Genomic DNA, 72,089 nt, shown 5'->3' on the forward strand with positions numbered 1-72,089 from the left:
TTTAAAGTGAAACTTCAGACAGCTTCTTCATGGAATTATCTTAAGCACCCACTTATATGTACTCAGCAATAAGTGACCTCTTCAGGGTTTTATCCCAACACTTCTGGTTGGGACTAACACCAATTCTTCACTCTAAGGTAACTTAATTTATTATATATCCTTCCCTTCTCAGGATTAATTTCTACAAAGCCATTCTATTCCAAGGTCTTCACAGGACTAACCCATATACCCTTCTGGAAAGGTGTGTGTTATTTTCAGTTATTCTTGGATGACAACTTGGGTACCTTCCAGCTGATTGCTGTCAGTCTGTATAATCACACAGTCATTGTTTGAGTTGTTTTTTCTTCACTCTCCTCATGAATGATTAGTTTGTCATCAATCTCAGTTGACTTCGGCTACCTCATAACGTAACAACACAATCAGGAATGAGTTTGTAAGATCTGGTTGGTTGTATATTTTACGAATTTTTGCCAGCATCCAGTGTATTTGTGACTGGATTTCTGACTCATGCTGTCTGATGCGTGTTTGTGATAGTTCTTTACCTGTGCAGTCACGCATCTCCTTCATTCTCCTCTGTTACTTGGAGAGCAATGTCCTGTGTGTCAGAATGGTTGGGCAATTAGTTGCTAGACAAGATCACTCCCACTTCTCTTCTGAGCCCAGATTGTGCTGAGGCCAGTGGTTCCTTCTTCATATAGTTCAGTTGCATTCAAAACCTCTCCTCAATGTTAACATTGCGCTTCCAAGGAGGATAGATTAAAAAGGGCTGCATCACATTGCATGATCCTCAAAATTTGTTACTTTGTTGAAGGGGTTAAGAAATGCCTGTGTGTGACCGATTGATTCCATCAGGTCACGTCTGGTCTCTTCCACCCTTTTGTGGATCTGACTTGAACTTCATGAATTGTGTATATCAGTGTATACTGGCCTCGCTGTCTTTGCTAGACCATTGGTATTTACCAGGTAAATGATTGTGGCAAGCCAAGCTAAAGGTATGTATTGGTGGTGAAGTGCAATTGTGTTAATGAACAGAATTGGTGCTCCTTTATACACTGAGTCAGTCTCTCGTACGCGGTATCATGGAATGCCACTTGTTGGATCGATATATTTTTGAGTCTTTAGTGGTAACATGTTGTCACTAGCTCTGGTGTTCTTACTGACTTTCAGAGTGTTTCAGGAACTATGGCTCAGTGGTTAGCACTGCTGCCTCGCAACACCAGGGACCTGGGTTTGATTCTACCCTCAGGCGACTCTGTCTGTGTGGAGTTTGCACATTCTCCCACATGGCTTTCCTCCAGATATTCCAGTTTCCTCCCACAGTCCAAAGATGTACAAGCTAGGTGGAGTGACCATGCTACAGTGTCCACAGCGTCCATGGACGTGCAGGGTTACAGGGACAGGGTAGGGGCACAGGTCTGGCTGGGATGCTCTTCAGGTCAATGTAGATTCTATGGGCCAAATATACTGTAGGGGTTTTGTGATCCTGTGAATACTTCTGACTGCCTCATACCATTGACATGGTTTGTGAAGTTGACAATACTAAAAGGTCGGTTTGCCTTTCTCTGCGCAGTTCGTTCAGATGTTTTGTGTTTCTGTGTGTTTTTCAGACTGCCCTTGCTGTCATTGTGTTTGTGCTGTATGACATTGCTGGTGACCTCTTTCTTTGCTCTGGGGTCTGAATTGTCCACTGGGACCTGACTTCATGAACAAGTCTGCCCAATGCCCATTGGTGCCACACTCTTTGTAGATCCAAGGAGAAACACCATTAGGATGAAGTAGCAGTGCTGTGTTGGAGGACATGAGCTCGATCACTTCCGTCTGCTTTTCTTTCTTTCTTTCTTTCCTTTCATTCTGCTTGAAGTCTTTTGCTTCAATGAGGCGTTGACGATGGGCCCTGCCTGAGCGTACTAAAGGACCTGGTGACCATCGGCTGTGAGCCGGCCCGGCCCTGAGTATGTCCCAGGGCCTGGTCATGGTATCATTAACTATAGAATCAAAGGAGGAGGCGGAAGAGGAGATCAGAGGTGGTAGCGCTTAATCTGTGAGCACTCAGCTCCTCCTGAGTCTCCAGGCTTTGGATTAAGACTTGAGTAAGACTTTAATGTCCGGACATTTCTCAATTCTTTTGTTTACTTTATGGCTGGTGTTTTCTGTTTTTCTAATCAAGTGTGTAACCAAGATGGCAGCTGTTATATTGTTGGGGGGGCAAGATGGCGACCTTGTCCATTCTGGTAGCAGTAGCAGGTCCAGGAAGAATCATGCCTGGTCCCAGGCCCATGGCAGAGCGCTTAATAGGTTTGGTTTATTTTTGTGTTTTAACATGGTGCTGGAGAGTGAAGAAACTATACAACACTTTTCTGAATTTTCTGAAGAAGGGTTCCTGCTCCTCCAATGCTGCCTGGCCTGCTGCGTTCATCCAGCTCTACACCTTGTTATCTCAGACTCCAGCTTCGGCAGTTCCTATCTCTGATACAACACTTTGCACTGTTTTTTGTCACAAGGTACACGTGTCAATAAATAAATCAAATCAAATCAAATGACTGGGCAGCTTTTGGGCAGGGGCATTTATGTCGGATCTTGCTAGTTTGGCACACTTCTCCAACTGTAGCAGAAATGTAGTCTGTGCCTAAAGCAAGTAATTGATGTTGGCTTGCCACTCAAGCTTCTTGCTGGAATTGATCTTCCAGCTAAGCACCAATGATATGTATCAGAGATAATGGGAACTGCAGATGCTGGAGAATCCGAGATAACAAAGTGTGGAGCTGGATGGACACAGCAGGCCAAGCAGCATCTTAGGAGCAGGAAAGCTGACGTTTCGGGCCGAGACCCTTCATCATGCTTTTCTGCATACTTGGCCTGCTGTGTCCATCCAGCTCCACACTTTGTTTCCTCTGTAGGATAATAAGTCAGCACAACATCATGGGCCAAAAGGTCTGTACTGTGCTGTACTGTTCTAATGTAAGAACGATCACCGATTCACTTCTTCTTCAGAGAATTCACACTCATGTCCTTTGCTGCGGCACCACACGGCAAAATATGTTAATCTGTTAATACTGAAGTTAATGGTACCTTGAGCTGTTCTTCAATGTGCTTCAGAATTTTTTCTTGATCCTTAGAAAAACAAAATTTATTTACTCTCTTATTTAAGCCCCTCCTTGTAATATCAAGATTTTCACACATTCCTTCTCAGGATCATTTGATTGATTGATTAAATAAGTTGCAGCTGCAATTTAAACGTCCATGAAAGTATTGCTTATTCTCCAATCCATAGTCAAATGTTTGCCTTCTGTTTCTTATTGAAGATCTGCTTCTTACATTGCAGTATTTAATTATTCCTTTCTTTTACTTGTTTTGCTATTCTGACATTTTACTTTTGCCTTTTGCTTCTATATTATGTTATTTTTCACTGTCACAGCACCCTTTAATCAGTGTTATGCCTTTAGCTCATGTCTTTCAGGAAATAAGGCCTGTGGCAGCAAATGTCAGATAATAGAGCTGAAACATAATAAAGGGAAACTTTCCTCATTCAGAAAGTTACTTTACAATGTTTAAAAATGCTATTTTCCTTTATTCTGCATTTCTTCTGTTTTTAAACTGAAAGTAGCCTTTGAGTTTTTATTTGCAATTGTTTAAGGTGCAACAATCAAAATGCTTCTTAACTTTTAAAAAAAAGCAGTATGCTTTCTGATTTAAAAGTGATGTGGGTCTTCTGGCTAGATAGGGCTTAAATTTTAGGTTGATTCTACCTCACAATTATTTAGTTTGTAAATCTGTACTCACACAAACTTGGGCTGTTGGTCTTCCAAATGCTTTGAAGTCCAGGCTGTTTCGGTACATGACAGCCTGTATTCTTCCACAAGGATTTACTGCTGCTTACTACTGTGCTTCCACCACGATCTGCCCTAGTGATGGGCTCTTGTCTTCGGCAGGGGATTCATGCCAATGAATTGTGTAGAACAGATAAACTTAGATGTTCAGGCACATCATTCTTTGAAGCTTGCTTCACATGTAGATAGGGTGGTTGAGAAGGTGTTTAGCACATTTGCCTTCATTGTTCAGACCTTTTAAGTGTAGGAGCTGGGACGCCCCGTTGAAGTTGTACAAGATATTGATGAGGCCTGTTCTGGAACACCGTGCGCAGTTCTGGTCACCCTGTTATAGGAAGGATGTTAAACTAGGGCCGGCTCAGAAAAGATGTACCAAAATGTTGCCAGGAATGGAGGGTTTGAGTTGTAAAAATAAGCTGGATAGGCTGGGACTTTTTCCACTGGTGCATAAGAGGTTGAGGGGTAACCTTTTAGAGGTTTATAAAATCATGAGGGATCTAGATAACGTGAGTGGCATGCATCTGTTTCCCTAGGACGAGGGATTTTAATTCTGGGGGGACATTTTTTAAGCCAAGGAGAGAAAAGTTTAAAAGACACAAGGTGCAATTTTTTTTTTACACAGAGAGTGGTTTGTGTGTGGAATGATCTTCCAGAGGAAGCGGTGGATGCAGGAACAATTACAACATTTAAAAACCATTTAGAAAATGTTTGAAGGGATATGGGCCAATCGCAGGCCAATGGAACTAGTTTAATTTGAGATTATGGTCAGCATGGACTGGTTGGACCGAAGGGACTGTTTCTGTGCCAGAGGACTCAATGACTCAAAGTGATATTTCACTTGCTCTCACAACATATGAATTAGAGGTGAGTAATGAAAGATTCAATAGATGGTCATTATAGCTCCTGATATCTACATAGATTACAGTCACAGGCAAATGTCTGAGCAATTTGGTTACAAACTGTTTCACATTTCCCTCAGCACGTCATGCTGCAAGTGATTCCAGTGAGATGGAGACTGAGGTTTTTACACATTCATGTCCCATGCTATGGTATGCTGATAATAGTTTGAGCATTTCTGTTAAAGGGGCATCAGTACTAGCTGTGAGGTATTACAACGCAGGTACAGTCCTGGACCTGGATCAGTAGTGAGCAATGCCAGGGATAGAAATTAAGAATCTATTTCATCTGATGCGGATATCAGGGGCATAACTTTAAAGTCAGAACTTGGTCCTTGAATAATGAAATCAATAAAGGATCAATGAAATCTAGACCGCTCCCTCCAAAACATCTGACAACCAAAGATTTCAATGTTGAGTTTGATAAATTGGATATGGCATGAAGGCAGGAAAATTAACTTGCTGCACAAAATGAAATGACAGGAAAACTTGAGCATTAGCCATGTCTCATTCCTAATGTCCCAAACTGATTTTCATATGTTTCCCCTACACTGGGAGAAAGAGCAGGCATCATAGTAAAAGATAGCACTCAAAGAGCAGCCAGTTTGTTCAATGCAGGTGCTCGTTACTTATGGAAAGTTAGTGCTGTTTGGTAAGAGTAAGGGCATTTTTCCACTTTAAATGTCACAATATAGTGCACCGCCAATTTTTAGATTCTTTTACGATAATAGGTATCACTTTAGTCTGGCACTAACTGCTCAGCAGCTTCCCAGGCTGTTTCACAGAGCAGTCGAGCATAGAATCACATGCAAGTCATACCAGGTAAGGGCAGTAGATTCCTTTCCCAGAGGGGTATTATTGGACTAACTTAGGCTTTTATGACAATCACCATTTGTGAATCTAGCTTCCAATTCCAGGTTTTATTGAATTCAAATTCCACCATTGCCATGGTGGGATTTGAACCCATGTCCCTCAGCCTCAAGTTCTGAATTGCTAATGTTACCGGACCATCATCCGTCACCCCAACTCTAAATCAGAGTGATTGATTTGAAATTCCACCAGCTGCCAATGTGGGTTCCCAACCCAGGGTATTGAAGAGGAATCATATCTATCTCAAAACATTACCTTTCATTTCTCTCTCTCTCTCCATAGCTGCTGCGAGACCTGCTGCATTTCTCCAAATATTATCCGTGTTTCTTTCAGATTTCCAGTATTTTGCCTTTATTTTAGCAGAGCATCATATTACTAGTCACTAGAACATGGAACACTACAGTGCAGTACAGGCCCTTCGGCCCCTGATGTAGTCAGTGATATTACCATCTCCCCTCATTTATTCCTAATATGTGACACTCATCGGTCTGTCTGTGCCATCATCCTGCAGCCACTGAAGCACGTCTACGTCCTGCTGTGACATTGGTCATCTTCCTGCTCCACTTTGCCCTGCAGAAGTGATTAACTTTTCAGCTCTGATCAAATGAATCACCACCCGAGAGTCATACACCAGAAAGTGCCATATTCAACAGGCAGAAAGAAAGAAATACTGTTTGAAAAGGTGCAGCAGCAAAATGATGGATGGAATATACAATGTTACTATATTGGAACAGTTACTGGTTAGCAGTACAATAATCTATTATTCCATTAAGTTCTCCAATAGGGCTACAGCTAAGCCAAAACTTTTGTGGTATTTTATTGCTTAGGTTGGAATGGTGGTTCAATGGTTTGCAGTGCTGCCTAACAGCGTCAGGGACACAGGTACGATTCCAGCCTTGGGCAAATGTCTGTGTGGAGTTTGCACATTCTCCCTGTGTCTGAGTGGGTTTCCTCCAACAGCCTGAAGATATGCAGGTTAGGTGGACTGGCCATGCCAAATTGTTCAGGGGATGTGTGGCTTCAGTTTGGGTCTGGAGGAGGGGTCTGGGTGGGATGCTCTAAGGGTCGGTATGGACTTGTTGGGCCAAAGGGCCTGTTTCCACAGAGTTAAGATTCTATGATTTTAACTATAGTGTATGAATAAAGCTTCTTTTGCTTCAAATCTGATAGGTTGATCAGTCAAATTGCATCTGAAACACCTTTTTCATAAGAAAAACAATAACTTCGCACAGAAATACAGTAAACATTCAGCCAGACTACAGGTTAATATGTAAAACTATCAAAATTGTATAAATAGTCAAGTGAACAGCAGCAAGGATAAACAGCACATTTACAGCAATGTACAGACAAATATCTCAATGGAATACAGGAATGCTTTAAAAGGGTTGTTATTTGCATTAACGTTTCAGAGAAAAATTCATTATTATAACCCTAGACCTTTCATAGCAACCGAATGCTAGCCTTCTGCAGCGTCTCGTGGTCTTAACTTTCTCTGTTCTGGTTTCAAGCAGACATTCAAAGTCCTCTGAATGTTGACGGCAACAAAAGATTTTGAAAATTTATCTTCCGCATTGAAATCAAGTTCCAACCATAGGCAGACATAAAAAAGATGCCGCTTGAATTGAATGGGTGAAGTGTGGCCTGGGAATAAAGTATTTTTAAACACTTAGGAGAAGATGCAAGGCACATCTCTTTACATAACAATCCCTACAACAATCAAATAGTAACAGCATTTTGAAGACATCAAGCATATGACATGGAGTCATAGGCTTATGGGTTGTAGCCTTCCAACTGGTAAGATGATGGCTTGGGTGGTTGTTGTCCACTCTGTTTTCTGTGGAATGTTAATGCCATACAACAAAACTGGAGTTTTCCCTCGAGGGCAAAATCTCAGGCAAATTTACAGAGATCCCAAATTCCATGGGCTCGCGTTCAACCTCATTGGTTGAGTCTAAAGAAATGTAAAGCAGCATATCTGGCAGCAAAGTTGGCAGAAAGACGACGTACTTAGACATCAGTCAACAATTCTGGAACAGAGCCCAGAAGCCCAGTCAGGGTTTACAACCTTTGCATTCTTCTCTCCCAAGGTATCCATAAGGCAGTGGACGTGCTCACCCCTCAGTGAGGCTTGGTTACTGAGTGTCAGGGAGACTGCACACGCTGATGGGCTGCACAATCCACTTTTGGTTAATATGAAGAGGGTTGAGTACGACTGTTCCACAAAACTAAAATGGGACTTGAAATGTTAATTCATTTCTTCTCTCCACAGACCTCTGCTGAGCTTCTGTAGTGCTTTCTGTTTTCATGTCATGGGATGTGGGTGTGATTCAAGGTGAACATCTGTTGCCCAAGAAAATGGTGACAGGCCCTATCTTGGACTGTTCCAGTTCATCTTGTGCTAGTACAGCCTCCGTCCTGTCAAGTAGGACATTCCAGGATTTTGACCCAGTGACAATGAAGGAATGGCAATATATTTCCAAGTCAGGATGGTCAGTGGGCTTGGAGCGGAATTTGCAGGTGCACTTGAAAGATGGTACCTAAGGAGCTTTGCATTGTATCTTGTAGATTGTACACCCTGCTGTTACTGAAGGTCAGTGGTGGAGGAAGTGAACATTTAAGGTAAGTACCCCCAATTAAACTGAGTGAGTCAATTGGCTCAGTTTTTGCCTTCCTCTATCTGGTAGATTTATTTTTCTGATAACTCAGTTAGAGTTCTAATTTTTTTGCCTCCTTTACAAAGAAGAGATTTGAGCTACTCCTGAAGTATAACAGAGACTGATGGTAAGAGACACTTGATAGTATTCCAGTTTAACATGAGTGACCCAGGCATTAATTTTAAAAATACATGCAAAATGCTGAGCAGCTGCCCATTGTAGTCTTAAAGGGGCAGGGCATGTACACTTTTGCACCAGAATTATAAATGTACATTAGTTGGCATGTTTCCTTCATCCTGATGAAACAGTACCACAGAAAGTTTATTTGTAACACATACATAAATTCATGTTTATGCACACTTAGCCTCCAGACATCATTTTGTTGACATACTTTAGAATCCGTCTTAGTCATGAGTAACAATGAGAGTGGTTGCTGAACTGCAATCTGAAATGTACACGTTATCTACAATTATCTGATGTTCAACTCTGCTCTTATAGGGACGGGTCAGGTCAGCAGCTAAACACTGTACCCATCTTCTAAATGATCCAGGAATTCAGTAGTGTTATATGGCTGATTCTTACATTATTCAAAACTCTCAATAAGAACACAAGAAGTTGGAGCAAGGATAAGCCATTTGAAATAACTTGCAATTTCACAAGAGGCTGCTGCACTGAGACCTCAGAGGTCCACACACCAGAGAAGAGAAATTAAAGCAAGGATCACTGAGGAAACATAGTTGTTAGTCTGTGAAATTCTCTTCCCAAGAAAGCTGCGAAGACCAAGTTACTGAATTTATTCAAGGCCAAGTTAAATAGGTTCTTGACAAACAAGGAGTGTCAAGGGTTATGCAGAGCAGATGGAATATCAATCTGAGACCACAAACAGATTAGCCATGATCTGACTGAATGGTAGAGATGGCTTGAGGGGCTGAATGGTCTATTCCCACTCCTTAGTCCTCTGTTCCTAATCTACTCAATCTCACTGTATAGTTCAGCTCTGTCATCACAGGGATCATTCTAGTACATTCTCCGAGACAAGTAATTCCTGCCTAAGGAAGGGGGACTAAAATTGTACACAACACTCCAGGTGTAGTCTCAACAAAGTCCTATACAACTCCACCAAAACTTGCTTCCTTTTAGAGTCATTACTGGCTATACCTGCATGTTAACTTTCAGTGTTTCATGTAAGAAGCCACAAACTCCTCTGAACTCTTACTAGCTTCTCAGTTTTGAAAAGAATATTCTGCTTTTTCATTCTCACTCTCAACGTTGACCACCTTCCTGCCTTTTCATGTAAACTATCCATTTCTTTTCAGTTTCTTTACATCTCCTTCAGGGTTGACTTGCCCTCCTCGCTTTGCAGCATCAGCAAACAAATATTATTCTTGGTTCCTTCATCTAAGGCATTGCTGTAGACCCTAATTATGGGCACGATCACATCACTATCAAACTCAGTAGGAAACTCTTTCAGATTATGATCACTCTTGTCTAGAGGTTCTTCCAGTTTATATAAAAATTGAAGCTCCTCATAATTACTGCACTCATTTTGCTCCATGCTGTTCTAAATTCCAAATCTATACTCTGCCAACAATATGATTACTGTTAGATCATCTGTAAACTGCTCACTGTTGTCTACACACCATTATTTCTTAATTACAAACATACAAATGCTACATCCTGATTTTTCCAGGGTAAATTAGTTTCTCCCGTTGCCTTTACCATATCCTTCATTACTGGAGCTGCCTACCACTTCTTTCATTTTGCCCACCTTTTCTAAAAGAAGTCACATACTCCAAACGTGCTGTTCCCAATCTTGGTCACACATGAATGTTTCAGTAGCAGCTATTAGATCAAACCATTTACCTCTATTCATGCCATTCATTTATCTAACTTAGCAAGAACACTCCAGATAGTCTGGTAAAGCACCTTTACTATGAATGATTTACTATTTGTCCTTGACATGACTGGAGTCACTAATGCTCTATTAAAATTAATATGCTCTCTTTCCCCTCCTGACATTACCTGCATGATTTTACCCAAATTGCTACTTTGCTTCAAAGTCTCAACTTTTCTCTTCAGACTCATACAACAACCACTACCTGTAATCTTCCTCCCAGCTGAGCTAAAGCTACTCACTGGAATACTGGTGACAGCTCAGCTTAAATGAAATCTATCTTCACAGGACAGTTCATTCCTACCCCACACCATGTCCTGTGATGCTGGAGGCAGGTGTCAAACCTAAAAGGTCCTTCAGAATTCAATTGATGAGCTTAAGTCCTCAGGTACCCACTCTGACTTCCATGTCGAGAATTCTTGAAGTTAAGCTTGTTGAACACGTTTAGTAAGGTAGGAAACTGAATATTAGTAATGCAATTTGTGGCATTAATGAGGCACCTAACAATCAATAATCCCTCTTAATCGGCAACTCCCTGCTACTAGTGTGAAACTCACCACGTTACTTGGCAAAAGCATAAGATGCACAATGAGGAATTCTAGACATTGAGATTTTTGTGATGTTGACAAGAGGGATGAATAGCAGGCACAATGCCATGGGTAACGCCCCACTCTTTTTCTGAAATAGTGTCGTGGAAATGTTTTTCTACATCCAATACTGGAAAAGGCCTCTTTCCCCTCTGCACCAAATTCCCACATGTCCCAGCTATCCACTTGGTTTACTGTACACTCCACTGATGCATCCTCCCAGTGAGATAAGATAAAATTGCATAATCATGGCATTTACTGCTAATATCATCAGGTCTGACTCATCAACACAGGGAACTTTTTTGACTAAACCAGCAAAAAAAAATCCTCAATGAAAGTTAACAGAAACTGATCACTGATCACCCAATCAGCTACAGAGTTGTGCTGTGCAGATTTGGAGGAGTTTCTGATGATTTTTATCAAGAGCGATTGTGAAGCTCAGCTGGTTTCATTGCCACCTGAAACCCCGGGCCGGGATTACATTCTTGTTATCGTTATCATCTATTTAATCTCACTCCTTCTCCAGACAGAGACAATTCCCATGAGTGTAGAGCTCCATTTAGTTCTCTACTTCTGTGGCCCCATGAGCTCTCTGTGCCTCTCACGCACTGGCAGCCCTGCACTAGAGCCTCTCTAGTGGCCCTCCCTCACTGGCACTTTCACTGGCGTCTCAGCGATGCAAAATCTCCCGGCAGATGCTGCCCACACTCCAGCCATAATCCAGATCAATCGCAGTGAACAAGTAACGAGTGCCGAGAGGTGAGGGGATGTTGGGATTCCAAGCCGAAGCATACTCTGCCGAGCAGCCACACCAGATTAATTTCCATATGGGATTTGTTGGGCATTGATGATAAAGCCCACAACTGAGTACCATTGACAGGTTTCTGCACCTAATGCACCCAAGTTCTGACAAACATAACAGCACCCTTTGTGCAAGATTCACCAGTTATGGACACCAAAGGCAGAACAAGAAATGTCACAATCTGGTCTGTTTTCAGAGTGACCCATCTGCACAGAGGTCATTGATAACAGTACAGGTGTCCTTTGTTGTACTGTTCCAGCAAGTAATCTTTCTGGTGACTTATCACGGGTAGACGTCAAGATTAGAAGGATTTAGAAAAAAATGCCGTGAACGCAGAATGAGACCGTTATACGGTATGCAGTCTTGAAGCAAGTTCTGTAGAAATCCAAGGTCAAGTCTTTGAATCCTGGATTTGTTCATTTCAGGTTCCGACTCACAACACCGCTGTTCCTCAGTCCACGCATACTCTCCCTGCATTCCCATTGGCACTATCCCTGTACACATAGGAGGTATCTGATGTGTTAAGTAGGGTCTGCCCTTCCTCCTCTGAGGGGCGGCTGTCCTTGCCTACTTCCTGGACCGCCGTGTGCATGCTAATGCTCCCTCCTTGCTCCATCTCTGGGCTGTGAATCGGATCACCCGGATGGGTTTCCTGGGCGACCCGCTCAGGGTCATTCTCCTTCTGCAAAAAAAAAGTACACAGAAAGGGCCTCCTTGAGGCATTGTATAGACAATGGACAATGCCTGCAAGAATCAGCATTGCAAGGAGATTGCAGCACATTCAAGGAATCACTTAACCCTGCAGTGCATCTGATACATGAGCAGCTGTCATTTGCCACTGCATCCGAGCTGGTGGCGCAATTCTCAAATGACCTGGACATGCTGGCACTGCAGGAACGTCACAATGCCTGGAAATGTCCTGGGCATGTTGAAATTGCGACACTCGCTCCCCCTCCAGAATGGCTTGGCAATACCGCAGAATGAATTGGGATTCTGAGTGCTCCCAACAGATTGGGAATGTCCTGGATGGACCGCCAAGGCTCAAACCTCCAGTATTTGGGGTTATTCCATTCGGGGTTTAAGGGCCCGACAGACTCAGACAGGCCAAGGTTCCACAAAACCTCGCGAGCCACTCAAAAAAGCAATGGAACCCTAGCTCTGCTGCCTCTAGAGGCACCAACTGGTAAGTAAAATTCAGCTTACTGAGAAGGCAGCACGGTGGCTCAGTGGTTAGCACTGCTGCCTCACAGAGCCAGGGACCCAGGTTCAATTCCAGCCTCAGGCAACTGTCTGCATGGAGTTTGCACATTCTCCCAGTGTCTGCGTGGGTTTCCTCCCACAGTCCAAAGGTGTGCAGGCTCGGTGGATTGACCATGCTAAATTTCCCGTAGTGTTCAGGGATGTGTAGATTATTGGGATGGGTCCGGGTGGGATGCTCTGTGGATCAGTTCAGAGTTGTTGGGCCGAAGGGCCTGGTTCCACACTGTAGGGATTCTATGAATCAATGAAATAACTGAAGACACCAACCTTTCTTTGAATGAAATCAAAAACTTGATCCAGATAACCTGTGGAAAAGGATGGAATGTGAGTATCCTGACACCTCTCTGACTGACTGAATTCTTTTCCTTTTGACTTCCTCCCGAGTTGACATGTTTACAAATGCTTTCTCGATCTAAATTACGCAACTGGGAGAAAAAGTGGCTCCTCCGCCCCCAACCCCTCTCAGGATAATCCTCCTCAGGTAATCCATAATCCATGGATCCTCAGGCAAAAACATACACAGTCCCTCATTTCGGCTCATCCTAGATAGTGGAGATATCCACACAGTGTGTTCTCTCTCCCAAGCCAGTGACGTTCATCCTGGGCTGAGCAGGACAGTTCAGGTGAGGGATGAACAACTATCTGCAATATTGGGGGGGAATTCCACTTTACTTTGGTAATCCAAAGAAATCTTCCAGCGAAGACTGTTATCCAATGGGCCTTTCAGAACAGCACTTCCAGCATCAAGCTACCTTTTAACTGGCAGGCTGATAAATTCCATCATCAATTTTATACTCCTGGATTAAATAACCCAGGACCACCTCCTTGCTACAATGTTGCTACTCCTGCAAAGCAGCTTGGGATGCTTCACTACATTAGGAGGTGCTATATAAATAAAACTTGTTGATGGGTGGCCTCTGCACAAATCTGATTTATTTGGGCCACGACATTCAAATGCAAGATTCTTCAATGAGCTAGAAAGAAATCTAACTTGAACACACCCAATTCTCCTATAAAAACACTGATTCCCTCTTTAGTTTTACATAATATCTTGGGGACAATTTCAACCCAAGCTGTTTTTACTTTCTGCGTTTAGCAGAGGATATATTATGTCTGCTTTGTCGCTAAAGCTTGGTCCATTTTGACCAAGCAACGTGAGAGATGGAATAGAAGATATCCCTCCAGTATGGGGTAAGGAGTTGGACACACTAAACTGAAGCACCACAGCATCACTACTGGTGGGAGGTTGCAATTACAATGTGACAAGTTTAAGTTAAGCTGTTTCCATTGTATATGCAAATACAGGGACTGCCACAAAAGTGTGACAGAAATGCAGTAACAAGAATTAAGGATTTGCAAACTGGTAAGTACAAGTAGATATAAATGTTTTAATAAGTTAGGGAAGGTTTATATTCACTAGGGTCAAGCCTCAAGCCTCTTCCTCTGGAATACTGACTGAGAATCTCACTGTGACACAGTGAATAATTTAGCCAAGCTATTATTTTAAGGCATTTCGATGTCTCGTTCACTTTATTATAGTAATTTTCAGATTTTTGAGTCAAAATCTAATCTAGTCTAAAAATCGATAAAGTTAGTTAACCAGCAGCTTGAAGCAGTGTGTCGATAATCTATATTGCAGCTTTTGTAAATACTTGGCTAAGCCAAATCTATTGTAAAGCCCCCACAACATTCAGTGTAACTATCAAAATTGATGACTTACCCAGCCTGCTGCAGATAAATAAAGCTATGCACAAGATAAGCAGCACAGCCAAAAAGCCAACTGCAACTTCGTAAGATTCATTGCTCTGGTATGGGATACCTGAAATGAAAGATCAATGTATATGGATTTAATATTTCTTTAATTTAATAATTTTTTAATGCTCCAGATTGATGTCATTGACCAGAAGCCCAACTGGACCCAGCTGTAAAAGACGTAGCTGTGGAATCAGATCGTCAGCTCCTTCCTTGTAGCGCTTGAGAAGTCTTCCTCTTAAACCGATACAGTCCAGGGGTGCAGGCAGCCTCACAATGCTGATAGGAAGGGAGAGCAAAGTTTTTTGACCTAATGACAGTGAAGGAATGGCAATATGTTTCCAAGTCAGGATGGCAAATTGTTTAGAAGGGAATTTGCAGGCATGGTGATCCATGTATCTACTGCCCTTGTCTTTCTAAATGGTGGTGGTCACCAGTTGAAGGAGCTCTACCAAGCTGCTGCAGTGCATCTTGTAGATGGCTCACATTGCTGCCACTGTACACTGTGATCACAGAATCCCTGCAGTGTGAAAGCAAGCCATTTTGCTCATCAAGTCCATTCTGACCCTCCGAAGAGCACCCCACCAAGACCCACACCCACACCCTTACTCTATCCCTGCCACTCTGCATTTCCCAAGGCTAACCCACCCAACCTTGGACACTATGGGCAATTTAGCACGGCTGATCCATCAAACCTACACATCTTTGGACTGTGGGAGGAAACCGGAGCACCCGGAGGAAACCCACGCAGACACGGGGAGAATGTGCAAACTCCACACAGAGTTGCCTGAGGCTGGAATTGAACCCGGGGCCTTGGAGCTGAGAGGCAGCAGTGCTAACCACTGAGCCACCGTGCCACCCTGATGGAGGGAGTGAATGTTTAAGACCCTTATCTCAACCTTCCCAGATCAACATGTGGAATCACTCTTCCCAGTGTTTGCCCTGGAATCAGTTCCACGTTGTAGGAACAGCAATAGGAATTCTGGGCTAAGCAGGAATGTGTCATTTGTTTCTTTGGGTTTGCTATACCATCCAGTAAGATTATGGCTGATGTAACTGTGGTCTCAAAACTACTTTCCTGCCTGCACCCTTCTCCCTTTGATTCTCCTATCCACCAAAAGTCTAACTCAGCTTTGAACAAAGTGCTCCAACCTCCTCTACTTTCAGGAGGGGGCAGAGAGTTCCCCAAACTAACAACACTTTATGAGAAAATAAACTTTGCCCAATTCTCCGTCGCCGCCCTCTCTCTCAAATTGTGTCCCTTGGTTTCAGTCACTCCCACAACCCACCTTATCCAGACCACTCAGGATCTCATACATTTCCACGAGATCACTTCTCATTCTTCTAAACTTCAATGAATACGAGCAAACTGTTCCTCGTAGGATAACATCCCGATCCTGGGAATGGGATAGGGAGCCTATTTTCCCTAGGTTCTGCACTTTCAGTTTGACACACGCACGGTGGCTAGGGACGGCACGGTGGCTCAGTGTTTAGCACTGCTGCCTCACAGCACCAGGGACACGAGTTTGAGTCCAGCCTCGGGCAACTGTCTGTGTAGAGTTTGCACATCCTCCCCATGTCTACGTGGGTTTCCTCCGGGTGCTCCGGTTTCCTCCCACAGTCCAAAGATGTGCAGGCTAGGTGGATCGGCCATGCTAAATTGCCCGTAGTGTTCAAGGGTGTGTGGGTTATGGGGGGATGGGTCTGGGTGGGATGCTCCAAGAGCGGTGTGGACTTATTGGGCTGAAGGGCCTGTTTCCACACTGTAGGTAATCTAATCTTTTTTTTAAATTTGGAAACCCAGCGCCCACGTATCGAAGATCCCATTTACAAACGTACTAAATGAATTTTGTTTAAATTGAGGGATCTCAGGTCATCCATACAGCAAGCAGCAGGTGGTGAAGAGGACTCACCGCATTCAACATCGCTCTGTGTGGTCCCTGGTCTGACTTCTATCAGTCCGAGCGATGAGCAGCTACAAAGAAAGCAATAACCATTAGCAACAGCAGAAACTCGCCAAACAAACCCCACGCCCCACTCCCACCCCCGAAATAAACTTTGCAATCTGCAGAATCAATCCCAACTCGACACCTTCTGAATCTTTGATTGATATGGAGGTGGGAAGTTACACGAGGTCTTTGCACTGCTGGCTCAGGAGAGGGGGGCATCCACTCAGAGCTGCTGATAGCTAGCAAGGAGCATGCAACCATGAACATCTGGAAAGGACTGGATCAGACTCAGCTGCCAGCACTTCATCTTTTTTCCAACTCCATTCCCTTCTCCTCAGACCAAAGCGTGACATGGAGATGCCAGTGTTGGACTGGGGTGGACAAAGTCAGGAGTCACACTACACCAGGTTATAGTCCAACAGGTTTATTTGCAGACGCAAGCTCTCGGAGCGCTCCCCTTTCATCAGGTGAAGTGGAGGGAAGCACAAATGCACAGAATATAAAAGCGAAGAGATTGTCGCAAGATAATTCCAGGTGATTAACAGCGTCAAAAAGATAGTACAAATGGTGTGAGTGGAGCATCATCAGCTGAATCACAAGTGAAGGAATTACCCATGAACCAATTAATTAAGACAGAGAGGTAGTTACAAATAATTAAAACTATGATGGTGCTAGAGACAAACTAAATGGTTGGGACAAGAGTCAGGTATTAGAGTCGGCAGGTATCATTCTCCAGGTGCTACTGGACAAACTGATAAGAGGTGTCATGACTCAGTTGTAACCATCATTTATTTTCATATGTACACATGAACAGCCAGCCTTAATACTGGGAAGTGCAGAACTAACTCAAGTGCATTCCCCAGCTTCATACAAAATATTACAATATACATATTGCAATTCCCACATTTCTTTGTCCATGTGCCTTACATTATCTACAGTTATCCCACAGTGCTCACAGGCATTGTCTGTATTTCATCCAAGGATATTATTATTAAGAATATTATTAAGCTGGAGAGGGTTCAAAAGAGATGTACTAGGATGTTGCTAGAAATGGAGGGTTTGAGTTAAAAGGAGAGGCTGGATGGACTGGGGCCTTTCTCACTGGAGCATAGGAGATTGGAAAGCAACTTTTGTAGTTTATAAATCATGAGGGGGGGCATAGGGAAGGTGATTGGCAGGTGTCTTATCCCAGGGTGGGAGATTTCAACACTAGAGAACACATTTTTACAGTGAGAGGAGAAAGATTTATAAAAGACATAAGGAGCAATTTTGTTTTACACAGGGAGTAGCTCATGTGTGGAAGTGGTGGATGTCAGCACAGTTATAATGTTTAAAAACTATTTAGATACGTACACGAATAAGAAGTATTTGGAGGAATATGGGGCAAGTGAGGGCAAATGAGACTAGTTTAACTTGGGGTTATGGTCAGCATGGACTGGGTTGGACCAAGGGGTCTCTTTCCATGCTGTATTACTCTATCTTACTGATAGGAGTGAAGGAGCTAAGTTATCTTTACACATCTGTGGTTCCCATTTGCTTTTAATGTAGGTCTGAAAATTTAACCCTTTCATGACTGAAACTAATACAAGCCCTTCACGAATCTGCAGTGCCTCTCCTGGTGCCCATCCCTCATGTGACACCTGAATTGGTGCATGCCAGGCATCTGCCCTACCTAAAAGATACAGCCAAATACAGCTTCATTCTTACCCAACATCTGCACCCTACGCACTTTTGAGCAAAGGTTCCTGATTAGCAATCACTAGCAGCCACTGATTGCAGAGATCAGTTGAGGTGAGGGAACCCAGCACAAACAAACAATACCTCAAATCCACAAACTTCTGCCCCAGCGTAACTCTGTACCACACGCAGCCATGCAGCTGAGCCTAAGTGAGGAGAATCTCACAACCATACTACAATGACAGTTCTCAACCCACCCAAAGGCATCAATCAATAATATTCCTGTTTAACAGTGTTACTGAAGTAGAAATTGAAGTGTGCAATTCGGAATTTAACCACTTTTGTTTGAGTACCAAAGGTTTTACTTGCAGCCGAACAACTGTAATATGTTAACAATAGTATACCCCTGTTACAATCCATGTCACAAAAGCTTCAATTTCTGCCACTAGTGCACACCTTTCCATTATAAAAGCCTCACTGACACACTTACATTGGAAACTGACTATGTAAACATGTCACTGTAATTACACCCTCCTGTAAGCAGGGGTGCCAATGTGCTTCAATTTTGAGTCTCTGCAAAGTCCACTGCACAGAAGCTCTTGTTCTACAACCTAACCCACTTGAACACTGCCATAAGCTTTACTAAATTATGATTTAAAGTCAAAGTTGCACATAAAAATAATAAAATATTTCATTATAAAAATTAACTCATTCACATCTGACATGTTGTTTTATTTCCCCTGCATTTTTCTAACCCCGGTAAAAGGCCCATCGTGTTGCAATACTGTGAGAAATTGACTAACGTTGTTTAGTCTGCAGACAGCATTCTCAAAACATACATTCTCAGTCATGTTTTTGAAACTGCAAGTATGTTTTGATTATGTAATACACACAGGAATTCATTGAGATGTCCAAGTTTCTTAGCATGGCTTTGCTTGCAGTGGGTGTAATGCCGGTGAAAGGCCATTACTGGGGGGATTGTTATGCTTTGTGATCAGTAAACAGTTTTAAAAGGGAACGGAGGGTTGTGTTGTACTGCCTGTGACTCCAGGCATCTCTTGCTGCTGTGACACTGGAACTACACTGCCCTGAAGGTGGCAGCAAAGCACAACTGCCAGAAACTTCCATAAGAAAAGGCAATGATTTTAACTGGGAGATAGTAAGAACTGCCAATGCTGGAGTCAGAGATAACACGGTGTGGAGCTGGAGGCACACAGCAGGTCAAGCAGCATCGGAGGAGCAGGAAAGTTGACGTTTCTGGTCATGACCTTCGAATGGTCCCAAACCAAAACGTCAACTTTCCTGCTCCTCCGATGCTGCCTGGCCTGCTGTGTGCCTCCAGCTCTACAATGATTTTAACTAAGCTCCTGTACATTGTTGTCCTCAGATACATGGTGGTTCTCTGTTCCTGCAGACCTTTGCAATGAGAATATCACAAGGTCACTACTATTAGCTCATTTTGCTTATTCTAATATAATTTAACAAGTGATAACTCTTCAAGATTTTATAATAAGATAGATAAACACTACACAGGCCATATTTTGGCATACCCCCACACCAAACCCCAATGCACGCACATATCTAAAACGCATACACAGACAAGTTTAAATACAAATGCTCACAAGTACAGAAGCACATGCACATTTAAACATATGGACATGCACACACAGATATATATATATATATATATATATATATATCACACACGCGTATACATACACATGCATATATATAAAATATTATACTAGAATACACACATACAACATTCAGAGATTGCTGCCTTGTTCCAGATTTTAAAAATACTAACTAATATAGCATACTTTGAAATAATTTAATAACCAATAATACTGCAAGATTTAACTATAATAGCTAAAACATTATGCAGTCCACACATAGACATACATGAACGTACATATAAAACATAGAACCTGCCACTACAGCGTAAAATGATTGCCTCGTACATCTCCTTTAAATTTTCCCTGTCTCACTTTAAACCTATGCCTCTTAGTATCTGACATTTTCTACACAGAGAAGACTCCAACTACCCACCCTATCGATTGCACACACAATTTAATAGACACATACAAACATATGGATACAAGCACATACACATTGACACAAGTGAATATGCAGACATAAACACATTCACATGAGCACGCGTGTACATATACATGTGCATACATGCATACACAGTCCCGATCACTCAGCACTGAAAGCCAGAAGCAAATAAGCAAAAAAAAAATTGTTTCAGTATCAATTAAGTTTAGATAATAACCAAATTGTAAGAGATACTGGTTAGGATCACAATTAGTATGTATCCTTTGTGTTAGGGATGGGCAGGCATTGTGCACAGTATGTGCACATAGATGTAAATGTATTTCTCATATATGGGTGTGTACGCACACGTGCCTGTGCATGTGTGAGAACGATCATGTGCAAAAGAGAAAGGAGTGCAGCGGGTAGGGTGTGTCTGTAGCTATTTCAACATGAAATTTAAGAGAAGCTTGTCTTTTTCAGGCAGCACGGTGGCTCAGTGGTTAGCAGTGATGCCTTACAGCAACAAGGACATAAGTTCAGTTCCAGCCTTGGGCGCCTGTCTGTGCAAAGTTTGCACCTTCTCCCCCTGCGCCAACATGGGTTTTACTCCAGTTTCCTCCCACAGTCCAAAGATTGTGCAGGTGGATTGGCCATGCTAAATTGCCCATGGTATCCCGAGGTGTGCAGGCTAGACGAGTCAAGCTCTAGGAAATGCAATGTTAACAGGAACAAAAACAGAAAAGTTGCTGGAAAAGCTCAGCAGGCCTGGCAGCATCTGTGAAAAAAAATCAGAGTTAAGATTTTGGGTCAGGAACCTTTCCTCAGAACTGTCGGAGAGAGGAGCAGAATTTCTTCAAGGTGGGCATGCCTGGAAGAGATGTGGCAGTGCGTTCAGTACAAAGTAAAACCCAAAAGAACTGCGGATTACAGGGCTATGGTGGGGATGGGATACTCTTCAGAGAGTTGGTGTGGACTGAATGGCCTGTTTCAACATTGTAGGATTCTACGATTTTCCTGGATCACAATCCATTCTACTTTTGGCTCCTGTTGAGATCACATGTGCCAGGCATTTTTTTTAACCAGTTGAGGGAGCAAGATCTGGGGGTCAAATTATCATTGCATGGTAGACACCAAATTTTTACAATGGCCATGTCATCAAATTTTAAAACATACTGGAACCAAAGAATAGACCAGAGAAATCCTACTCCCTCTCACATTTTAAATTCAACTGTAAACCTCATTACCCAACACTATTTCCCAGGCTAATGTGATTTATTTTTGCAGAATCTATTCTGAAACCTCAATGACCAATACATCCCAACATTTGACAGCCCAATGTCCCAGACGTAAGCGGTTAACACCCACTGCTTTGGTTCATAGCTATGTACCAGACGGCAATAACTACTCCCACTACATGGTCACCAACTCTCCAGGAATTAATAGATAATCTCCAGCACATGGCTGTCAGTAATTCAGGAGAAAACCCACAGGCACAATAAAAATTGCACATTTTGATTCTAAGTACATCGATGAGGCCTCGCTTGGAGTACTGTGTGCAGTTCTGGTCAGCCTGCTTTAAGAAGGAGATTATTAAATTGGAGGGAGCTCAGAAGAGATTTACCAGGATGTTGCCGGAGATGGAGGGTTTGAGTTACAAAAAATAGGCTGGGACCTTTTTCACTGGGTAGATGGCTGAGGAATGACCTTATAGAGATTTTCAAATGAGGGACATAGATGAAGTGAATAACAAGGGTCTTTTCTCTAGGGTGGGGGAGTTCAAAACTAGGGGACACATCTTTAAGGTGAAAGATTTAAAGGGGGCATGAGGGGCAACTTTGTTTACACAGAGAGTGGCTCATGTTTGAAATGAACTGCCAGAGGAAGTGGTGAATGCTGGTATAGTTACAACGTTTCAAAGACATTTGGACAATTACATGAATAGGAAAGGTTTGGAGGGATATGGGCCAAATGCAGGCAGGTGGGACTAGTTTAGTTTGGGAAAATGGTCATTGTGGACTAGTTGCACCGAAGGGTCTGTTTCCATACTGAATGATTCTGATGAAGCCTGCACGGACATATCCAACTGCAGTCAGACATAACCTGCCGATCATTAGAGTGACTACGTTTCTAATTAATTGACCATGGTATCTAGCAACGAGGGGAAGCAAGAGCTGGACCGTCTACCACAGGTGCTCTCTCTTCCGAAAGAGGCTTTTGGAAAGCTTGTCCTAGTCAATCCAGGTACTTACTTCATCCATTTCTTGCAAGGTTCTATTAAAGATGTCGCATTTGAATAGAAACCAGGTTTGCAATCCTCGCAAGTTGTTGCCTGAAATTTTCGGTCACCTAGTCCAACAATGGGAGAGAATAACACCATTACCAACTAACCAGCAAACATCATCACACCTAACTTGCTAACTAAAAGGTTTCAAGTGGAGCGCTGGAGTGAAAGTACCTGTACAAAAGGCCATGAACCTCACAAATCTAAATGGACTCAATAATCCATAGAATCAAACAACCCATTCCGTCGCTGCTAGTTCATTGGAAGAATCAGTTCCTCTCCTCTGCTCTGCCACTACCCCCACGCAATTATTTCATTTGGGGTTGTAGACATGCTCAGTGAGCCACTGTTTGAATGCAAACGTTTCATCACCATGCTAGCTAACATCGTCAGTGTGCCTCCAGTGAAGTGTTAATGTTCTGTCTGAAAGTAAATACCAACGCACCCCCCAGCAAACTGAGGCATATAAATAGCAAGCGAGATGGAACACCAACACTTCATCGGAAGTGCACTGATGCACCTAACAGGGTGGCTATACATCTGTAATCAAACACATCGGCTCGGCGAGCAACTCTGCATCCTCATCCCACAACCTGAGCTATAAGTCTTCTCATAAACTTTAATTACTTCATTTCCTTGACAAATCTACAGCCGATTTCCTTTTGGAAGTTACTTCTACTCCCCTGCTCCGGTTCCCATCACCCTGCAATTATTTTATTTCCTTCTCAAGTCTATGGCTAATTTCCTTTTGGAAGAATTAGTTCCACTCCCCTGCTCTGTCCCTATCATCCTGCAAATATTTTATTGCCTTTCCAAGTCTACAGCCAATTTCCTGTTGGAAGTTCCAACTGAATCTACTTCCTTTTCCAGGACATAGCAATTCAACACATAAAATTAATTGTCCTCAGCTCACCTCTTCTTATTTAGCGATGTATCCTACAACTGTGTACTTTCGCTACTGACTCTCTTGTCCAGCTTCTCCTGACTTAAAATATCAAAACCAAAAATTACTTAAAAAAATAGGGATCAAACCTTCTCATTTTATGTCAGAGCGTTTCCAATTAGTAAACCAGTCAAAAACACAGGGACTATAGTGAGTGGATGTAGCGGGTACACATAGGCCTGGCCTGCACTATTCCTGTAGGACAAGTGACAGCTGGTATCTACGGCTGGGGTTAGGTAGGCAAGGTAGTGGGCAGAGAGGAATCCGTCAAGATTCCCAGTCAGAAAAGGACCAACTGTGATGCTCCCCATTGCTGAACAGCATGCCATCGCCCAAGCTTACACTTCGGGTACCTGTGAGCTATATCACAAGAGGCAGCACTCTGGAGTAAGGAGAAGGAAGAAATCCAAATGGATGGCCTTGCCTCATATTCTAACCCACGATAACAGGACGAACAAATCTTCTTTCGGATCCCAGTGCCCGTACTCGCTTAGACGTAAGCACCGTGTTTCTCCCTGGGAATGGATTGTGAAGATCTCCTCCTTGAGCTGGTGAGGCGATCGAGCTGTGAAGTGTGTTAAACGACTGCCAAGGAGATCGGGTTTTAACATTCCCTGGGCCACACTGGCTGAAAGAGCCTGGCTGTTGCCTCCGTTCGTGTCGCTCAATAACTGGGGCTGAAGCCTAAGGTGTAGGCCTCACTCCTGTTTGATATCCTGCTCAGTGACAGTATGACGATAAGCATCAGGGATATCCCACTCTCTGGCACATTAAGGTCAACATCACAGGATGTAAAACCAAAACCCGGGACAGTATGGACTTATCAAACATGCTCTTTCCATAGAACATGACTCCCCATTAGTAGCTGCCCTGGCGGTGCAACCTCTCAAGTTAAATTGTTCCATAATAGCTCCTTAATCCCAAAAGGCCTTCAGCCATTTTACCCGACGTACTGGCACCTCACCTGGAATTTTGACTCCTTGACCAGGAGGACATGCCGTATCATGCTCACAGATCTCACAGTCTTTATTAGGGCAATGCATCCCTTGTTTACACAGACACTGCACATTTCTCACCCAGTCACCGACTTGCTTGATTTCAAAACCACCTAAAAAAAAAGACAAAGACAAAGGTAAGTGCAGACATTAGTTCTCTAGCACGGAACATCTAATCCGTCGTCTGTCCCAATTGCCCTCGCTTCATCATCAGGCAGCATTCATTTTCGCAGGAGAACATTTAGACAGTATCTGTGCTGCTGTACTGGGCCAAGTGAGGGGAAGGAGGACGACGCTGTGTCACCTTCACCCGCCAGCAGCAAATTCTCACACTGCCCAAACTCTCCTCCCACAATTCCCTCTTTGTGTGCCATGCAGTCATACAGCACAGAAACAGACCTTTCAGCCCAACCAGTCCATGCTGACCATAATCCCAACCTAAACTAGGCCAACCTGCCTGCTCTTGGCCCCTATCCCTCCAAGCATTTCTTATTCATGGACTTATCCAAATATCTTTTAAATGTGGTAACTTTACCGACACCCACCATTTCATCTGGCAGCTCATTCCACACGGGAACCACTCTTAAAAAATATTGCTCCTCATGCCTTTTATTAAAATCTTTTTTCTCTCATCTTAAAAATTTTGCTCTCTAGGCTTGAAATACCCCACCCTGGGGAAAAGATACCTGCCATTCACATTATCTACACCCCTCATGATTTTATAAACCTCGATAAAGTCACCTCTCAGCCACCTACACTCCATTGATAAAAGTCCCAGGCTATCCCTATAACTTAAACCCTCCATTTCCAGCAAAATCCTAGTAAATCTCTTCTGAACCCTCTCCAATGCTATCTGCTGACGTACCACCCATACTATTAACCACTGCCATTTGCACTCACCTTTGGTTCACCTACAACCCCCAACAATCCTTGTGGCACTGGCATTTTAAGATTCGGTTTGATTCCCAGACATGACAACAGACCTTAACACCAAATACTTACAAGCATATTGACTTTTAAATAAAACAGATTGTTTTGATGTGCTTTTTTAAGAAGGGACTTACAAGCCAGAGATAGGTAAGAACGTAAATCAGTGACGGCCTAGAAGATTGCCATGTGGATAGAGAAGAGGCGCTGGGGGGGGTGGGAAGATAGAGATAACGTTGCAACAGAAAGCCTGTCAATTTCACAGAACCACTTCTAAGCAAGAGATGTAACGCAGAAAGTGGGACCATCCCCCTAAGTTATATGCCCAGATGGTGAACATTGCATGAGTTAAAAGAAAGCAATCTAGTGAAAGGCTATATTTCCCCTAGCAGGGATAGACAGGAAAAGGGATTTAAAATGAACTGCACCTCTGATGAAGGGTCTAGGCCCGAAACGTCAGCTTTTGTGCTCCTGAGATGCTGCTTGGCCTGCTGTGTTCATCCAGCCTCACATTTTATTATCTTGGAATCTCCAGCATCTGCAGTTCCCATTATCTCTGCACCTCTGAGGGTATGTGTGGGCGCACGTGTCGTCTGTATACGTGCGAGAGAGTGTGAGAGTGTGCGCGCGCGAGAGAGCGTGCGCGCGCGAGAGCGTGCGCGCGCGAGTGTGTATGCGTCTGCGTGTGCGTGTAGTGTGCTTATCTGGTGCTGTAGTGCTGGTGAGATAATCTGGTGTTTTAATGCTACAAGGTTAAAGTGCACTGTAAATATTACAGCTGAAGACCACATTTGCTTGTTAGGCTTATGCCTGCAGATAAATGGGAAAAGTACAAAATACTCTCTCTCCCTCCTTCACTGATTGTTCAAAGCAGGTCACCAGTCAGAGAGTCAAACAGGAACTGAACATCAGCTAAGAGCAAATCTACAGAATCTCCAAACTAACTGCTCAACTGCCAGAGTCAATGCTATTAAAATTACAAAAACCGAACAGCTATAACATACCATCCTCTCCTCCACAAGGACGAGCCAAAGACGGATCTGTGTATCTTTTTAACTGTTACCTTTTCACTCCTCGGTTCTAATCCACGTGTTTGTATTTTGCACTTATTTTAGCAACTAATAAACTCACTCTCTTCCTTTAACTCAAGTAAGCCTGATTGAATTGAGTCCTTTCAAAAGGTAAAGGTGTTCAGATTGGGGAAGGTGTCCACTAGGGAGAGAATCCTTTCACGTTAATCTTGCTGCCACCAACAAAAAGTGGGGGTTGAATGAAGAAAAGGAAGCAGCTCCTCCCACCTCACCCAGGTTCAAATTGGTGTCCCTGACTGGGTGACCAGTCATAACATCCCCCCATTATCTGTTATAGTACCACAAAGAAAACTTTTCCTGAACTATCTGCCTTTGACCCCATCCACCAGGACAGATCATCTGATTTCAAAAAACAGCCACTGCCTGCCACAATGAAACCAAAATGAGCATCACAAGACAAACTATGGTCAAGACTCACAATCCACCACTCTGTACTGTTGCATGTAGGGAAATTCTTCAAAGTTGTCAAAAACTTCACTTCAAACCGTGGCGTTCAATATAATGAAACTTGTCAGAGGCCATTTTGGGCAGAGCTCATCCTTAGACTTTGTTGAGTTCCAAGTGTCTTTATTTCATTTTCACCTTCTGCTTTGTAAAAACGCCCCAAGATATTGATTGCATTTTTTTAATACTCGGATGTCAGCAAGAAATATTCTTGCTTGCTGGTCAGTAAATTCAGCATTTTAACGTGCCTCCGTTGTCGGAGCAGTGTGTGGGCCATGCATATCCAGGGACTTTCATTCCCAGAGATAGCAGGAACTGCCGATGCTGGAGAATCTGAGATAACAAGGTATAGAGCTGGATGAACACAGCAGGCACACCTGAAACGTCAGCTTTCCTGCTCCTCTGATGCTGCTTGGCCTGCTGTGTTCATCCAGCTCCACACCTTGTTATCGAACTTTCACTCCCAGTTTGTGTTGATAGCTATCTGGTGAAATGGTAGAGAGGTGAAGGAAATAAAGATCTATATTTAGACTGGAGCCAACAAAAAGCACAGGTAGGCTAAGGTTGGAGCAGGGAAAGGCAACATTACAGAGGTGCTAGTAAACAGTCCTGGTGTAAAAGCCAAGTTACAAAGGTCAGAAAGTTCTCGATTCAGTTCCTGCTTTTTGCTGAATTTACGGATCTTATTAGGGGGCTAACAAAGGTTTCTGTTCATCATACTTTCATGGCCCCTGCTGGATATGAACAAAGAAAATGATAATTTGTAATTACAAAAAGTTTTACACAGCCACAAAACATTCCACAGTGGTCTAGGGCAAGCACAGGACTTCTAAAGCATTTTCACTACAGTAATGTAGGCACCAGAGCAGCCAATTTGCAAACAGCAAGCTCCCACAAACAAGAAAAGGGATAATGACCATTTGTTTGGCTGGGGAATAAAGGCTGACAGGTGAGCCCTCTCCATGGAAAAAAAGTTTGACCTTTCGGTCCCTTCATCAGACCAAAAGCAGGATAGAAACACAAGGCTTAGGAAATGAGCGAGAGGAGAGGGAGTGAAGAACAAAAGAGAACATTGAAGCTTGAGGGCAGGGGCCAGGAGAGACTAACTGACAAAAGGGTTTGCAGTAAGGGAAAGAAACGTAGGATGCAGTCAAGTGAAATGCAAATGGCTGGAAAGCAGCTGTTAAAATGTAATGTGACACAATAATAAAAGAAATGAGAAAAACACACAGTATGCCGCAAAAAGAAGAGCAGGTACCGAGATAACCCTCCAGCCTGGGGTAGATCTCCAGGCTGGCGGGGATTTCCACCTGCAATTGCTTGAATGTTGAAATGAAACTCCCAATTGCGCTGCACAAAACATCATTCCACATAAAGGCTGGCTGGAAGGTTACGAGAGATTTGATTTCAGCGAGGTCTCAAAGCCACTGCTTCCACTGACGACCTGTTCCACTCAGAGGCCTGACAGAGTGCATCTTCTCCCGCTACATCAAAAAGTGAATCCCCAGAAGTGAACAAGAATGTAATGAGGGCTTCTGTCGATTACAGGAAAGAGCGAAGCTCATTATCACTCAAGCCCCTAACAAAATTGTTCCTTCAGCCCATCAAGCCTGAAGAGCTGGTAGCAGCTGTTTCCCACTGACAGGCCTCTGATGAACAGTGGGGGTAGGGTGCCTGTGTGCCTCATTAGGTGAGTGCACATATGCCCAGTGTTGTACAGCACAAACCAATGGCTAGCATTGTTAAAGTTCCCCCAATTCACCTTGGTGAAACAGCAGATCACTGTGCAGATATAACAGTGCTCCCTGTGGCGAAAGCTGACGACTCTATTATCTCCTGTTCAAGGCTATGGCTGTCACACGCTGAATCCAACCTTCCTACTTATTGTTAGCAATTCTCACCCAACACATTTTGCACTGGGGAGAAGGGGAGGGTCAACATGCTCACACACCGTAATCCCTCAGGTATATCCACTCCCACTGGAGGTACCCAGAGCCGAGGGGGCGGCGCACTGTCGGAGGGTCAGTGCTGAGGTGGCACCGCACTGTCAAAGAGTTAGTAGTGAGGGAGCATCAGTCACTATTGCTTTGCCAGTTGTGGCATTTCATTTGGAACCGCAATAGCCAATTTCAATATCACAATAGTGACTACATTCCAAAAGTACTCCAGTGGCCACAAAGGGTTTTGGGACAACAATAAGGTCATCACAGAGCCAATAAAATTGCAAGTCTCTGCCTTACCATTACAACCTCCCAATTCCAGAGGTATCGATTCTCCTTCCTGCTTATGTTGACAATCCCCTTCTCTAGTCTCTGTCAACCAAATCCAACATTTTCAGGTCAGCTGCTGGTACACATAGTCAGCTGATGGGCAGATTAGCAATTCCAGTCACAGAAACTCTCCTGACCAGCACATGGAGTGCAAATGGCAGAGGAGGACAGATTAGGGTCGCAGTGAACGAAGAACAACACAGCACACGAACAGGCCCTTCAGCCTTTCAAGCCTGTGCCGACACATTCTGCCCTTCCATACGAAAACTATCTTCACTTACAGGATCCATATCCCTCTATTTCCTTCCTGTTCATGTATTCGCCCAGGTGCTTCCTGAATTCTGCTGCTGCCTCTGCTCCCACCACCCCCTCTGGCGGCGCATTCCAGGCATTCACTACCCTTTGTGTGAAAAATTTGCCTCATACATCTCTTTTAAACTTTCCCCCTAGTACCTTGAACGTGTGTCCCCTAGTAATTGACCCCCCTGACCCTGGGAAAAAGCCTCATAATTTCCACTCTATCCATGCCATTCATAATCTTATAAACTTTTATCAGGTTGCCCTTCAACCTCTTGACTTCCAGTGAAAACAAACCCTGTCTATCCAACTTTTCTTCATAGCTAAAATCCTCCATACCAGGCAACATCCTCGTAAACCTTTTCTGTACCCTGTCTAAAGCATCTACATCCTTCAGGTAGTGTGGTGACCAGAACTGTATGCGATATTCCAAGTGTGGCCCAACTAAAGTTCTATAAAGCTGCAACTTTTATTGCGGAGCAATACACCTAAAAGGTTCTGCCATTCACTGTATAATTTCCACCTGTGTTTGACCTTCCAAAATGTATCACCTCACATTTGTCTGAATAAAACTCCATCTGCCATTTTTCTGCACTTATCTATATCCTGCTGTATCCTCTGACCATCTGCCTCACTGCCGGCAACTCCACCACTCTTTGTGGTCCACAAACTTACTAATTAGACCAGCCACGTTTTTCTCCAAATTATTTATGTAGATCACGAACTTCCAACATTGATCCCTGAGGAACACCCCAAGTCACAACCCTCCATTCGGAAAGGCATCCATCTACCGCGACCCTCTGTCTCTCTGGTGAGGGGCTGGGGGTCGGCAAGGGATCAGGAAATGGCCAGGGGCGAGGGGCAAGGAGACGGTGAGGGGGTGACAGTGGGTAGTGATGGTGGGAGCGAGTGGGAATTCAGGTGCAATATTAAAATACAGAGTGGCACTGAAGGATGGAGTGCCCACTGATAGTGGTGATAAGAATGGACTCTTGCTGAGGAACATTGCAAGGGCAGTGTTTGGGTGTTGGAGCCTGTAGTGACACAAGTGTGTGGAGAGAAGGGCTGATAAGTAACACGGTGGACCGGCAGAACTGAGAATCTCATGAGGAATGCAGCCACAAGCAGGAGTAAGGAATAGGATTGGGAACCAGATCAGTTTCAATCCAGCAATTCCAGTTCTGAAGAAATGGCACATCAGCCTCAACTGTTTCTTTCCTCAGATGCTGCCAGATCGCCTGAGTTTCTCCAGCACCTTCTGTTTTACCTCAGACCTCAAGCATCAGTGGAACTTTGCTCCATAAACAATATTTTTGTTCATTTTGTCTTTTGTCATCAGTGTAGCATAATCTCGCAGGAAGCCCCCTAACTCCTGGTTCAAGGTGAATTGAAGAGCTGAGGAACTGTGTTCGAGCCTTTGCTCCCTGAGCATCTGCACCCGACTTACCACACTGAAAAAAAAACACATTCACCAAGAACCAACACCAACGCAGCACATCTGTACTCCCAACTCAATCTGATATACCACATCCTGTGACAGTCACTTTTAGAAGCAGCATTTGAGTTACTAACAGTCATCAGGGTGATTCTGATAGTCAGTGATTACCTCACTCTCCACATGACTTTCCATTTGTAAGACTCCTCTCCCAAAGATACTGCCCGAGATCCAGTAATGGCGGCTGGCTTCTACCCCGCACCCCTCACCACCTCAGGATGTCCTCACAGGCAAGCTGTACAGCCAGAAAAGTGCTTTCAAAGTCCTGTCACAGCTGTAATGCAGGAAACAAGGCAGCCAATTTGTGCACGGTGAGATCCCACAATTGCGCAATGGCGATCATGACCAGGTCATCTGTTCCACTGAAGTTGCTTGTCGAGCCAAATGTTGGCCAAACGGAACGTAGGAAATTGGAGTCGGAGTTGGCTCTGAGCCTGATCCACCATTCAATAGAATCGCGGCTGATTGTCCGACTCGGTCCCCTGTTCCTGCTTTCTTGCCACATCCTTTGATCCCTTAAGAACCATAACTAGCTCCTCCTTGAAGACATTCAACTGCTTTCCAGGGAAGACAATTCCACAGGCTCAGCACGCTTTGGGTGAAGAAATTTCTCCTCATTTCAGACCGAAATGGCCTACCCGGTATCCACAGGCTGTGACGCTGGTTCAGGTGAGAATCCCCTTTCCCTTTAGTGAAACTGTGTCATGAGATTGATAAAATCTACTTGGGAAAACAGATGAGGCCTCAGTTTATAACATCCAATCGTCAAGACAGCACTGCAGCAATCGCAAACTACGCTGAGTTTGTAGCCTGGATTCTATGCCCACGGCTCTGGCACGGGGCTTGACCTTAGAGTTTTCCGATCAAACAGCTATCCACTGAACCACAGCTCATGCTTGTCCCCAGAGCTGAGACAGGAGGAGTTCAGGGGAAGCCAGACTTAAACAGATACCTGAAGCGGAGGAAAAGCTAAAGGAGAATCGATACAAGGATGGGAGACGGGGGAAAATTGACAAGTTTATTTGAGAAAAATAAGAGTACCTTTTGAATCACAAACTGTGTGTGGTTGGCAATGATCCTCCATGGTCCAGGCAGGTTGGTAGAAGCCTCTCTGGCAAGGTTCACAATTCGAGTATTCGTTCGAATTACACTTCGCCACCATGAACGAACCTGCAAAATGCAAAACACCCGCCTTCAAACCACCTGAAAGGTTTAACAATCAACCTGTTCCACAATATCCATTTTGGAGTTTGGCTCAATCCCATAACTCTCAATTCCTGTAGAACAATAATAAACTTAGCAAACAAAGAAAAAAATCTGTCTCATTTACATAGGATACCTGCTTCTTTGCAAATTGCCATTTTAGTTCTGTTTCTCCCCCCACCTCTTTTGATCACTGTCAATTCCTCCCTCATTGTTCCTGTTCTAGTTTATTTCCCAGTCTCAAGCAGGAAGCATTTGGTTGAGCTAAATCATGGCCAATAATGAGAATCCACAGCCTGGCATTACCTCCTTACAGGGTCACTCCTCAGGAGCTCACTGCCATTCCTGAAGGATTGGAGCCCTGTGACGAGTGGTGTGACACAAGGACCAGTGCTGTGCCCACAGTTTTTCATCATTTATACAAATGATTTGGATGTGAATATAGGAGGTATGGTTACTAGGTTTGCTGATGACACCAGAATTGATGGCGTAGTGGATAGTGAAGTCAGTTACCTCAGAGTACAAAGGGACCTTCATCAGATGTGCTGATGGGCTGAGGAGTAGTAGATGGAGTTTAATTTAGATAAATATGAGGTGTTGCATTTTAGAAAGGTAAATCAGGCCAGGACTTAATGGTAGGGCACTGAGGAATGTTGCTGAATAAAGAGACCTTGGAGTGCAGGTTCATAGCTCCTTGAAAATAAAGTTGCAAGTGGACAGGGTAGTGAAGAAGGCATTCGTCATGCTTGCCTTTATTGGTCAGGGCATTGAGTATAAGAGTTGAGAGGTCATGTTGTGACTTTTTAGGACATCGGTTAGGGCTCTTTTGGAATACTGCATTCAATTCTGATCTCCCTGCTGCAAGAAGGATGTTGTGAAACTTGAAAGGGCTCAGAAAAGATGTTGGCAAAGTTGGAGGGTTTGAGCTATAGAGAAGGGCTGAATAGGCTGGGGCTATTTTCCCTGCAGTGTTTGAAGCCGAGGGGTGACCTTATAAAGGTTTATAAAAGTATGAGGGGCACGGAAATGGTGAATAGACAAGGCCTCTTTCCCAGGGTAGTGGAGCCCAAGGCTAGAGGGCAGAGGTTAAAGGTGAGAGAGGAAAGATTTAAAAGGACCTAAGAGGCAAGATTTCACACAGAGGGTGGTGCATGTATGGAATATGCTGCCAGAGAAAGTGGTGGAGGCTGGGACACTTACAACTCTTAAAAAGGCATCAGGATGGATATGTGAGTAGGAATGGTTTAGAGGGATATGGGCCATATGCTGGTAAGTGGGAATGGATTAATTTCGGATATCTGGTCGGCATGTACAAGTTGGACTGAAGGGCTTGTTTCCTTGCTGTACATCTCCATGACTCAATAATTGCATGATACTCACCAATATATATAGGAACAAATTCACATTGATCAAGGATAGTCAATCTGTCCAAGTATTAATAAATCCTGTGCTTCTGAACTTTTTCCAATAATTTCCCAAACACTAAAGTAATGTAATTCCCCGACCAAAGGCTTCCTTGAAGAAAGGAACACCATGAGCTATTGTCCTGTCATCTGGCATTTTGCCTATGACCAGCAAAATATTTAATATCTCCACTAGGGTCCCAGTAACCTCCTCCCTTACCTCCTAAAGCAGCCTGAGATACATCTCATCAGGCGCTAGGGACTTACATACCTTTATGCCGCTAAAACATCTAATATCTCTGCCTCATAATCGTAACATGTTCCAGAAGGTCACCATCCCAACTGAAATCCTCGGCCACGACGTCTTTTTACTTTGTGAATACAGATGAGAAAAATTCATCCGAGACCTCATTTGGCTCCATCCACAGATTGCCCCTTTGGTCTCTAATGAGCTCAACTTACTTTAACTTTAACGTACTTATAAAACGCCTCGGAGTTTTCCTTTATCCCACCTGACAAAGATTTTGTGGCCCCTCTTAGACCTCCAAATTTCCATTTTAAGCAACCTCCTACACTCTCCTTACTTCTAAAGAGCCTCCCTGTTTTACGAACAATAACTTCTTTCTTCTTCTTCATCAAAATTATATATAACCCTTGACATCCAGGGTTCCCTGGACTTACGGCCATTGCTCTTCACTAGAGAAATATGCTGGCCCTCAATTCTCACCATACTACTTTCCAAATGTACACTTATCTGCAAGTAGCTGTTCCCAATCTACGTTTGCCAGATCCTGTCTAATTGTAATGAAATTGGCTTTCTCCAAGTTTAGACATTTAACTCCACCACTATCCATAATGACTCTGAAACTTACATAGTTAAGGTCACTATCTCCAAAATGCTTGCCTACTGAAACTTCAATCACTTGATCGCCTTCATTATCTCAGATTAAGTCTAGCATAGTCCCATTAGAAGTGGGGCAATCTATGCACTGGCTCAAAAAGCAATGCTGGATGCGCATTTAAAAATTCCACTCTGTCTAATCCTTTCACACGAAGGTGATCCCAGTTAATGTTAGGAATACAAATATCACCCTGTTTCTCCCATACCTTTCTGGTGATTTGCCTATATATCTGCTCCTCTATCTCCTGTGACTGTTGGGAAGCCTTTAGTATAATCCCAACAAAGTGATCACCCCTTTTCTTATTTCCCATGTCTATCCAGAAGCCCTCATTTGCAGAATGTTTTCCCTCATTACAGCAGTGATGATTTCCTTTATCAATAATGTATTGCACCCATTTCTCTTACATCACCCCCTATCATGCCTGAAACATCTAAACTCTGGAATATAGAGCTGACAGCCCCGTCCTTCCTTCAACAATACCTCAGTAACTGCACTAATATGCTAGTCCCACGTAGTGACCAATGCTCTAAGCTCACCCATCTCACCAGTCAAGCTTCCTGCGTTCAAATAAATACACTTTACCTTTCTGGCCCTTCCATGTGCCTTATCCAGGCCAGCGTCTTCCCCACCTACTGGACTGTCCTAGCACACCTTCAATATCTGATTGGACCTTGCTCCCATCTTTACATCTACTCTGTGCCCCAACTGCACACCCCCCCCCCCCCATGCCAGATTAGTTTAAAACCTCCACATCAGCATGAGTAAACCTCCCGTTTCAAATTCTTTGTCTGTAAATACGTTGTGGCATGAGGCAGGACAAGTTGAGAAGGTTGTTTAAAAAAAACTTTTGGGATTATTAGAGTAGGAAATTTGATGTTTTGGTCAGGACCCCATTTCTGAAGAAGGTCCCAGACTGAAAACATCAGCTTTCCTGCTCCTCTGATGCTGCCTGGCCTGTTCCTCCAGCTCCACACCTTGTTATCTCTGACTCCAGCATCAGCAGTTCTTACTACTCCTTTGGGGTTATTGCCTTTTTGTAAAGGAAGGAGTAGTGCATAAAAATAAGCAAATTATCATAAGCATCTATAAAGCAGCCAGCTGAATTGTTCCCAACACTGGGGCACAGTAGAAAGGATTTCAGCTCATCAGTTATGTGGACAGTGTAACAGAGAAGCTTATAGATCATGGAACAGTACAGGCCCTTCGGTCCACATTGTTGTGCCGAACTTTTACCCTAATCCTAAGGTCCATCTAACCTCCACCGCTACCCTATACTATCATCCATATGCCTATCTAATAGCTGCTTAAATGCCCCTAACGAGGCCAGCTCCACTACCCTCTCTGGCAATGCATTCCACGCCCCTACCACTCTGAGTAAAGAACCTACCTCTGACATCTCCCTGATATCTACCTCCTTTTCTGAAGGGATTTGGCAGAGATGATCAAAATCACAAAGGGTTTTCAATCAGTGATTGTTTCTAGCATCAGCGGGGAGTAACCAGAGACCACAAATTTAACGTGGGTGACAAAACGGATCAAAGCCTGCCAAAGGTAACACTTTTACAAGTGGGATAACACAGCGTGGAGCTGGAGGAACATAGCAGGCCAGGCAGCAGAGAAGCAGGAAAGCTGACGTTTCAGTTTGGGACTCTTCTTCAGAAATTTACGAGCGAGTTGTGACTGGGACTACAATGACGGAGAAGTTGGCAGAAAGGCATTTAACAAAGAATGCTTTAAGTGAAATTATATATTAAGAAAAACAGGTCTTTGTGGAAAAGAAAACCAGCAGCAGAGTGGGGTAAACTGAATATCCACCCGAAACACAAATAGCCTCTTTTTTTCCACACTACCATTCTACAATTTTGTAAACATTCAGCTCATAATGTATCAAATGAACTGGCTCCACTCAATACACATTTGAGAAATTGGTCCCATGAGTGTCTTGGTTTAAGTCTAAGATGCCTCAAGTATTTGATGGGGTAGCTAGATCAAAACTACTTTCAAGAAAGAGGTGGCACTTTCGTGAAGGTGGAGATAACAGGAAGTACCTCAACACCAAGTGCGTACAGTCGTGAAAACCAAACTCATTTCCACAGAGAGAGAAAGAAGTGAGGGGGTTGTTTGAGAGGACAGGGACAGAAAGAGACAGACAGGAGAGCGAGAAGGAGAAACAGAGAGAGAAAAGCAAGGGGGGGATAGGGAGAGAGAGAGAGAGAACTGTGACCTTCTGAAACATCATGAGAGAATGAAGACAGCAGCTGCATAAAGAGGCGATCAGACCTGCATGAAAAAGTGGCAGGAAATGAAAATAAAACAGTGGTAGACAGCCCCATCAACACCAGTGACAAAGTGTAACATCGCAGGTAAACAAGGAACTGATAGGTATTTCTTCTGTATCTCATTAAATTAGGTGGTTTAGAACATAGAACATAACAGCACAGTACGGGCCCTTCGGCCCTTGATGTTGTGCCAACCTGTCATACCAATCTGAAGCCCATCTAACCTACACTAACCTACCACTGATGAAGGGTCTAGGCACGAAACGTCAGCTTTTGTGCTCCTGAGATGCTGCTTGGCCTGCTGTGTTCATCCAGCTTCACACTTTATTATCTAACCTACACTATTCCATGTACGTCCATATGCTTGTCCAATGACGACTTAAATGTACTTAAAGTTGGCGAATCTACTACCGTTGCAGATCAGGAGATATTACTGCAGCTGAACAGTACAACAGAGAAATTAATTTTTAAACTATTTACCATTCGATTTAATTCACAAAAAGTAACAGAAGCAGGTGGGTAGGTGAGACATTGCAACCGCAGTGTGTGGGAGGTGGTAGGTGCACAATGGCCAAACCTGCAGCAAGTGCTGGCTGTTCAGGAAACTTCAGTTCAGAGTTACGAGCTGGAGTCCAAGCTACTGACACTGAGGAGTGAAGAGCTACCAGGATATCGCTTCAAAGGGCAGTCAGAGCCTTTAGATTAACTACATCAAATCTGGTGCATGGTCAGGGGCTGGAGGATGTGACTGTGCGTGAAACAGGTGTGGGAATGCAGAATTTAGCTTTGGAGGGTGTGGACTCCTGAGAGGAAGAATGAACTGTCCAAAGCAATATGATCCAGAGTACATTCAAATGGGGGGATAAGAGAGAAATGTAGCAGTAAGTGGGGCTATCACAATTCGGGTAAAAGATACTTCACTGCAGCAAAGGCAGAGAGTCCTGATGCTGTGTTGCCGACCTGGTGCCAAGATCAAAAATACTCTTCTGGGCTGGAGGGGAAATTGCCGTGGGAGGGGAAAGGTCCAGTTGTTGTGGTCCATGGAAGACACCAATGACAAGCATTGGGCTGGAAAAGATGTCCTGCCATGGGATTGTGAACAGCTCAGAACTAAATTAGAAAGCTGAACCACAAAGTAATCATCACTGGATTACTACCTGATTCACATGTACATAAGATGGTTCATAAGATTAGAAAGATAAATGCTTGCCTCAAAGATTCAGGTGGGAGAATGTGTTCCGTCTCTGAGATACTGACACCTGTACTAGGATAAGTGAGAGAGCTTCCAATAGGGCAGCCAAGTTGAGGCCAGTATCCTTGGTAATCACATAACTAGGGTTGTAGGTAGTGTTTTTAAACTAATTATTGGGCAGTGTGTGGGGCGGGGCTTGTTCAACTGAAGGAAAGTCTTTAAAAAAAACACAGCAGTGACGCAGATTTCTAAAGGAGCAAACGATAAATAAAGGGCTAAAGAAGCTATGAGAAATATATGCAGTGGAGTACAGCAGAAATGAGAATCAGAGAGAGTAATAACGGTAAGGAGTTAAAGCTTATGGCTCTTTATCTGCAAGTGCAGAGCATTTGTAACAAGTTAAATGGGTTGATGACACAAATAAGTAAAAATGACTATTATGGGCAAGTGGTTGCAAGGTGACCAGGACCAGGAATTTAACACTGCATTCGTGGGATGGCAGGACTGATGCATGAAGAGAGGGTGGATGGTTTAGCACTACAATCGCTGGAGTTTAGAAGAATGTGAGGATTATTTCATAGCAACCTATAACACTGTTACAGGACAAGACAAGATAAACACAGGAAGGATGTTCCTGAGGGCTGGAGAGTTCCAGAGCTGTGGCCACAGTCTAAAAAAAAGAGTAGGCCAATCAGGACTAGGATGAGGAGAAATTTCTTCACCCAGGCAGCAATGATCCTGTGGCATTCTTAGCCACAGAAAGCAATTCAGTTATGTCTCTATAATGTGCACTGTTTCTGTCTGTAAGGGGCCTACAATTCTCTTCACTAATCTTTTTCTCTTCACATATTTAAACTATCTTTTACAATGCTCCCCACAAGCTTACTTCCCATACTCTATTTTTCACTTCTTAAAAAATCACTTTGACATTCTTAATGAAAATCTAAACTGCTCCGTGGTGAGCCTGTGGAATTCTCTGCCACAGAAAGTGTCTCAGGATAAAACAGTGAATGTTTTCAAGAGTCTGTTAGCTACAGGTCTTAGGGCTAAAGGGATCAAAGGGTATCGGAAGAAAATGGGAACAGAGGACTCAGTTAGACATAAAGTCATGATCATAATGAATGGTAGAGCAGGCTTGAAGAGATGACAGCACCTCACTGCTACGTTTTACACAAACAACCAAGGCTGACATGGTATTAAGAAAGAGAAGTCATGTCAAGTAAATTTGCCAGAATTCTTTAGTCATAACAAGTTGAGTCGATAAAGCTTAACTGGTGGGTATAATGTATATGGATTTCCAGACGGCATTCAGTAAGGTATCGCATAAAAGGTTATTGCACAAGATACAAACTCATGGTATTGGACGTAAAGTATTGGAATAAATCGAAGATTGGTTAACACTACAGAATTCAGAGCCAATGATTTTATTCAGGTTGGAAAGACATAACAAGGATCCATCCTGGACCCTCAGTTGCTTCCCATTTACCTTTTTAAAAAAAAATTTGGAGGAGCTTTCCTTGAGATATCATAACATTCAGGAATGTGAGACAAGTTCAGCAAAATGGGATTATATAGATTAGCTGACAATACAAAAATAGGTGATACAAGAGTATTCATGTGGATAGAAAGGAATCTGTAAGGGGGTTTACAAGGGTTTGGTAGGTGTGCGAAAAAGTAGGCAGTGTGAGGTCCTGCACTTTGGTAAGACAAATCAAAAGGCAGAATATCATTTAAAATTGTAGCACAGAGAGATCTGGGCAGTCTTGTGCATGAAACATAAAAGGTTAGCATGCAAAAGAAGCGAGTATTGAGACAGCAGATGGAATTTTGGCCTTTATTTCTAAGGGGCTGAAGTTTAACAACAGAGAAGTCTTGCTACAACCGTACAGGGTGTTGGCAAGGCTGCACCTGGAGTATCTTTTACAGTTTTAGTCCCCTTATTTAAGAAAGAACGTACTAGCATTGGAGACAATGGGAACTGCAGATGCTGAAGAATCCAAGACAACAAAACATGAAGCTGGATGAACACAGCAGGCCAAGCAGCACCCCAGGAGCACAAAAGCCGACGCCTCGGACCCAGACCCTTCATCTGATGAAGGGTCTGGGCCTGAGGCGTCGGCTTTTGTGCTCCTGAGATGCTGTTTGGCCTGCTGTGTTCATCCAGCTTCACACTTTGTTATCTTGTACTAGCACTGGAGGCAGTTTACTGGATTCACTTGGCTGATCGCCAGGACGAAAGGGCTGCCTAATCAATAACAGCCAAAAATGATAGGCCTTTATTTATGAGAGTTTAGAAGAATAAGGGGTGATCTTATCAAAATATTCAGGACCCCGAAGGGGTTTGAGAGGTTGGATATTAAGAAGATGTTTCTACTAGTTATGCAGGGTCTCTTGGTCTGAAGAAGGACATTCTCGCTATTGAGGGAGTCCAGCGAAGGTTCACCAGGCCGATTCCCGGGATGGCAGCGCTGACATATGAAGATAGACTGGATCGGCTAGATTTGTACTCACTGGAATTTTGAAGAACGCACTGGGTGGGGGGGATGGGATTCTCATAGAAACATACAAAATTCTGTTGAGACTGGACAGGCTAGACCGGGAAGAATGTTCTTCTTGATGTTGGGGAAGTCTAGAACTAGGGGTCACAGTCTAAGAATAATGGGTAAGCCATTCAGGGCAGAGATGAAGAAGAATTTCTTCACTCAGAGTTGCGAACCTGTAGAATTGTCTGCCACAGAAAGCTGAGCTAACAAGGTGCAGAGCTGGATGAACACAGCAGGCCAAGCAGCATCATAGGAGCAAGAAAGCTGACGTTTCGGGCCTGAAGAAGAATATCCCATTTCTGAAGAAGGATCTAGGCCCAAAACTTGGCCTGCTGTGTTCATCCAGCTCTACACCTTGTTATCTCAGATTCTCCAGCATCTGCAGTTCCTACTATCTCTGTCACGGAAAGCTGTTGGGGACAATTCAATACAAATATTCAACAGGGAGCTGACATGGCCCTTCCAGCTAAGGGGATCAAGGGCTATGGAGAGAAAATGGGAGTGGAATCCTGAAATTGCTCGATCAGCCATAATCGTATCAAATGGTGGTACAGGCTCAAAGGGCCGAGTGGCCTACTCCTGCACATATCTTCTATGTTTCTATGTTTAGTGGGGGATATTTCAAACTAGCAGGGATAATCACAGGAGAAGGGGACGATACTCATTCGAAACTGAGATGTGAAGGTATTTCTTCTCCCAGAGGACAGTGAACATCTGGAATTATTAACTCCAGAGAGTTGTGGAGATTAGATCAATTAAAGTACTTAAAGAGGAGATAGATAGATTTTTGAAATGCAGACTTATTGAGGGCTACAATGAGCTGGTAAAAAGCTCAGAAGCAGGGATGTCTTACCACAGTTACACAGGGCCTCAGTGAGATCACTCCTGGATAACATGTACAGTTTTGGTCTCCCTATCTATCAGATGAAGTACTTTCCATAGAGGGACTGCAGCAAAGGTTCACAAGGCTGGCTGGAATATCCTATGAGGAGAGATTGGTTCAACGGAGTCTGTGCGCACTCGACTTTGGAAGGATGAGAGGAGATCGGATTGAAAAAATATAACATTATAACAGGGCTGGACAGACCAGGTGCAGAGGGAGTGCTTTCCCTGGCTGGGGAGTTGAGAGTCAGAGGGCACAGTTTCACGGTAGAAGATAGGCCATTTATGATTTAGATGAGGAAACATGTCTTCACTCTGAGGGTAGTGAACCTGTGGAATTCTGTGTGGAGGCCAAGTCACTGAATGTATACAATAAACAGAGAAGTATTTTAGTTTTAAGACTTTAAACGCATCAAAGATTATGGGGGAAAAGTGGAAACATGATCATACTGAAAGGTTCAGCAGGCCTGAAAGGTCAAATGGCCCTACTGCTGCCCCTAGTTTCTACAGAAGTGATCTTATTGAAAGCAGAGGGCAGGCTTGAGGGATCAAATGGTTTAGGCCTGCTCCTGGCTTCTATGTTCTTATGTAATAAAATGAAAATGCTACTGAGGCTGAAAGCCAGATTTTCAGCTGTCAATGGAGGTGGGAATGAGAAAAACATGTTGGGATTTTTGACTGCAAACTTCTATTGGGAGCGCTGTCCTGATCTCAAGCTGTTTCTCTGAGGCCTTCTCATAGATCCGGAAGTGCAAATCCTGCGTCATCCACAGTCAGAACGCCATTGTGAAGACCATAAAGATTTTCAATTCCCTTCCTCACACTACTTCCACATGATAGAAGAATTAAATCAACTTGCCAGATCTGACTGTGCACGACCACTGAGGGAAAGCTGCTCGGGAGTCTGAAACATTCTGGAAGTGGTAAATGGTTTAACATCTTCAAATGTCACCACAAGCTGCTGCATTTTAATGTGGATCCATGTTTAATGCAAGGATTCATCATAGCACTCTGTCCTGCAAACACAAGTTGACCATTGCAATGAGCTAGTCTTGACATGCATTTCTGTACGTGTCCCAATGGAGAAAGCACACTGAAAACCGAAGATAATGCCAGCAAACTCTCATGTCATGTAGAAGAGATAATGGGAACTGCAGATGCTGGAGAATCTGAGATAACAAAGTGTGGAGCTGGATGAACACAGCAGGCCAAGCAGCATTTTAGGTGCTCCTAAGATGCTGCTTGGCCTGCTGTGTTCATCCACCTCCATACTTTGTTATCTCGTGTAATGTATGCCATTTTATTCAAGAGGACAAGGTATGATTATTTAAATAGAAACAATGTGCTATGAAATGGGGATAAGACAAGAGAATGGTACTAAACCAAGTTGCTCATTTGAAGAGGCAGTACAAACAGAATGGACCAAATGGTCTCCTACGCTGCCTCACTGCTGTATACCTATTATTCGATGTTGGACTGATACACAACTGTCCACTGACCTTTAGTGTTACTAAAATGTATTCCTGCAGTTTAACAATAGAACAATCGAAGCACCTACTACACTCCATTGATTCATGGGAAATTCACTTCAAACTGGAAATGAAGCATCATTTGCAGCTTTTAAAAAATGCCATCTAGGGTTTCAACTTCAACATTCTGCATTACTGACATGTTGCAGGGTTATCTGAGGGTATTAGGAATGCTTAACTGAGTCATAAAGTCACACAACATGGAAACTGACCCTTCGGTCCAAAGAGTCCATGCCCACTATAATGCCAAACTAAATTAATCCCACCACTGCATTTGGCCCATATCCCTCCAAACATTTCCTATTCATGTATCAATCTAAATGTCTTTTAAACATTGTAACTGTACCTGCATCCACCACTTCCTCTGGAAGTTCATTCCACACACGGACCACTCTGTGTAAAAAAAAAACTGCCCCTCACATCGTTTTAAAATCTTTCTCCTCTCACCTTAAAAGTATTTCCCCTAGCCTTGAAATCCCTTACCCTCAGGAAAAGATGGCTGCCACTTACCTTATCTCTATCCCTCATGATTTTCTAAACCTCTGAAATATCACAACTCAACCTCCTACATGCCAGTGAGAGAAAATCCCAGCCTATCCAGTCTCTCTCTATACCTCAAACCCTCATTCCCAGCAACACCCTGGTAAATCTCTTCTGAAACCTCTTCAGCTTATTAATGCCTTTAATAATAGTCTGGAGGGATCTAGAACCACTTATTCCATATTGGGGGCTGAGTTTACGTTTGATTGACAGTTTAATAGGTTACATATCTTTGATACTGTCTGTTTTACAACAGATTAACAACTTTTCAATCCTCTGTATTTGTAGGGAGAGTACAATCACAGACTCATTAGCAGGAAACTGGTTTAAAAAAACAACTGAGAACAGGAAAAACACTGGAAAACATCGAGTGGGTCGCTCAGCCTTTGAGGTATATCAAGAATATTTTGTCAATACTTTTATCAAGCAAAACACTTGTCACGAATGAAACTTCACTTCTAAGTTTCAACCTATCTTGCTTCTTTAATTGGTACAGATAAACACTGCAGGTTTTTTCTAGTATTTTCCATACTTACATTATGAATATGTTTTGTTTTTGTCAGTAATTCCCTTATTCCTCCCTAATTAACCTCCACCCACTTGTACTCACCAGGGCCACATTTGAAACAGCACTTGCCATCCTTGATATACTGGGTCTGGTCACACTCACTGAGGGAGGCACACAAGTAAAGCTGCAAAATCAAACAGATACAGGATCCTCAGTACAAGGTGCTGACCTTTTCCTCAAGCTCCCACCTGAATGAGAATGGGCTTCCTTCAACTTTCATTGATCAAGGCCAACTGAAGTATACCAAACTTACTATTACTGGGAATCTATGGGAGCAGAAGAATGCCAGTTGACCAAATATTCTGGATAATCAAGAGATCCATGTTATAAACACAAAGTAACAAAAAATGTAATGCAGGAGATATACATATTGTCATATTTTATTTACATCATTAAATTATAATGCAATTTTGCCTTAAATAAAACTTACCTGCAGAGAGCCCTCTTACTCATATCTTCAATTGACGACTCAGACATTGCAACAATGCAGTAAATTTCTGGTATTTCAGGTATACAGCTTTTTTTTTGCCAGTTTATCAAGCACAGCGCTTGTGAGGTACAGCAACCCTCTCCTTCGTACAACATTACTGAGGTTCTAAGGAAGGGTCACCGACCTGAAATGTTAACTATGTTTTCTCCTTCACAGATGCTGCCAGACCTGCTGAGCCTTTCCAGCAACTTTGCTTTTGTTCTTGATTTACAGCATCCGCAGTTCTTTTGGTTTTTAAGACTCAGGAGCATATTCCGAGCTACACAGGTCTCAGAGTTATTGCTGCCGGGTTTAACCCAGGGAGGCGCTTTATTTAAAAAAAAAATGGAAGCTCATCTCTGACAACGTTCTTCGCCTTAAAATAGAAACAGTCGGCAACTTCTCCCAGAGGAAGGAAAGGGAGCAGCTCATATGGCCAACCACAGCCCAGGGAACCTCAGTCAAATCAGTCATGTCAGCGGAGATGGAGAGACTTTCTAAATGAGTACAGGGCAATAGACAGGTCACAGAACAGCCTTCTAGGATCTAGAGTCGAAACATTTCAAGTTGTGTTTCTTCTTGCGTCAGCGTTCCCATGCAGGCACCTCCCAAGGGGAGTTTAATTTTATTCTTTAGCAGAACGCTCAATGATCTGAAGCAATAAGACACATTTTCAAACCCAGCTCTGCTTGCTAAACCAACTCTCTACAAGAAGATTAACCATATCCTTTTGTGCCCTGCTGTACCAACTGCTGCACTATCAAGAGGGGTATTTCCCAGACTCTCAAATGATCAGCCTGTGAACAATGTTCAGCCTCACTCCTGCTGACTGATTACCTGCCTGACTCAATCCACAGAACTGTGAAAGAAACCACTCCAAATCATCACCGTTACAACACAAAGAAAGCCCTCACACCCAGGACAGCGTCAAATGTCTCAATTTCTGTGCAAACAAGTCAATCTCTGTTAAAGTCATTTCTCTGCTTCACAGTTGATGTTTGTAAACTGGGTGTCCATACCTGGAAATGTATACCATTTTTTTTTGTACAGCCCACAATATGTGCCAAACACATTTGGCAGCCATCGAGCAGCAGAGCTCTGGGTATTGTAGTTCAGCAGACTTGGATGATACTACATAGTCCATGATGCCCTTCCTGATCGCTGTTACCATTCTCGCTGATGTTACGTGTCAGATCCCAGAATGAAAATCTGGCTTGACAGATTTTATTTTATTTGCCATGGAGGTCATTCACTGAAGCATAGCCACTTAAAATTGCAGATTTTCTTTAACAATAAAACAGATCACACAAATGTCTGAAAATAAAACCTGCCTACATGTAGTACACAGTTTAAAAAAATCTCAAAGCACACAGCAAAACAAATTCTCATCTATTTTCTCAACTGCTCCACTTTACAGCAATCCAGAGAAATGACACATCTACATAAAATCATTAGATTCAACTTAACTGATTCTGCCCAGTTCAGTGGCTCAGTGGTCAGCACCGCTACCTCACAGCGCCAGGGACCTGGGTTCAATTCTACTCTCGGGCAACTGTCTATACAAACTCCACACATTCTCCCCATGTCTGTGTGGGTTTCCTCCACGTGCTCTAGTTTCTTCCCACACTCAGTCCAAAGGTGCACAGTTTAGGCAGATTGGCCGTGGCAAATTGCCCATAGTGTCCAGAGGTGTGTAAGTTAGTTGAGTCGGACATTGGAAATGCAGGGTTATGCGGAAAGGGTAGATGGATGTATCAGGGTGGGATGCTCTTCAGAGGGGCAATATGGACTTGTTGGGACAACATGGACTTGTTGGGCCAAATGGCCTGCTTCCACACTGTCGGGATTCTATGACGTTCCTTCCTGTGAACTCTTCTTAGGCTCACAAAACACAAAGCTCAGACTTTCTCAATCTTTTAATAATCTGCACATTTTTAACCAAACACTCCCAGGTCTGGAAGCTTCACAAATTATACCTCTACATCAAGGTAAATGTGCTTTCCCTGAGCAGTCCTATAATCCTTTCTCCAAGAGAAACCAGACTTATTTCTGATCCTAATTAGGTCTCTTCCAATACTGCGTGAAAAGCATTTACTGTGCGGGTTTTCTGGGCTAAAATTTGATCTTTGATTATTCTAAATAAAAGATAAGAAAATGCCTTTCAATATTTACTCCCTCTAACATAGACCCCACAGTGACAGCAATCTTCCATCAATACTCCAAGGTGTTTTGCAGTCATCTGCTCTCAGATACATACTGGATTAGTGACTGTTTCAGAAAGACACCCCCTGAACTTGTTTCTTTCAAACCCTTCACAAAGTGTAGCTTGATTTCTAAAGTTTCAATGACAATATTTATATATCACACACCTAATTTATCCACAAAACTCTGCCCTCAGTACACTTGGCCCAAAGAACATTCTCTGCTGTCTTTCTCACAGTTTTAATTCCTCATTTGCCTGCGTCTGTTTTCCTGTTTAACCTCTCTCTATGACTCACACTTCTGTTGACTGTCTCTATTTTACACATGGAAAATAGTCACACTGAAGAAATTGACATAATCTGACTGTGATCACAGTGGTTAAGGCACCTGTTGGGGACATTTCAGAAGACGAAGGATAAATATTGGCCAGGCTACTGGGAGAACTCCCGTGTCCTTCAACAAAATAGAAATGGCCGATTTGACATCCACCTGTTTGTTTTAATGGCTCGGCCTGACCTCATGACCTCAGACTTCCTCATAAAAAGCTGCTGCAAACAAGATTTATTTACTATCTGGGCCATTGTGCAGCTCATCAAATTGCTGGACTGTAATGAATAAACAGCTTGTTAGAGAATTGTCTGAATATCAGTGAACAGTTCTCAACACTACTCCACACTCACGAATTGTTTTATTTTGTCTGGCATTTTTTTCTTAATCGCTGATTCTCCAAGATTTTAAATGACAGTGATGCTGACTAATACTGCTCACACTAATTTTTCCCAGTCTCCTTGTCCTTACACCCGAGAAATCAAAGTGGATGGCCTGCAGAATCGGCTCCAAATATCTTCCACATGCTTTACATTTCAGGTAAGCTACAAATAACTTGCAAAAAGATGCACCTACATCCAGTAATGTAAATGGCACATGCATGCAGTCCAATTTCCCGTCCAGTAATGTAAATGGCACATGCATGCAGTCCAATTTCCCGTCCAGTAATGTAAATGATAGGTCTGCAGAGTCTGGTTTACCGTCTGTTGAGTTATACAGATGACCGACTTGAACTCTCCCTCCAAGAAGTCGTTCTCAACTGGAATGTCCATTTAAGAAATCACCTGTCTCATCTGACAATCATCTTGTCAGCTGGAGTGAACTGGGCGGTCGATTTAGTAGCTTCTTGCTTCCTCTAATTAAAGTTATATTTTAGCGCGAAATAACAGTATCAGTTTAACCTCAGAAAAAGTTCAACATCTGCTCCAAGCAAAACAAGCAGACGTGCTCTTACGTCTAAAGCCCATACAAGACTTCCTGTTCATAGATGAGAAGGTAGAAGATATAGGTTACATGACGTTAAAGCACAAATCTGGCTTCTACCACTATGCCTCTGGTACAAACCAAACACAAACTCTTAAAACAGCCATGGTGGGATTGGAACACGTTTCCTGGATTTTTACTCTAGTCTCTTTGTCAGTAGCACAATAACAAGCACTGTATCACTGTATTAATCTTTTCTAATTAGCACATTTGAAAAAAGGTATTTTCCTCCAACTTCCCCTTCAATGCACTCATTCACAACGGGCCACAACTATACTCAATGACATTTTGATATGTTTTAGGCTTGTGATGTTTGTTTAATCCCAAGGCACAACTTGTGTCTAGTTAGCCAGCAATTTCCAGCAGCTATGATATACAACAGGAAGTGGCTATTCCATTTGAAAAATGGCTGCTCTATTGTGAATGAGTGAATAGGATCGTCAGCTCTCACAGCACTAGAAGAGGCCATTCAGTGCATTGTGCTTTTGCTGACTGTTTGCAGGAATTCCCCTCGATCAATCCTGGGGGTTACCACTGACAAGAATCTGAACTGGACCAGTCACCTAAATATCCTGGCATAAGAGCAGGAATCCTGTAGCAAGTGACTCACCTCCCGACTCTCCATAGCGGGTCTGTGAATCTCCAAGGCTTGAGTCAGAAATGTGATTTAATACTCTCCTCTTGCCAGTATGAGCGCAGCCCCAACAACACTCAAGAAACTTGACACCATCCGGCCAAGGCAGCCTGCATGATTGGTACCACATCCACAAACATCCACTCTCTCCACCACTGAAGCCCAGTTGCAGTAGTGTGTACTATATAGAGAATACACTGCTGCCATTCACCAACGCTCCTTCGGCTACTTAGAAGGACAAGGGCAGCAGCTACACAGGAACAACCTACAAATTTCCAACCAAGATACTGACTCCCTGACTCGTAACCATGTCACTGCCCCGGTTCAAAATGCTGGAACACACTCCCGACCTGCACTGTAGGTGTACCCATACCTCATGGAGAGCAGTGGTCCAAGAAGACAGCTCACCACCACCTTTCTAGGGCAATTAAGGATTGGCAATAAAGGCTGACCTAGCCCATAACCTGACAATGAATGAAAGAAAAGCAGCCACATAAATGCAACTCTCTCACTCTTTGTAGCTTTTGCATGTGAACATACAGAGCAAAGCAACTGTAGCCTTACAAATGTGACTGGAGATTAGCATCGAGGAGGACAAAAAATATACCCTATTATATCAAAGTCACTGTCGTGAAGATGTGATGTCTCGCTAACTTTGTACATCTCATGAGATCATGGGTCCATCTGCAGCACTGAAGTCAACGGGGCCTATCACTGCTGGTTGTTCCAAGGAGATTTGTAGCCTGGGCTGCGCTAGCTGAAGGTTGCACACATCATTTGTAAAAGATTACTTGTTGCAGCAACACAATGTCAAGACACTTGTAGTCAAACAAACACGACTGTCACAATGCCTGAACTACAGAGAGACCCCATACACAAAAACTGGAACAGGCTAATCGTACAGTTCTGTCTTTTCTTCCCATTAAAGGAGATGAAGAACTGGAATTGTAGTTATTGCACTGTTGAATAGCTGCAGGCCTGGATCATTAGGCAACTGGGAGTAGAAGAAATATCTTCATAGGGCCAGGGAATGGGTGACAGTGGCAACACATTCATTCATTCACTGATCTGATGGAGAGCCCTCATGATAGCAAATATAGAGCTCTTCGTACGTTTGAGAGGGGGAGCCCTGAGTTAATGGAAACAATTTTTCAGCTGATGAGCTATCCTCAAATAAATCAATTCAAGAGGAACTAACTTATGAATTGGCACCACTAAGTTTTGTCTGTGAGATTTTACTCAAGTTTTAAAAATAGGGACTGCAACAATCAATTTCAGGAACAGCCAGGTCTCCAAACTCATGTCATTATCATCTACTTCAACAAATGATCAATCAAACTCTTTCAGTTCTTAATCTTTTGTCTTTTTCAAATCAGGTGGCAGTGACAAAAAGTGAAGGGGAAGTTTGGAAATGCTATTGGTAACTCAAGGATATCACAGCTTTGATGATTCCAGCCTCATTCTGATCATTTTTAAGTACAAATTAGGGGGAAAGAAATACAATGATCACATCTAGACAGTCCTGGGGAGAAATCCATACAGGCAGGTTGCAAGACAGCCTCAGTCCAGTATGCACTCTATCATAGTAATGTATACCCAGCCAGTAATGCTATTTCTATTCCTCCACAGTGTTGTGGAGTGCTTGGTAGGTTACTGAGCATTGTGTGTAATTTTTGTTTTATTCATTAATGGGATGAGGGTATCACTGGCCAGGCAGCATTTACTGTCCATCCTTAATTGCTCAGAGGGCAGTTCAGGGTCAACCACATTGCTATGGGTCTGGAGTCACGTGTAGGTGAGACCAGGGAAGGATGGCAGTTTCCCTCCCTAGAGGACATTAGTGAACCAGATGGGTTTTTCCAACAATTGACAATGGATTCACAGCCATCGTCAGATTCTTAATTCCAGGCACTGCATCGAATTCAAATTCAACAATTTGTCATGGTGATATCACTCAGCACCAAAAAACTGAGGAGAAAAACGTTGGGATTTTCTTCTGGACCGACTGGACTTATAAAGAGTTGATATCACAGTCAGGCACATGGAGCAAGGTGGGGAGTGGTGGACTTTGGCCCAGCTCAACCTGACTCTAGCCCCACACCCACCCCAAGTCAAAGGTCAACTCCCTTCCACGAGGGAAGTGTCAGCTAGCTAGTGAGCTTATTCAATGATGGAGCACCGATAGAAGTGACAAAACAAAGGCAGAACCTTTCTGTGAGCAACAGAATCGTGTTCTTACAGACACCATGACCTCCACCCATCATTGGGATTAGACTGTTTATCTGGAAAGGTGTCAGGACCATAGCCAGCGCATGTGAGGCCCATCACCAGCTTCTTCCTAGAGCACTGGCAGGGCCACATGTGGGCAAGCTGCCATGGATACTGTCCTAGTCTCTCCTCACACCCTGAGCCCCCACACACAATAACAGAGCAAACCAAATAGTGGCACTGATGGTGGGATGAAGCAGGAGGAAAGATCTTAGGAGTGATGGAGAGCCCACATGATATAGAGAATACAGGACCCTTTGCTACATTTTCCTGAATTTCCACAGAGCAAAGTCTGTTTCTGCACAGCAAACTCCCACAAATAGTGGTGTTCTAATGAAAAGAAAACCTGTTTTAGTAAAACTGATTGAGGGATGGACTTGGCCAGCACACTGTGGAGACTCCTCCTGATGTTCTTTTCATTTTACAGGCACTGGAGAGGGTAGCCAGTGAATGTCCCATTCAAAACACAGCAACTATGGAAGCGAAGGGAAGCCCCGGGTTTGATGAAGTGGAGACATTTGAAAGAAATTGCAGGCTACAATCTTCTGGGCAACTGGCTCTGAGTCACTGTAAACTGAGAGATTTTGAGATAGAATCTTTCATGATCCCACCTACGAAGTGAAAACCCTGTTGAACTCACTCCAGTTGGGTTCACTCTGTTTGTACACACCTCTCCCACAAACGATAACACCATCTCACCAGAGAAACCACAACACTCAAGAGGAAACTACCTTAAACATCTGATATCCACTCCTGGAAGTGTTTATCAGCTTTTCTAGACCTCATACCTCTCTTTATCCCATTTCAATATTAACTTGACTTTCTATTCAACAGATTACTTCCATTTTACTGTCAAAATGTAATCATTTTCCTTCTCTATGTTTTAGGCCTTTTTTTAAAAAAACTCATTCCCATATATTCTCCATGCTATTTCTTTATCCTTTCCAATTGACTTATTAATTTTCTTTTCCTTAGATTCCTCTCACTTCCCTATCTGCCAGTTTTCTCTCCTGAGGTTCTCACAGGGCTGTTTAGGTTTTTTTGAGGCCTCAAGTGAGGTTTGTACCTTTGCTTTGTTTCAGTCGACTATTTGAACGTGAGTCATTGCTAAACATGCTCCCACTTCCAACTGGATAGTGATTAGAACAGCACAGAGAAAAGGAGTAGGAATCTAATGGACTCCTGGAGCCTGCTCTGCCATTCATCTAGATCTTGACAGATCTTCGATTTTTATCACGAGGAAAGAGGTCCTCCTGCCCATCATCAATCACCTATTTACTCTAGTCCCATTTCTAGTACAGCTATTTGCTCTGTAGCCTCGTATGCCCGGCACTTCAAGTGATCATCTAAATATTTCTTCAATGTCACAAGGGATTCCTATTTATACCGCCCTTTCAGGCAGTGAGTTCCAGACAAACTCTGGGTGAAATAAAAATCTTCCTTAATTCCAGTCTAAACCTCCTGCCTTTACCTTAAATCTATGTCCATTGATTACTGACCTACCACTAAGGGGAAAATATTCTTCCTATCTATCTTGTCTGTGCCCCTTGTGAGTTGTAAACCTCACTCAAGTCCTTGTTCGGCTACCTCCGCTCTGCAGAAAACATTCCCAGCCCAAGCAGTCTTATTTCATAACGGGAACAATCCAGCCCAGGCAACTACCTTCTGGAATCTCTTCTCTTGTGCAATTATTTCATTTAATTGTGAGAGAAAAATTGCACACAATACTTCAATTGTGGGCTAACTAATGTCTTACACAGTACCATCATAACCTTTTACATTCAATGCCTTGACCAATAAAGGCAAGTATGCATAAGCCTTCCTAACGGCCTTATCCGTCTGTCCTGCTGTCTTCATGGGGATGCACATCAAGGCCCCGTTGGTCCTCTGTATTTCCTGGGGTCCTAGCACTCACCATGTACTCCTTTCCCTTGTTAGTCCTCACACTTTTCAGGATTAAATTTCATTTGCCATTGTTGTGCCCAATGGACCAGCCTGACAATATTGTCCTGCAGTCTAATGCTTTCATCCTTGGTATTTGCTACATTACCATTTGCAAACTGACTGATCAAACCTCCCACATTCAGGTCTAATGCACACAACACACAGCAAGAGATTCAGAAACTAACTTTGTGTGTAGTACATCACTGGACGCAGGATTTTAGGCACAAAACCAACGTTCGACCGTCACCCTCTGCTTTCTGCCACTCAGCCAGATTCAATCATGATGAACATTATCTCCCCCTGAAAGAGTCATACTGACTCTCCTTCCCCACTAAGTGGGCATTCAGGTTGTCCCTCAGAATGTTTTCCCAATAGTTTCCCTACCACAGATGTTAGATTCACTGGCCAGTAGTTTCCTGGTATTCCCTTCTTGAATAAGGGTACCACATTAGCTGTCCACTAGTCCTCTAGAATCCTCCTGGGGCTGGAAAGGATTTGAAAAGTAAATTCCAAGCCCCTGCAATCTCCTCACTTGCCTCCCACAGCAGCCTGAGTTCTGTCTCATCTGGACTTGGGGATTCACCCATTTTCAAGCCTGCTTAAACTGCTAACACCTCCTCTCCCTGAATTGTAATTTATTCACGTATATTACAGTGCTATTCCCTAATTTCTATATCTACATCATTCTTCTCTATCATAAATGTGACATACTTATTTAAAACCTCATCTGTGTCTTCCAGATCCACCTTCAGTTTGCCACTTGGGTCCTAAATAAGCTCCAGTTTTTCGTTGGTTTAATCTATTCCCCTTAATGTTCTGATAAAATGCTTTTGGATTTTCCTTTATTTTACATGTCCCCTCTTCACTTTCCTAATTTCGTTTTAAGTAACCCCCTGTACTATCTACATGGAAAATCATGCTGAGATTGTACGGCACATTGGTGAGGCCTCCGCTGGAGTACCATGTCTGGTTCTGGTCGCCCAGTTACAGGAAAGATATTATCATGCTGGAGAGGGTTCAGAAAAGATTTATCAGGATGTTGCTGCGTATGGAAGGTTTGAGTGATAAAGAAAGGCTGGATCGGCTGGGACATTTCTTTTACTGGAGCAAAAGAGGTTCAGAGGCGACCTGATAAAAGTTTATAACATGAGAGGAGGGAGATTTAAAAAAGACATAAGTAAAGCTTTTAGACAGAGGGTGGTTTGGTGGGTGCAGGTATAATTACAATATTTAAAAGACTACTGGCCAGTGAATCTAACATCTGTGGTAGGGAAACTATTAGGAAAACATTCTGAGGGACAGCCTTAATGCCCACCTGGTGGGGAAGGAGAGTCAGTATGACTCTTTCGGGGGAGATAATGTTCATCATAGGGAAGTTTTGGAGGGATATGAACCAGGGACAGGCAGGTGGGACAAGTTTAGTTTGGGATTATGTTCAGCATGGACTGGTTGGACCAAAGGATCTATTTTTGTGTTGTGCAACTCTATAGCTCCACCAACTGCACTATCAAACCTGCCCACAAGGAAGTTGGTCCCGCTCCAGTTCAGGTGTGACCTATCAGACTTGCACAAGTCTCACCTTCCCCAGAAAGGAACCCAGGCATCCAGGAATCTAAAGCCCTCCCTCCTCAACCACACATTCATCTGTTCTGTCCACCGACTCCTCGACTGGGAAAAGCCCACAGATTACAAGCTTTGAGTTCCTGCTTTTTAATCTGCTACGTAGCTCCTGAAATTCTTTTTCTTTGTTCATGGGGGGATAAAGGTGTCGCTGGCCAGGCAGCATTTATTGCCCATCCCGAATTGCCCAGAGGGCAGTTCAGAGTCAATCACATTGCTGTGGGCCTGGAGTCACATGTAGGCCAGACCAGGTAAGGCTGGCAGTTTCCTTCCCAAAAGAACATTAGTGAACCAGATGGGTTTTACCAACAATCAACAACGGACTTACGGTCATCATTAGACTCTTAATTCCTAGTTTATTTTTCTGATTGCAGAACCTCATCCCTCTTTCTACCTAAATCGTTGGTCCCAATGCAAGCCATGATAGTTCACCTCACCCTTCAGAATGCCCCGAGTATCCTTCACCCTTGCACCAGGGAGACAACACATGATCCTGGAGTCCCATCCGCAGCTGCAGAAATACCTGAATTGTGTCCCTGCTGAGTCTCTTACCACTACTGTTCTCTCTCTGCACAGTCCTTATGCAGACAGACTCTGGCTGCACTCTCTAGAGGTAGCGTCACTCTCACCATTTTCCAAAGAAACTCTGCTCTGCAGTGAGGTGCGCTCGAGGGCTGCCTAACTACCTGCCTGTCACTCTTCTTCTGACTGATAGCAACTCATTACCTCTCTGACTGCACTGCCATACGCTGCTGAGTGACCATATCTAAAACCATGCTCTCCATGTTACTCTGATCGCTGTTTTGGATGTGCTCAAAGACTCTTTAGGGCAGACGATTCCAAAAATTCACCAGAAATTCCTTCTCATCTATACACACACACACACACACCTCTTGTGGGAGGGGGAAGAGGTAACATCCTTGCTGTCCTCATTGTTGAACCATCCAGAAGTTGAAACATACACGATGAGATCACCTCTTTCCCTTCCACAAAGAATACAGGCCCAGTCTCCTCAAATCCTCCTCACAGGTCAATCAGTCTATTCCAGGGAACAATAAAGCTCAGTTGATTCTTTTTCCTTCGTTCCTCACACCAAGAGTTCTGAAGTTCAATGTACCTCCACTCCTGATCCTCCTATTCCTGTTCACCGACATCCTCAACCTTTCCCTCCTATAATCCAAAGTCCCAACCTGCTTCATGACCACCATCATTCCCATGCCCAAGCAAGCACATGCAACGTACCTTAATGACTACCACCCAGTGGCTCTGACCTCAATAATCATGAAGAGCTTCGAAAGGCTGGCCATAGCCTGCATCAACTCCACATTCCCAGCCCACACTGATCCCATACAATCTGCCTACCGACTTAACAGGTCCACAGAGGATGTCATATCCCTAGCCCTGCACACATCCCTGGAACATTTGGACAATAAGAACACCTACATCAGACTCCTGCTCGTTGAGGACAGCTCTGCCTTCAACACCATTATCCCCTCCAGTCTGATCTCAAAACTGAGACACGTTGGTCTCGGCTCCGCCCCCCGTAACTGGATCCTCAGCTTTCTGACCCACAGACCACAGTGAGGAGAGGTAACTGCACCCCCTCCACAATAACACTCAACACTGGAGACCCCCCACCCAAGGATGCCTCCTCAGCACCCTACTGTACTCCCTACACACCCATAACTGTGTTGCCAAATTCCAAATGTACACCATCTGCAAGTTGCTGATGACATCACCATAGTGGGACAGGTATCTATCAACGATGAGTCAAAATACAGAAGGGAGATAGAGGGCTTGGTGACGTGGTGCAATGAAACAATCTGTCTCTCAAAGTCAGCAAAACTAAAGAACTGATCAAGGAATTCAGAAAGAAAGGAGGAGAACATGCCCCATCTACATCAATGGAGCTGAGGTTGACAGAGTGAACAGCATCAGGTTCCTCAGAGTAACAATGACTGACAATCTCTCCAGGACTTCCCACATGGATGTAACAGTCAGGAAGGCACAACAGTTCCTCTTCTTCCTCAGGCAACTCAGGAAATTTGGCACGTTCATAAAGCCCTCACCAACTTCTACAGATGCCCCATTGAAACCATACTGTCTGGATGCGTAACGGCCTGGTATGGCAACTGCTCTGCCCAGGACCCTAAGAAACCACAGAAGGTGATGTGCACAGCCCAGACAATCATGGAAGCCAACCTTCCATCCATGGACTATATTTACACAGCTCGCTGCCTCAGAAAGGCGGCCAACATCATCAAAGACCCATCATACCCTGGTAATGATCTCCTACAACCTCTTCCATCAGGCAGAAGGTACAGAAGCCTGAACACACACACACAAGCAGGTTCAGGAACAGCTTGTTTCTGGCTAATATCAGACTGTTGAATGGACTCTAGCCTCAAATGTAACATGTCCGCTTCTAAGCCCTTTTGATCTGTACATCCTTTGCTAGCTGTGATCTGCCTGTACTGCTCACAAAGCTCTTTTCACTGTGCTTTGATACACATGACAATAAAATCAATCAGCTACTTTCAGTCAATTCCTCAGAAACTGAAGGCTTCTCACCACAATACTCAGCAGCTCAGTTACCAAGAGACAGGAGGTGACCTCTCAGACCTTGAGCCTGCTCCACGACTCACTTCAGCTCAGTGGCAGATCTGCATCTCAGCAGCAGTTACCCTTCTCAGTTCCATACTGACTCCATCCCAGATCCAGTGGTCTCCCCTCCGCTTCCAAGATTGGCTTTCCCCCATTCACAGTCACTGCCCACAAAAGGGTGACATGTTCTCAAAGTCTGGATAAGCCCGGTATATACTGAAACTTAAATAAAAGCCAGACCACATGGAACTGTCCTGGCCAATCTCCTGCTGTTGATGATTAATCCCAAGTACACTAATGCGACCAACGCAGAGGAAAGATTAGACATGTATTAAAAGGTGTCTTTCATGTTTACTAATGAGTTATTAACAAGCTATCATGAAGATAACTGGAGAGGAGTGAAGAAATCGGAAGGGGGTGAAATTTAATGAACGTGTCAACAAATATTCGTGGGGATATCTCATACCCTCAAAACTGGTTCCTTCCGCTTTCTCTTGGTTAGAATTATAGAATCCCCACTGTATGGAAGTGGGACATTCAGCCCATTGAGTCCATACCCACCATCCAAACAGCATCCCACTTAGACCCACTTCCCCACTCTATCCCCGTAGCCCTGCATTTCCCCTGGCTAATCCATCTAGCCCGCAACTCCCTGGACACCACGGTACAATTTAGCATGGCTGATCCACATAAACTCCCATCTGTGGACTGTAGGAGGAAACCAGAGCACACCCACACAGACAGGGAGAACATGCAAACTCCACACAAGCAGTCATCCAAAGGTGGAATTGAGCCTGGGTCCATGATGTTGTGAGGCAGTGATGCCAACCACTGAGCCATCGTGTTGAAATACCCAGGATGAGGACTGAGTCTTCATGTGTTTTATTCAATAGACCCACTGGATGTGCTGTTTCTCAATGACTAGGAAGGGGATCATAATGAAGACAATGAACATGTTTGCCAATTGCATCTGGGCAGACACTGGGATGAGGTTATGATTGCATTTATTGGCACTGCCCACTGCAGTTAAACAGTTAACAAATACATATCAGCACAAGAAGAAAGGACACATAGATGAGGCATCAATGGGAGGGAAGCATCTCCACTCAATTCCAGACCTTGGAATTCTCACATAGGATTTAGACCGAAACTGGATTTCATTGCTACAGGCCTTACTCTCCTGCTAGGATGCAAATTACCAAAGAGAAACCTGGTTTCCATTTATTTTCAATATTAAGATTTTGTGAAACTTATTAAGACCAATTACAGCCTGAGAGGATAATGGCAGCTTGAAAATTTCGCAGAGATAAATTTAGCAAAGTGTGTTCAGGGGAATTCCAGCCTTACACAAGAAGCCAAATTATCTGACCAGATTTAGTAAAATATCTAAAACAGAACTGTTCCCTTCGCACAGTAATCCTTCTAGAGAGCCATATTGAAAATAAAGATTTGAAAAAAATGTCTTCAAGCCCAGCCACAGGAACATAACAGAAAGCTATCAAAGCTTTCATTTAGCAGGCACTGTTTGGGAGATGAACTAAACAGAATATTGAAGAGATACAGATTACTGACACATTAGCAACAAAAGGAAGCATTTCAAACCCTGCAGCTTACTCTGCCTTTCGTGTGAACCATAGCTCGACTGAATCTTAGCTTCTTTGGCCAATATCACCCACTACCATTAAGCAGCTAAAATCTAGCAATGTTAATACTAGAAACTCTTGAACAACATCTGTTATTTGTATAATAGACAAAGGATTTACATACAAATGAAGTTTCGCCTTCGAGATCCTTCCAACAAAATGCAGTTAAGGTTCAGGTACACTTTAGATAATTTTTTTGTTACACATGCACAGCAAAGCTTACATCAGACTCCATACAAACTGAAATGAGGCGTATGGATACAGTTATCATCACAAGACAAACGAGACATTGGTACAAATTCACCTCCCACAGTCCAGACAGCACTCCCTTGGCACTGCCCTGGAGTGGGCTCAAATCTCTTGTTATGGGGCTTCGAGATACAAATAGGAGATCTGCCTGATCATAAGACCATAACATATCAGAGCAGAATTAGGCCATTTGGCCTATCCAATCTGCTCCAACATTCGAACATAGCTGATATGTTTCTCAACGCCCACTTCCCCTCACCCTTAATCTCCTTACTAATCAAGAACCTGTCTTAAATACACATAATGACCTGATTTCCATCACCGCCTCCCCCACAGCCCTCTGCAGCAGTGAGCTCTACAGATTAACCACGTTCCAGCTGAAGAAATTCCTCTTCATCTCAATTCCAAAGTGTCATCCCTTCACTCTGAGGCTGTGTCCTTGAGTCCTATTCTCCCCTTCTAGTGGAAGCATCTGCTCCATGTGCACTCCATCCAGGCGTCTCAGTGTTCTGCAAGTTTCAATCAGATCCCGCTCATCCTTCTAAACTCCATCGAGTACAGACCAAGAGTCTCCAACTGCCCCTCATACAATGAGCCCTTTATCTCTGGGATCCTGTAAATTGGTTCTGGGATCCCCCCCCGCCATGCCAGCACATCCATCCTTAGATACATGTTTAATTGTACAGTGTCCGTCAGTCTGGACTGAGGGCCACACGGCTGATGCCTGTGAACACTAAAGCTACAAGCCTCAATGAGACATATTAAGACACACAAGTGGGCGTAATACCCTGGAAGGGTAAGAATCGAAAGTGAAAGGAACGTTTTCCGATATATTCCTTTCAATGGGCTCCGTACACAAGGGCCCTATTAACGGTCCTGTATAAATCTTCAGATAATCCCACCACGACCAAAGCCCCCTCTTTGGGGGGGGGGGGGGGAAGCAGGTTGTATAGTCCTGTGTAATCCACAGAGGACGGGAAATGTTGGAGACTTTGTTGTTGGGACTTCCTCATTACAAAATAAAACACACAATGGGTCTTACTTAAATCCAATCAGTTCCCTCTCAAATTCGCATTCCCAGTGAAACTGGGCACACCGAGGGTCCACAGCTTTTAATACTTACTGGAATGACACCAGACAACAGGATGAGGGTCAGTGAATCCATTGGTCCCGGGGATTGTGTCTCTCTGTCGGGTGTCAGACTGCAACAGTTCCCCTTTTTTCACGATTCGTAAACACTTCCGCCCGTTTCCCTGCAGAAACTGGCAGTTCCGAGACTGGAGACTGAAATCTCTCCCTCTCCCCGCTTTGTCCTTCGCCCATGCACCGGGTTCACGGACCCGAAGGGTAATGAGAAGCCACGAACGGAAACAAGAGGCAGACCGCCGCCTTGTTTCTCAACCTCTCCCCTCTCTCACACACAACCACCCCCACCAAACCGGACACTGCGCCAGTGCAGCTAAAGACTAGTCACAGCGTGAGTCTGTGCTCTCTACCAGACCAAAGCTGTGTCACCCAGCCACGACAGTAAAGCATCTCAACATTGACACGTTGAGCAACCAATGAAGGCAGGTTTGCATTGGCATAGCGCCTCTCATGACGCTGGGAGATTCCCCGCTCTCCGTACAAGCTCTTGAAGCCCAGTTCGAAGTGTAAGCATCATGCAAGGAACAGGGAGGTCACTTCATTGCAAAGCTAAACCCCACAGGCCACAAAGCCACAGTAATCAAATTGCTGTTTGAAGTGCAGTAACTGGGTGCATAGTTTTAAGGAGGGAACTTGAGGATTTTTTTTCACCCAGAGAGTTGTGAGTGAAGGCAGGAACCCTGAAGACATTTAAGAAGTATTTGGATCAACACCTGAAATGCTGTAGGATGCAAAGAGCTCTGGTGAAACAGTGGTAATGCCCCCACATCTGAGCAAGGAGGCCCAGGTACAAGTCCTATTTGCTCCAAAGGTGTTTCATAATATCTCCAAACAGGTTGTTTCGAAAATATTTATCAAAAGCTGCAAATCATAGAGTTGTCCAGCATGGAAACAGACCCCTCGATCCACCTTGTCCATGCTGACCAGATACTCTAGATTAATTTAGTCCCATTTACCAGCCTTTGGCCCATGTTCCTCCAATCCTTTCCTATTCATGTACCCATCCAGATACATTTTAAATGTTGTAATTGTACCAGCCTCCACCACTTCCTCTAGCAACTTGTTCCATATGCACACCACCCTCTGTGTGAAAAACTTGCCCCTCAGATCCCTCTTAAATCTTTCCCCTTTCACTTTAAACCTACGCCCTGCAGTTTTGAGGATTCCCAGACCCTGGGGAAAAGACACTATCCATGCTCCTCATGATTTTATAAACATCTATAAGGTCACCCCTCAGTCTCCAATGCTCCGGAGAAAATAGTCCAGACAATTCAGCCTCTCCTATAGTTCAAACCCTCTAACCCCGTCAACATCCTTGTAAATCTTTTCTGAAAACTTTCAATTAGTGGGATTGACCAGCCTTGACAAAATAACATTAATTTGGACCATCACTGAAATGATCCTATCTACCCTCCCAGGTGCATGTAAAAGGTCCTCTGCTGTTGCTTGAACGAAGAACAGGGGAATTCTGCTGGGTTTTGCAGCCAATGATTATTGCAAATGAGTAAGGCACATTCTTTGGCCATATTGTCATTGCTGTTACAGGGCAACTGGTAATTTAGTTTAACTTGTCTGCCCTGTGTTTTATTCCTCTGTATTTCAATGTGACATAAAAGCTGTTCAGTGGACATGATGTTTGAAAGGCACTTTGAGCAATACCAATTTTTGGAATAATTAAAGGTGAGCTTGTGCTTTAACTGGGAGTTATTGGCTAGGCTAAGTTCTTAGAACTGCAAGACTCATGATCTCTTCTGCTTCAAAAGTTCCAAAATAAATACATGCCTTATCTGCCTCAACATCATTTTTGGGAAGGAAGGAGTCATATTTGGAGAGTCCCCTGTGCATTCTTTCTCAGGGCATTTCTACACCCTTCCCATTTACTTAAAGTTTCATTAAGGAAGTAAACTATTCTATTAGTAAACACACTGCAGCCAATTCATCACACAAACCGCAAATAGGATAAATGACCTGATTAGTACATAGAATCTCCATGGTGTGAAAGCAGGCTATTCGGCCCATTGAGTCCACACCAACCCTGCAAATGGCATCCCAACTAGATCCACTCCCCCCTACCCTATCACTGTAACCCTGCATTTCCCATGGCTAATCCACCACGCCTGCGTATTCCTAAACATTTTGGGCAATTTAGCACAGCCAAGCCATCTAACCTTGGTAGACCACCTAACCCAGAGGAAACCCATGCAGACACGGGGAGAATGTGCAAATTCCACACGGACAGTTGCTTGAGGGTGGGATAGAGCCCATGTGCCTGCTGCTGTGGCCTCCTCTACCCTGGAGAAAAGACCTTGGCTAACCACTGACCAACTGGGCTGCCCCTAACTGGGTTTCATGCAGGTGTTCTGGTTTCTGCCCACAATCCAAAGATGTGCAATTTAGGTTGACCATGTGCTAAACTGTCCACAGTGTCTGGGGATGTGCAGGTTAGGTGAGTTAGCCATGGGAAAAGCAAAGTTACAGGGATAGGGTAGGAGGTGGGCCAAATGGCCTGTTTCCACACTGTGGGGATTCTATGAAGAAGTTTGAAAGGATTGTTTTCAGGTGATCTTTTCCATTTTCTCTATCTCAGCTAAGATCCATAGGTTCAAGGATGTCCCTACTACCTACCCCAATAGTTCCTCATGTCTACACAGAAAATGTTAACAGGTTAATCAACCTTTGAAGGCATCATAGATGAGCTGAATTAGGCCTTCACCCAACAGTCAAGGACTTTGAGTCAGAGCCACCAAATGGCATTCCTTGGTTGCAAATCTTGCTGAATCTAACCCCTAGGCAGAGGGATGCCTTCAGGAGTTGATCAGCTAACATTTTGCCAACCAAAGTTCCAACCTCAGACATTGTGATCTCTTTGGTTCAGTGCTACTCCACAGAATATATTTATTGACAAATCTGTCGGCGAGCAAATGTTTTGTAACACGATATATCCCAGCTGAAGGTACAACAGAAAATTTTGCAACCATTCAGCAGGTCTGGCAACATTGAAAGAGAGTGAAGTTAATGTTTCAGATTAATGGCAGTTTAGCAGAATTAGAATATGCACATACAGAGGCAGGGAAAGGGAGAAAGAGGAGAAGAATCTGTAGAAGGGGTGAGGGGAAGGGGAGATAGCAGAAACCAAAGAAAAAGAGACAAAAGAAACAATAGCTGAGGTGCGTTGGAAGAATAAATGGTTTCAGTGCTGGAGTACATGAAATTCATTAAAGAGATGGCTCCCACTACCCAGGAGATAATGGAAGAACGGCTGGAGTGGGCATCAAGGATGTAGACCACCCCATCAGCACTCACCCAGGCTTCTGTTTGATTCCCAGTGTGTGATGCTTCAGCCGGGATATTATCTAGATGAGACATAGAGCCCCTGACCGCTGAGAATAGCAGAGGGCTCAACCATTCTGCCCTGTTGGGTGGGTTGCTGCCAATCACTGAGTTGAAGATTAGCAAATTGGCAGAGAGATCAGGTGGCAGAGAGGGTCATGAGGCTGCACTCAACTGTATCATAGTGAAGACAAAGACGCTAACACTGAATATCCAGTTTTTGATACTTGCAAATTAACCAGTCTGGATGTGCTAAAGATACAAAGTCTGCAAAGTGACAGAATCAGTTTTAAGGATAAGGATATTTCTGTAGAAACATTGATGGTGACTCTATACAATGCTAAGCATTTTTTATAGAAAGGAAATCATACACCAGCTTGATTTTAATATGTTCCTGCAGCCTTCAGAAACCAGACTTCGGTGACAGCTGTTGTTCAGTGGTCACGCGCTTGCCTGTCATCAGAATGCTGTAGATACAAAATCCAACCAGGCACTTCAGCACAAAATGCATGCCCTCTCTTCAATGTTATACTGAGGCTGTCAGAATTGCTGTCTCTCAGCTGCGGGCCCTTAGGGGAAAGCATAAAAATCTCATGGCCACTATTTCAAAAAGCAGGAACGATAGCCCACTGACCTGGACAACACTCATTCCTCAAACAACTGACTATCTGAGAATTGTGTTATCGCTGTTTGGGGAACAATGCTATATGGCAGTTGATTGGTGTATTTCCTACATTGCAACATTCCAAAAAGCACTTTATTAATTGTAAAGCGCTCTGGGGTGTCCAGAGACCATATAGAACATCAAATGCTTCAGTGAAACCCTGATCTCATTCCAGTTTCCCACCCATAGATGAACTTCAAACTGAAATAATTCTAGGTGCAAGTACAAACAAGAACTCGTTACATATTCAGTAAACTTAATACAATTTGGGTAAATGGGGTTTCCTGGACCAGACTTCACTTCCATCTCCTGAAGGTGCTGATTCGTGCTGAGTACTGTTCTCCAACCATCAGTACAGCCCTGGAACAGACAGTGTGGAAAGGCTATTCGCCTGTGAAGGCCTCACAGACAATCCTGATCCTCACTTAATATTCACATTCTCATACATACTCTCCACTAATTGAACGATTCGATGGAGGAGTAAGACAGGATTTGCTGGAAATGCTGAGAACCTCCAGCAGCATCTTTGTGGGCACAGAAGCAGAGCCAATGCCTTGAGTCAAATGTGATTCTCCTTCAGTTCTGCTCCATTTCCTGCTTTCCCCAGTCATGGGGTTGGGGGAGGAAAGGGAAGGAAGGAAAGTTTCCCATTGTCTCCCTGACTGACACCAGGGTACCTCCAACTGAAGCTACAACCTCTCAAAGTTTCCTTTCTTCATGCACTGGGTGGGCATCACAAGCTGGGCTAGCATTTCCTCCCCATCCACAGGCCTTGAAAAAGCAGTGGTGAGGGACCTTTTTGAACCAGGGTGCGTTCACCCACACTGTGCTGCCATTTCCAATGCCCTGGTCAACTTGTATCCAGGTTCATTCCTTCTTTCAACCATTGTTACACAGCTCCGAGATGGGCTATTGATCCGCAGCTCATCTGTTTCAACAGCTTTTCTTTCTTCTTTTCATTCATTTTTTTTGTTTTAGCTTTTCTTTGTTTGCTTCTATCTCCACTTACCTTCTGGAGGGAGCTCGGTCCTGGGGGGGGGCAGCGGCGGCGACAGCAGCGGCCAGGGGCCCAAAGCGGGGATTTTGTTGGCTGCCCACGAGATAGCTGGTGTGCCCAGGCAGAACACTCTGGTGGCCGGTAGATACGTGGAAGTGGCTAGGGGCCCAGAGCAGCACCAGAGCGAGACTCTGGCAGGCAGCAAGGTGGAGGCACGGGGATTGAGCCCAGCGTGGAGTGACTGCAGGCCCAGAGCTGAGGAAGTACTGTAATTTGGTACTTTCAACTTTACTTCTTATTTACTCCATTATACTCACAAAAACTGAAATGTTGAACTTTTAATTCATTTCTTCACTTTTCTACTTGACACCATTGTAAACTTTTCACTGTACTCCTGTATCCTGTACTCGAGTACATGTGACAATAAATCTAACTCTAATTCTAAGAGTAACCCATTTTGCCATGGACCTGGAGTCAAATGTAGGCCAGGCCAGACAAGGATGGCAGATTTTCTTTCCATGAGAGCATTAATCAACCAGGCAAGTCTTTCATGGTTATCATTAGACTAGCTTTGAATTCCAGTTTGATTAATTGAATTCAAATCCCACCATCTGAACGTCACCCGGGTCTCTGGACACTAACTAGCCCAGTGACAACACCAGTACACCCCCACTTCTCTATGGCTTTGGTTTGATCGTGGAATGGAAAACATATTGGACCTCTAATGAGTAGCCAGTAAGCCCTGGTCAGTGATAATGGGAACTGCAGATACTGGAGAATCCAAGATAACAAAGTGTGAAAGCTGGATGAACACAGCAGGCCAAGCAGCATCTCAGGAGCACAAAAGCTGACATAGACCTCTCTGATGAAGGGTCTAGGCCCGAAACGTCAGCTTTTGTGCTCCTGAGATGCTGCTTGGCCTGCTGTGATCATCCAGCTTCACACTTAGCCCTGGTCAGTGTCAGAAGCAAATTTGCAATTGGCTACGCATTTACTGAACTAAAAGAGGAAGCACATGCAGTCAGGTTATATTGACCTTCTTAATCAGTCAAAAACAGGTAGCAAGAATATTTTTAATAAAGGTACAACATTACAAACAAGTCTCAAGTTATCCAGGGTCTGGCAATGCACAGCCATTATTTTCTGTAAAGACTGGATGAGGTACTGTTAGTAATGTAAAGTGAGGATTGCCAACTCTGCTCACACATATTCTGAGAGGTTTCATCATTTGATCTCCCATTTCCAATCACCCACCTATGAAAATGACATTCCCCCACAGCCAATCTTGTATTAATGAATGAATGAATGCAAAGAAAAATGTTTAAAAACGCAATTTTTGTCATGTGCCTGTGATTTTTCTCCCAGGTGTCAAAGATAAAAGACCGAGATTTCTATTTATATAGCATCTTTCATGGTTTCCACTTATCCCAGTGGGTACCTTCGGAACGTAGTCACTGTCAGAATGTAGCCATCAGCTTGCAATCTCTCACAGTCAGATAATTACCACATTCCATGTTCTTGTGATGTTCACTGCAGGATATTGGCTAGGACAATGGGAAGAACCGTCTACTCTTCTTTGAATTTTTTTCTGGGGATCAGACAGAGCCTCGGTTTAACATCTCATCCAAAACTGGTATCTCCAACAGAGCAGCAATCCTTCAGTATATCTCTGAACCACCAGCCTTGCTTTTGTGCTAAAATCCCAAGGTGAGCCTCAATCCAAAACTGCAGTAATGTCTGGAAAGTGAATCCTGAATTCCTGGAGACTCTAGGACAATCCTAGCCCTGGATGCAGCTCATGGAGAGTTTTCAATCAATAATTGATACTGTTTGCCAGAAGGCACAGAGAGATCCAATACACCACTGAATGTCACAGCTTTACAGAACGTGAAAGGACAGTGATTTGGGGATTTGTGTACATAGAACGGTGGAGGTGACCGGATCTACTGAGAGGCTGATGAGCAAAGCGTTTGAGATCTTGGGCTTTATACCAAGATATTGACTACAAAAGCAGGAAGTTTTGCTCAACCTTTATAAAACATTGATTGGGCCACAACTAAAATATTGCATCTACTTCTGTTCGCCACACTGTTGGAATGTCTTTCAGACGGTGTAGGGGAGATTGAACAGTACGGTTCCAGGAGTGTTGGATTTTAACACAAGGTTAATGTGGAAAGCCCATTGTTTGTCTCTTAAGAGAAGATTTAATCGAGGAGTACAAGGTTATTACAAATTTAGATTAAACAAAGAAAGTTGTTCCCATTAATTGATTGGTGAGCATGATAATCATCAGCTCAAACGATGACAAGATAGCACAAGGACAAGCAAATGTGTTTAAGATGTTGAGCAAAAGATGCGGGCAGCATATGTGGAAGAACCTTCTTATATATAGCAGTGGTTTCCAAATTTATTCTGACTGTGTCATGACCTCTCGGTGAAAACTGAGAGCACAGAGGTTGGGGGCACAGGGGAGGTGAGAGAGCTGAGGTCTGTGAGAGCAGGAGAATAGCTGTTTTAACTCTGTCAGAGCTCAATAGCAGTCATTGATGCCTCAGAGGTCATAACCCCAAACTTTCAGTTCACAACTCTACTAGGAGTTCGAACCCCTAGTTCAGGAATCCTTGCTACACAGCGAGTCACAATGACATTGTACTCACTGCCTGTAAGGTGGTGGAACCAGAGACACTGAATGATTTCCAGATGAAATTTGCTGGGACTAGAAGGCAGTAAATTACAGGCTATGAAGATAGAATTGGGAATGGTACTCTTCTCTGGTGTCCAAGCCAATGTTATCCTTCAATCAACAATGCTAAAATAGTTTCATTAGCCATTAATACATGTGCTGTTTGCAGAAGGTTACTGCACACAAATTATATCATATTTCCCTTGCAGTGTTTGCAATTTAATTAGCTGTGAAGTGAGATAAGTAAATCATCTTAAGGTTGGGAACAGCATAAATGTGGTTCTTTCAGGTTGGACATTTTGCTTAGTAATGTATTAGTTTTTAATGATGCCTCAACCCAGTGCAGTTGGCTATGAACACATTCTACCACAAGAAGTCAATGCACTTTGAACAGGATTGGAGGCCTTGGCTAAGTCCCCACATTATAAGCACAAGGCTAGAATGGCTGAGCTGCAAACACGACTGTTAATACTAAATGGTCTTAATGTTCTCATTGCATCTACTTGTTATAACCAAGACCTGATAACTCACAGTATACCCACACTTATAATGATATCAGAGTAAGTAAGGTGTAGTCTGAGGGAGATCTGTGTTGGCACACTACAATAACATGGAAATTGCTAGACAACAGACAACCAAACTCTGCTTATTCACTGAAAGATAATGGGAACTGCAGATGCTGGAGAATCCAAGATAACAAAGCATAGCACTGGATGAACACAGTAGGCCAAGCAGCATCTCAGGAGCACAGGCCCGAAACGTCATCTTTTGTGCCCCTAAGATGCTGCTTGGCCTGCTGTGCTCATCCAGCTCCACACTTTGTTATCAGCTAATTCACTTTCTGTTTTCCTGGTCATCATATGATGCAACAATAATGCTGTTGTGGGCTAATTATAGCAATCAATCACTAATAATCCACTTGGGACAGACCATGATATGCAACGAGGGAGATCTCAATGGTGGACACTTTTTTGGAACCATAGGTCCAAATTTAACACAATGTTTTACGCTGAACACATCACAGCTCAGAAACTGCTGGTAAAATAACATCACGTAGCATTATTATTGTCATAATCCCAACAATTTACGCCGATGACGTGGTGCACCGTGAGTTGCAAATTGGAAAAAGCTACCGGATGATTGTTTGTTTCACGAAATTGGATCTCATGGTCGATCATCACATGGGTGTCAAGATATGGCTGGACTCATTGTCATAAATTCAATGTTAACACACCTCAACAGTTGGCCTGCTGTTTGACAATGTAAGAATCCCTTTCATTTTGTAATGAGAGGTCCTTGAATGTTACTCAACCTTTCAGGCCCAACAAAGGAATAGTTGAACTGGAGTCTCCTTCCTGTTGTTGTAAATTGGTCTCAGCAAATATTTCTAATTTGAATTCCATTTCCTTCTTGACCTTTCCATCTTTTATTTTTCTCTCTCTGCCTTACATTTGGGGTCATCAAAACTGGGCTGTATGTATTTTAACTCTCACCATAGCCCTCTTCCTCTATCATTTATGCCTTCCGATTTAGCGAAATATCATATTGTTTTATAATATTCCTGTGAAGCACCATTGGGCATTTCATTACATTAAAGGTGCTATACAGGTTGTTGCTGTGAACCCAATCTCACTTCTCCTTATTTTATTTTTCTTTATATATCTATTTATGCCTGATTCAGTCTTTCCTTGGGATGGAGGGGTGGTCCTACGTAACAGATCATAGAGCCCGTGATTGTATTCTCTGGAGTGTAGGGGAGTGAAAGGTGAAACTATTGAAACATTAAAATATTCAAGCAGGGGTCCAGAGCGTGAATACAGGAAGGAACTCTTTACTGTGAGTGTGTTGGGTGTGAGTACATCTAGCGACCAAGGGACACAGTTTCAGAGTAAGGGATTGGCCATTTAGGATTGAGATAAAGAGGAAATTCTTCCCTCAAAGGGTAACAAATTTTTGGAACTGAGTATCCGAGAGGACTGTGCATGCTTAATCAGTCAGTGTGTCCAAGACAGACATCAATTGATTTCTACACGTTAAAGACATCAAGGATATGAGGATAATGCTGAAAATGTTATTGAGGTAGATAGACAATGACAAAGTTGAATTGTGGAGAAGATTTGAGGGGCTGAATGGGCTGCACCTACTCTTCACTTCTATGTGCTCTATTGTCCCCTCAGTTGTTTTCTCTAGCTTAACGTTAAATGCTCAAGGTCAGAGACTATTGCAGCTCATTGGCTTCACAGTGATGGTATCAGCTCACAGTTCTAACCAACTATGACACAAAAATAACTGGAAAAATTAAATAAAAGGTGGAGAAAAAAATTTATTCCACTTCCTGTTATGACCACTGCATTATTACAGAAGGAGGCCATTTGGTCAATCATGCCTGTACTGGCTCTCCTCATGAGCATCTCACTTAGTGCCACTGTCCAGCCTTCTCCCCATAACCCACACTCAATGTTCCTTTCCAGATAACAGTCTAAAAGCCTTTTGAACCCCTTGATTGGGCCTGGTTCCACCATATTGTCAGGTAGTACATTCCAAACTCTCACTGCATGAAGAAGCTTCTCCTCACGTCATCTTCGCTTCTTTTGTCAATGATTTTAAATCTGCACCCTCTCGTTTTTTGATCTTTTCACGGGTGAGAACAGTTTCTCACAATCTATTCAGAGTTGTGCAGCACTGAAACAGACTTTTTGGTCCGACCAGTCCATGCTGACCACAATCCCAAACTAAACTAGTCCCACTTGCAATGTGCTTGGCCTACATCCCTCCAAACATTTCTTATTCGTGTACTTATCCAAATATCCTTTAAATGGTGGAACTATACCCACATCCATCACTTTATATTGAGGCAGTACAGGATTTTGGTGTGGCCTCTTCTGGAGTAGTGTCCAATGCTAGGTGCCCTGCTACAGGAAGGATATTATCAAACTGGAGAGGGTTCAAAACAGATTTACCAGGATGTTGCCAGGAATGGAAAGTTTGAGTTACAGGGAGCGGCTGCAGCATAGAAGGTTGTGGGGTGAACTTATCGAGGTTTATAAAATCACGAGGGGCATAGTTAAGGTGAATGGCAAAAGTCTTTTCCCTAGGGCGGGGGGTTGTAATATTAAGGTGAGAGGAGAAAGATTTTAAAAAATGACATTAGGGGTACAGATCCCTCCAGAATATCCCATTTGATCGCAAATGACTTACATATCGAATCCCAAATTGTTATTTCTGGACACACAACAACTGACACCCTCACACCTTCCCCCCCGACTGTTTCCATCTCAGTGCAGTAGAAGGGACTGTGGATATTTCATGAAGTGAAAGCAGGTGAAGGATGAATGTGGCGAGGGAGTATAAAACAATGGGTTTTATGAACCTTTCTAAAACCCTATCTATGACTAAGTGCTGGAAAGTACAGGAGCAGTCAGTTAGGGCTACAAGTTTATCACAATAAGGAAAGATTCCACAGGAAGTCAGATGAGCTGCTTAGTTCATTGCTGTTGAGAAGAACCCTGCAAAGTTACAGACAGAAACACGCTGCAATATACTTTTTGCAGAGACAGTAGGAACTGCAGATGCTGGGGAATCTGAGATAACACGGTGTAGAGATGGATGAACACAGCAGGCCGAGCAGCATCAGAGGAGCAGGAAAGCTGATGTTTCGGGTCGAGACCCTTCTTCAGAAATGGGAAAGGGAAGGGGGATTCTGAAATAAATAGGGCGAGAGGGGGAGGCAATATACCTTTTGCTCATTTTGGATAGCACAGCCACAACTCTGTGCCTGGCCCTTTCCATCCCTAAGAACGATGTGACAGTACCATTATCAGCATTGAAACCCCTCAGGTTCTGATCCATCCTGTTCCACTGTTACCTAACCCCAGCGTTGGCCAATTCTTTTCCCACTGGCACCCCATTTGGGAGTTAACAGTTTGTCAGGATTCTCACTGAGACCTGTGGGTATAGGGGGGATCCCTGTGAAAGTTGGAGGGGAGGAGGTGGATAGGCCTTTCCATTAGACTGGGCGGGTGCAGCTGTTATATTCCACACTGGCTGTTGCTGACTTAGACCCTGCGATTCTAAATTTTCACCTTGTGAATCCACTTGGGGAAGCCCTAATATAAGCTTTTATTAAACTGAAGTACAGTTCCAACAGGCATCAGTCACTCTTAAATGCCCAGTATGCATGAGAGAGGCCTATTGCCTAGAGAGGGTTTGACTACAACAAGCATTACAGCTAAACTTAAACTGACACCTCAGCACAAATGACAACCAACTTGGTCAACTTTCTGACACTGAGCTTAACTCCTAAAGTCTGCACAGCGGTCCCACTAGGAACAGCAAA

At 43.6% G+C, this 72,089-nt stretch overlaps 1 protein-coding gene across 4 annotated transcripts; it reads right to left on the reverse strand.

The window, feature by feature from the left end:
• Positions 1–5,943: 5,943 nt before the first annotated feature.
• Positions 5,944–60,478, reverse strand: LOC125450273 (tumor necrosis factor receptor superfamily member 5-like). 4 transcript variants are annotated; one of them, XM_059652847.1, is made up of 9 exons: positions 45,478–45,532; positions 44,032–44,113; positions 31,990–32,118; positions 24,394–24,537; positions 22,455–22,551; positions 16,456–16,517; positions 14,511–14,609; positions 13,058–13,095; positions 5,944–6,163 (listed from the first exon to the last, which is right to left on the reverse strand). In XM_059652847.1, the coding sequence occupies exons 1-9, from the start codon at positions 45,529–45,531 to the stop codon at positions 6,119–6,121; spliced, it is 750 nt and encodes a 249-aa protein (XP_059508830.1). In that variant the 5' UTR covers position 45,532; the 3' UTR covers positions 5,944–6,118. The 4 variants fall into 4 exon arrangements, with proteins under 4 accessions (XP_059508830.1, XP_059508828.1, XP_059508827.1 ...); XM_059652845.1 differs by lacking the exons at positions 5,944–6,163; positions 45,478–45,532 and adding exons at positions 7,115–12,212; positions 60,057–60,478; XM_059652844.1 differs by lacking the exon at positions 5,944–6,163 and adding an exon at positions 7,115–12,212.
• Positions 60,479–72,089: the final 11,611 nt, after the last annotated feature.

The sequence above is a fragment of the Stegostoma tigrinum genome, chromosome 19, assembly GCF_030684315.1.
Source record: "Stegostoma tigrinum isolate sSteTig4 chromosome 19, sSteTig4.hap1, whole genome shotgun sequence".
Lineage (NCBI taxonomy): Eukaryota > Metazoa > Chordata > Chondrichthyes > Orectolobiformes > Stegostomatidae > Stegostoma > Stegostoma tigrinum.

What these genes read in the sequence shown, in the direction of transcription:
- LOC125450273 (XM_059652844.1), bottom strand. Translation starts at nt 45,531, where the DNA reads ATGTGTTTGGCACATATTGTGGGCTGTACAAAAAAAAATGGTATACAT. An exon ending in CACAGTTTGTGATTCAAAAG is followed by an intron (nt 24,538 to 31,989) that starts GTACTCTTATTT and finishes CTTTTTTTTTAG; the next exon opens with GTGGTTTTGAAATCAAGCAA. An exon ending in TTGATTTCATTCAAAGAAAG is followed by an intron (nt 12,213 to 13,057) that starts GTTGGTGTCTTC and finishes TTTTTTTTGCAG; the next exon opens with AAGGAGAATGACCCTGAGCG.